General features: G+C 36.1%; 1 protein-coding gene across 2 annotated transcripts; it reads left to right on the top strand.

The window, feature by feature from the left end:
* Window positions 1-17,541: 17,541 nt before the first annotated feature.
* LOC148873357 (U1 snRNP-associated protein usp106-like) lies at window positions 17,542-58,477 on the top strand. 2 transcript variants are annotated; one of them, XM_088963811.1, is made up of 14 exons: window positions 17,542-17,904; window positions 18,469-18,521; window positions 27,886-28,054; window positions 28,146-28,209; window positions 30,273-30,352; window positions 30,488-30,644; window positions 38,429-38,490; window positions 38,706-38,768; window positions 42,065-42,123; window positions 42,454-42,535; window positions 54,849-54,878; window positions 54,973-55,019; window positions 55,144-55,398; window positions 58,143-58,477. In XM_088963811.1, the coding sequence occupies exons 1-14, from the start codon at window positions 17,758-17,760 to the stop codon at window positions 58,159-58,161; spliced, it is 1,287 nt and encodes a 428-aa protein (XP_088819937.1). In that variant the 5' UTR covers window positions 17,542-17,757; the 3' UTR covers window positions 58,162-58,477. The 2 variants fall into 2 exon arrangements, with proteins under 2 accessions (XP_088819937.1, XP_088819938.1); XM_088963812.1 differs by lacking the exon at window positions 54,849-54,878 and having other exon boundaries at window positions 17,630-17,904.
* Window positions 58,478-72,089: the final 13,612 nt, after the last annotated feature.

The following is a 72,089-nucleotide window of genomic DNA, read 5'->3' as shown; positions in this document are numbered from 1 at the left end:
GGTTGGATTGAACTCGGGCTTGAACATGTTTTCTTAATGTAGAGGCAAATCCAGCCCATGAACAGGTCTACGTGTCTATCCACGAGATGCTACAACAACATTTTACATATGACCCCAACATCACAATGTAACAAGTACGAAAAATGTTGTAGATGTACAACTAGCTGTAGTGTCTTATACTAAAATTGACGTCAATATTCACAAGTCCAAGCTCACAACGTTTGTACAATCCCTTGCAGTTTTGCATTGGTAATATCTCCAAATGAAAAAAAGCATATAAATACAGAAATATTCCTAATATAAGGCTGCAACGATTGCACGAACGGTTGTGAACACAGACTTGTAAGCACTGAAGTCGTTCTCTCTTATGATTAGTAGTTGTGAGTAGCAAATATTAATCACTTTTCTCCTGACTTCCAATAAAACTATTCCATCTCTATAGAAACAATTTTTTTGAAATTCTTTGTTGGAAGTTGTTTTCCCTCCTCTTTTTTTGTGTAAATCATGTAAAAGTCATTATTGTGCGTTAGGGAGAATAATCAAAACCCGAAAGCTCATATACATGCATATATAGGTTTTATATACAAGAATTGATAGCACTTATAACCATCAAAAAGTCTAAACTATTGCGTTATGGGCCACTCCTTATATGTAAGTCCCTTGCACTTTTTGCATTTATCCAATATAGGACATTGGTTTTCTCCTATACACTCATATGTGAATCCCAACCATGATTTCTACGTCATTTGTAGATGTTTCTTGTGCTTTCTCTCCCGATGAGAAAGTTTAGGCTGTTTTCTCATGTTATTTTCTCTTTCTTGTTGCTTGTTCTCCATATCCTTTCAATCTAAACATTTTGAATGAAATGTGCCTTTTCGGCATTTCAAAAAGAGAGTAAAATATAAAAACCTCCCCCAATGTTTCATTTTAATAAAACCTCCCCTGTAATTTTGAAAATATGCAACTACTTCCTTACCATCATTATCATATATGGAAAATGTTGGCCTAATGCATTATTTCATTTTGAAAATCCCCACCAAAAGAACTTTTCAACTTTTAACTAAAAAAGTTATTTGTGTCAAATTGAATTCATTAGCTACAGTGGATTCTAGAATGGCAAATCTATATTTCTAATTCTGTAGAAAGATGACCTAATAAGTAGTAAGGCAGTTTGGTAAATTCCAAGTCTCCATTACTGGAACAATAACCAAAGGGATGTTATTGCATGTTTTTTCGAAACTACAAGAGAGGTTTTTATTAAGTGAAACTTTAGGAGATTTTTTATTGTAGGCAAAAACCTTACGAGGAGAGTAGGGGTGACAATTTTTCACCCAACTTATTGAACTCACCCAGTTTCTAACCCACCCAACCCGCCCATTTACTTGATGGATTGTAATGGGATGATCATTCAACCCACCCATTTAAATGGGTTGGATCGGTTTGGGTTGTGAACCATTGGATTAACCACTACAGATATAAGTACTAATTCCTTAGCCTTTTTTTTAATTTTCTTCATTTAAATGAAATAATTTATAATTAATGCATTAATTTTCTATTAATTATTGATTAAATTAAGTTATCTCGAATCAACACACTTCACCCAATTCGACATAAATCCAAATCAACTTGACTCGAGTCCGGACCAGTTCAACTTGATCTAAATAGGAACAAACCTGATCACCTCAATCCGGTCGTCTATGTTGGCCAGTCGATACGACCAGAGCCAACTCTGTCTTGAATCCAAAATGGTTCGGATGGGATGGTTCAACACCCGCTTGTATTGCCCAGTTTGGACCATCTAGTCCGACCACTATTTCGCACAACCCGACCCGAATCCGAACAGGTCCGCTTTTCTTCTCTTGACCCATTTCAAGTTGATTAGTTCAGTCCCAAACCCGTGCACAAACCAGAAATGGGCTGATTCAATTCGATCCACCATTGACTGGACTAGTCCGGTCCGATGGGACTGATCCAAATCTAAACGGTTAACCACCCTTGATGTGATTAGCTAGAAGATAATCCAATTAGATAGTTCAAGTTGGTTTAACCAGTTTGAACCTAAGTGGTTCGATCAAACCTGAAATTCAAACATAGTCAAATGGCTTCGCCGCTTGTGTAAAAATAACATGCATGAAATGTGATTTGAACCTTCACCACTTATGTAAATAACGACTAGTATTACCACCAAGCTATGACCAACTTATTTGTTAAGAAATAGTTTGTTTATTTTTTAAGTATATAAATATAATATTAATGGGTTTGGGCGGATTGGGTTGGGTTAAAGTAGGTTTGGGTTGAAGCCAACTCATTTAATTTTATATAACTGTGTCATTAATGGGTTGGCGGGTTAGATGGGTTGGGTTGAATCTCAACCCAAACAAAACTCGCTTAATTGCCACCACTACTTATGAGTGGTTTTTATATTTTACCTAAAAAATCACATTGGTTCCAACACTCCCTTGTAACTTGGAATTGGGATCTATTGCTCACAAAGTGTACCTCATAGGCACATCCCACCGTGCATTGGGAACATCACCCATGAATAATAACACATAAGTATGAAAGATATTCTTGATACATGGTGGGATGTGCCTGTGAGATCGGTGTGAGGAGCTCTATGTGACAAGCAGATTTAGACTCTTTGACTTGATCGCTTGAGCATGCTAGCAATAAATTCAAAAGTTATCATGTAAATTACTTTCTTAATTTATTCGTAATGCTAATGTCTCCATATTTCACCTGAGGTTGCAAGGGGACATGCCATGGTTGTAGCAAATGTTATTGCAATTAAATTTAAGACAGAGTATTTGATTTTGTATCCTATGACCCCCAACAACAAAACTTGGTCACAAACAAGGATGGAAATGATAGTAATAATGTATCAAAAATTTTTTATAAATTTTATGTATTTTTTTGTTTTCTATTATTAATTGGATGCATATTTCAAAATTCAGATCTGATTACAAAAACACCTTATCCAAGTATGTGATAATTGGGTCGAGTTGTAAAGTTTCAAGTATCATTGGCAGGCCTATTTGCTTCACTAGACTCTTTTTTTGTAATGTTTTATCTTTTTTGGTGTCTCCTTCAATTGTTCATTTATAAAAAAAATGTAAGATTTAAATAGAGAGAATTGAGTGACGTCAAAAGTAGTAGTTCAATTTACAATTTAAACATTACAATTAAATAAGGATTAAATTCAAAAGTGATTATTTCAATCAAAAGAAAGTTCCATAATTTTATTCATACTTTTAAAAGAAAGTTCCACAATGTTATTCATGTTTTTAATATTAGTGTAAATATAGAATTATAGATGTATTCAATTTTTCTATATTTTTTTGTATCTATGTGTGTAAAATAATTTGATATGTCATTTGCTTATTATGATAAACATATGATATTATACATACTTCTAAATATTTTTTGCAAAATTTATGTATTTTTATATTTTAGTAAGTTTTATTATTTATTTATGACATTAAATGTTAACAGATTTTACCCTAAAGTTGAACTATTGATCTTTGTCAAACTATAAAATAATTTCATTTTCTGTCAATTCTAAATTATGTATTTCATTTTCATTATCAATTAAACTCATTATTGTTTATTATACTTATTTTTTAATTTGATTGATAAAAATATCATAAATGTGACTTTTTTCTATATTTTTTGTAATTTTCTATATTTATTTATATTCTTAAAATTTTATTACCCAACTATGACTTCATAGGTTGATCAATTTGATTTGGATGATTGAATTACTTACCCACCACTTGGTTAAAGAGTGGTTTTGTTTTTTACTTAGTTTTAAAATATAGGGTTTATATTATTAAAAATATTGGCATAAACCTAATTAGTAGTATTTATTCATGAAAAATAACTTATAAAAATGGCTTTTATACTCTTTCTCAAACAAAGAAATATAGAGGGTAATTTTAGTCCAAAAAATTTCACTCTATATCTGCACTTTTATATATAGTATAGATATAGATATTTTATTTGTGGTTTGAATGAAATTGCAGCAACAATAGGGCCATTGCAAGTTGGATATCCATTAGAACATTAAGCTGATCACCCAACTATGATATAACCTACACCAAAAACAATTGGATAACATACAACCATTCAATCTAGGGGAAATTGAGATGTTGCTTGGTACATTGATAAAAATATTGGGAAAGTTAGAGTTTAGTCCACCCCAGGGATTTTTTTTAGGTTTTTAGGTTTTATTTATCAACAATTTCACTTGTGATTCACTACCCCTTTGAATTTGGATTCATACCCCCACCTATTACTGTTCCAACTATAATAAAGTTTATGGGTGCATGAATTGAACAACAAAAATCCATAAAATACAATCAGAATGTGGGGTTTAAGTGGTCAGTGCGGTCAGTCCATGCAAGGAAATGTTGAAAGTAAAGATCAAGTCAATATTCAATCCCTTCTTCCTAGGAGGCCAAGTTTTCTTCTTTCATGACACAATCATTCTCTCGAGCACCCAAGAAGCAAAAGTGAACTATAAGAAGCTAAACCCCAAAAAGCCATAGTGGGTGTTGGTTATTGTGTATCGGTCTTTATATTTAGCCCAAGGTTCAAAGTATCGATATGCCTGATACGGGGCGTATCGTATCATATTTAGGTGTTTCGGACCCCCAATTTTTTTAATAATAAAAAGCATGTTAAAAGCTTCCTAAAAAATCAAAATGTGAAAAGAAAAACTATAAAAAAAATAAAGTTTCAGCCGTTTCTAAGTACCGATACGATATGACTAAAACTCGTATCATATCGATACTTTGAACCTTGATTTAGCCTATTGTTTTCAAGACTAGAGAATGGCCACCCCAAATATAGCCAACCGGATATTTTTGGAATAAGGCTTGGATGATGATGCTGAGAATGACCACCCCATATTAAGTATGAGATTAATGTTTTGATAATTTTTGTTTGACATCTTATGTTGTAAATTTAAGTTATTTTTTGATACATAGATTTGTTATTTAATTGAAGAGATTAAATACTTTCAAAAAAAATCTTGAGAGATTAAATCAGATTTTATTTTTAAACGATAATCCATTTTATGGATTCTACATTTGAAATGATGTTTTTTTAAGTGGAGCCGTGGAGGTAACTACCATTTGATCAAGTTCTTTTTTTTTGTTTTTTTTGTGCGAATGAGTAGACACATGTATGAAAAAGAATGCTTCCATTTAAAAGTAAAAATAACTACTTCTTTAATACTCTTTCTTAGAAAAAATATGAATCCAGTTATTCACCCCATCAAAATATTTTTAGTAAAAGCAATTTTCTGATTATAGCTGATTGGCAAATGGATGTGTGCAAAATATGACAGATGTTCAGTGTAATATTGAAAATCAGTTAAGAATAGCATATGGATGTGAGCAAATATAATATTAATATGTTTGTTTGTTATTCTGATTAGTGTGTTTAGTTGTTTTTGAACTTGGGAAATGACATTTGAGTGATGTCTAGATATAACAAACTATGGAATAATGTTCATTTTTATGACATTCGTCATTCTTTCTTGAAATTTACTCGAATTTGTGAAATTTCATTGAAATCTGAGTTCAACTGTGTATGATTATGTAAATTTTCTTCAAGATATGTAAGGAAAAAATGAAAGGCAAATATGTTCTTGTCAAAAAGGGAGATGAAACTATTTACTACTACGACTGAGCAGAATCTAGGTTGTTGGTTTTACAAATGCCTATATGGGGTGGTAATTTCATAGGTTGTATTCGTGCATTTCATTCATCATTCTAATAGGTGTTTGGCATCGTTGCTGGGCATGTGTGAGTTGTGGTGCTTTTTTTCATTTGAAAGCGATGCTGCCACATATGATGTTTTATGGAAAAACAGCATTAGTTTTATTTGGTGCTAGTGCTATAGAACTGTTTTAATCATTGGTCATGTTTTTTAATGTTCAAGTGATGTCTATTTATGCCACATCATTGTACCGCTGGCAGCAGCTAGCTATTTTATGGAAAAATGTTAAATTTGGCATTACTTCATACTACACTTTCCTGATTTTCAATACATAATCTAACATGATGTTTGGAAGCGTGGGCACTTGCGGGACCGATTTTCAAGAAAAAACGCCCATACATTTTTCACAAAAAAACGCTTCTGCCACGTAGGCAGTGAGCAACACTATGCTATTTGATAATCACAGTTTTTCATGTATGTGTTGATAGGTAAATACCACATAGGATACACATGAGCAACCGTTGGGGGAAACAGTTTTCATGCATCGGTGGATCTAGTATGCCCGATTTTTTACTAATCAACTGAACCAAACAATGAGATACATGGACATTTGTTGAAATGCCTATGTGGATCCGACGTGGCACCATTTTTCTGAAAAATGGCCACGATTCCAAACATCTTTTAAAGCAATGATTTTTTTTATGAAAAAAAAAATGTCATTTTCTAAAACACTGTCTTTTCCGATGTGGTGCCATATTCTTAGAAAGTGACATTAATGCAAAACACCCACTTAATCAAGTAATTAATATTATTTGAATATAATATTTATTTTGTAGGTACATGAAAATGAAAATGACTTTATGGGTTGATCAACACATGGGCACACAGCCCCCTAATGAAGAAGTTGTCATTCATCCAAATGAACCACATACTCATCAATCACAAAGAAGGATTCGATTATTGGCAATCATTGCATGCGGTTGTTGTCTCGTAGCGACTTGTTGGGCTATATTCTTACTGGTTGTTTGCATCATTTTGATTATTAAACAATGTCAATGTAATGGAAGTTGTATAGTTTTGGAACCTCATTCTTGAGATGGTTTTATTTTTCTATTTAAGAATTGTTCTCAAAAAACAAGGTCCTACCAAACATGATTTTGATCCTTAGAATCGAGAATCAGTGCTTTGTATCAACTGCATGCACAAATTCTTAGAATCCAAAAAATCCAAAATCTATTATTTTCTGGGTGGATTTTGGAAATGAGAACCGAGAGAATTAATGCCAAATGGGGCTCTAGTTGTCGATTGGGAAATTAAAATATTATTTTTAATAATTAACTAATAATTAATATTTAGTTAATTACTAATAATAGAATATTGAATAAGAAAAATATTATTAATTGTTTAATAATTAACAACAAAATATTAAATAATTGGAGATAAAATAAAATTAATAATTAATTAATTGTTTCTAGGGCTGATTTCCCCATGGTTTCCCCTTTTTTCAATAAAAAATGGAAGGTGAAAAATTTTCTCCTATTTTTCCTTTCTCGTTCCATTCCACCAAAATCTTCTCTCAATCCAAACACAGCCACAAGGTTTGCCTCAAGTGAACTTGAGCTATGTGAGAGAAGTAGAAATCTCTACGGATGCAAAGATCGTGGTAAACTCAAGCTGTTCAAGAAAGGCTTATTGGTACGAGAAGTCATGATGTAATCGTTAGGTTCTATTAAATGAGGTTTGGAAAACCTAGTTGCAGATACAACTCAATCTGTTGATTACTCCATCGGTGATGAATGCGTTTCATGTCTTTCGCATGCATGGTTGATACCCGAAATACAGGAAGTATTCCCACCTTTTACTTCTTTTGATGATTTGTCGAGCATTTACCGTGAATTTATAACACTTTTTCAATTGTCGAGCCTTATGCTTTTAAGCAACAAACTTAGTAAATTTCCATGTTACAATCTTTTCTTCTGATTTCTTGTTAGATTTCAACTAGATTGTCATATTTTGGTTATCTAGTCATTATTTTAGCTCTGGATGGGAGGCTTTGGTTGTCACCTCAACTTCTCTTCTTCTGACGACGTCCTGGTTTAAATCCCTACTTAATGACCTTGTTTTCTCCTCATCTGATCTTCTCTCTTCCTATCTTCCAGACTTAGTTCTCGCTCTAATTTTAGCCCTTCTTCCATCTTCTCTCGGTACCTTTACCATTTCCTTCTTTCATTCCATGGATAACCTTGACGCCATGAATGAAACATTCTAGTAGATGCTTCAAGGTCAAGGTAACAATGGTATTGACGTAGTAAATATCCATCCTCTAATCCCCCTGATATAGTAGAAAACTGGCAACTCTCCCTCATTTGTCAATTGTTCCCTCGTCTTATTGATCAGTTTTACGTACGAGGTAGTCCAAGGCCTTTATGAATTATAGAATCTGGATTCAAGCAATCTTCTTATGGATCCTTTCCATTGAGGTCATTTCAGACTCAACTTCCGCTATGTTGAGGACTTTGATAGGATTAGACTCAACGGTCCTTGGACTTTGAATGGCCAATGGGTTCTAATGCAACCTTGGATCCATGGTTTACCTCAATATGCATGGAACCTTCAGGAGATAGAAGTTTGGGTTCAAATTAATGATCTCCCATTTGAGACCCTTTCAATTGGTGTATATCACTCTCTGTTTGAGCGTTTAGGCCCTACTCGATCCATTTCAGTTGTTCAGAATTATATCAAAGCAAAAGTTACTCTCTCAGTGGGACATCCTTTAAAAATGGGTTATTTTGTTACTATTAATAATTGGATTACTTATCACTATGAAGATTTACCATGGACTTGCTATATCAGTGGTAAAATTGGTCACCATTTCTGTTGATGCTCCCAGTCACTCCCAAAAACTGAAGGTTGTTCTATTGATCAGTTTTTTAACCGCCAACCCATGAACCTGCCATGCCCATGGCTGAGGGCAAAACTGGCTTTGAAGCAGTCTTGGAAATGTCCAAAATTTGTGGACTTTGTTAACCTTCCTCCTAACACCCCCCCTTCTCCTGAAAACCTACCAAACGAAGTAACCCCACCCTTGACTATCCAGAAAGACCAGCCTAGCACCTCCTCTCCCCCATCGTTTTCTTCAAATCTGTTGGTGCACCCTCAACTTTGGCTCCTCCCACTGTTCGAGTATCGACCAAAACATTCCAGTTGGAAGCTACTACTCAAGAGTTGGTGAACCGCCTTTTCGAAGATACTCTAGGTCCTTCTTCCAGTTCTTGAGGTAAAAGACCTCGATTGGACTTAATGTCAAATATGCAAATTGATCAGACATCCCCGGACCTTCCTACTTATGATAGGCATGATTCTCCCAGTAATACTACTCAACCTGAGCGTATTCTTACTATTGATTTGGTGGAAAGCAGTGATCCTAATCAAGATTCAAAGGATCAAAATTCCGTAAGTGTTTATTGGCTTTGGTTTTTTTATTATTACATTCTGTGGGCGGAGGTGGTTGGCCCTTATCAACCCTACCCCCAACAATGATTATCTTCAGTTGGAATTGCCGTGGGGTTGGGCGCCCCAAGGAAGTTCAGGGACTCAGGGATTTTGTCCACCGCATCAATCATGATTTCATATTCCTATGCGATACAAAAATCCCAAATGACAATTAATTTTTTAACCAATATTCTTTGATATTCTAATTGTGTCACTTTTCAATCCTGTAGGAAGAGCAGGCGGCTTAGCTATCCTCTAGAAAAAGGGTTTTGAGGTTACTGTTTTGTTGTTGTCCTCAAGGTACGTGTTTCTTAATATTAAAGATTCTATTTGCACTTAGATCTTAGGTTTTATTTATGGTCCACCAATTAAACATCAAAGAAATAAATTTTGGCTAGATCTTAATTTACATTTGCAGGGAGTTTCTTTACCTTACTTATTAATTGGTGACTTTAATGAAGCAGCCTCAATGGATTCCCTTGAGCCTTCAACCTCTACTAATGCCTCCAATTTATCCTCTAGACAATATAGGAATTTTATTCTAGATTAGAACCTATTAGAAATGAACATTCAGGGAGGTGGAATTACTTGGACTAATAAAACAAGGGTTGGACATATTCGAAGAACTCTTGATAGGGCAGTAGTTTCTCCCAATTGGCTGTCTTGTTTTCCTAATGCAACCCTTTCTCTAGGAACCAAATGGGGGTCGGACCATCATCCCCGAATTTTAAATTTATCCCCCCTCCTTAATCAGCCTCCCAAAACCTTTTCATTTTTTTTGAAATGTGGTTAGCTGATAGTACCTATAAGCAAATAATAAAAGATGGGTGGAATCTATCTGTCATAGGCTATGCGGCTTATAGATTAACAAAAAAACTAGACTCTCTAAAGCGCAACCTCATTAGTTAGAGAAAATCATCTTTTATAGAGCCCAAAGATAAACTCAAGAAATTGGAGGTTCAGATCTTACAGGCTAAACAAAAAGAAGCTCCTAATGATCTAAATAACCTTTATAAAGAATATGAAGAAGCAAATATGCACTTAGAGAGTTTATGGAGACAAACGTCACTCTAGACTTGGCTACAACTGATAGATAGAAACACAAACTTCTTCCATAAGAGTACCTTATTTAGAAGAAAAAGAAACTTTATTGAAGGAGTTAAGGATGACCAAAATAACTGGAAGGCTGAGCATGGAGAAATTTCCCAATTTTTTTTTAAGATTTTTTCTCGAGTCTGAGTTCAACTCAAGATCCTCCAAATTTAGACAATGTATCCCATGCAATCAGTCCAATCATAACAGAGAATGAAAATTCCATGCTTATATCTATTCCCACAAGTGACAAAGTCAAATCAGCCCTATTCAGTATTGGAAGTTTGAAGTCCTCAGGTCCAGATGGCATGCCAACAATAGTATATAAGGATTTTTGGGATCTAATGGGCCCTGGCTTAGTTTTAGTGGTCCAAGAGTTTTTCCAAAACAAAAAACTTCTAAGACGGGTGAACCACACTTTTGTTTGTCTTATATCCAAAAATGTTTATTATACGAAGGTTCAAGACTACTAACCAATAAGCCTTTGTAATGTCATGTATAAAATTACATAAAAAGTGATAGCTAGTCACCTTTGTACTATTTTAGATAAATGTGTTTCACCTAATCAGATGGCTTTTGTCCCGGGAAGACAAATGTTTGAGAACTCAATAATTACAACATTTCTTGAAACAAAAAAACGAGGTACAGGATATATTGGACTGAAACTTGACATGTGTAAAGCATATGATAGGCTAGAGTGGAAATTTCTTCTTCAAATCATTTCCCTTCTTGGATTCTCAAATGACTTCTATCATCTAATCAATGAATGCATTTCCACTATCTCCTTCTCTCTCCTTATCGATGGTACTTCTGAGGGACATTTCTACCCTTCTAGGGGTTTAAGACAAGGAGATCCTCTATCTCCTTACCTTTTCATCCTAGACATGGAGAGCCTTTATAGACTCTTCTATCAGGTTGAGTATGAAGGAAAATTTCAAGGCATACCTATCTCCTCATCCTCTCCCAAAATCTCTTACCTGTTTCTTTGCAAATAATATTATGATATTCATAAGAGAACATAGGGAAGAAGTAGATAATCTCCTCTAGATTTTAAAATCCTTTTAGAATATTTCTTGTCAAATGGTTAACATGGAAAAATTGGGTTTTTTTTTTGTAGTAAAAATATCCATCTAAGGCACCAAAGGTTAATTAGGAGACAATTAAAAATGGGATCCTTGCCGAAGAATTCTAAACATCTCGGTTTGCCCCTCTTTTGGTCTATGAATAAACATGCTCAATTAAATTTTATTTTAGATAATTTGAAAGAAAAACTGAATAACTGGAGAGCTACAACTATTAGTCAAGTGGGGGAAAAGTGTTAATTCAATCTGTTCTCCAAGCAATTCCTATATATGCTATGTCCCTAATCAAGTTTTCCAAAAAAAAATAAACTATTAACCTAATGGAGAAGTTAATTAAAAAATTTTGGTGGGGAGTTTCTAATTCAAGGATCCATCCTTACTGATGGTGTGCTTGGAGCACTATAACCCTACCTAAAGCTTTAGGAGGCTTGGGATTCTGTTAGACAGTTTTGTATGCCCTTAGCTTCAATCAAGATGATGTACTTTATGAGTTTATTGTAAATGAATAAAAGTGTATATTTGATTCATGTTCACTTGGTATGTTTCTGTGTAATACACTTAAACTGGACACTTAATGAGACTCGTGTTAGTTTAGAATGTTCACAGCCAGTGGGTCGGTCTAGGGAGACCTATCCTGACAAGGCTGACACTATGGTGCCACTAAGTCGGTTGGGGTGGCTTGTCTCAGCTGCCAGGGTGAGACCCTAGGCACATACAGTGTAAGATTAATTGAACCTATGAACTAGACTAGATTTCCAGTATTGCCCTGGACCTTGGAGATTGATGGGCAAAACTAGAAGGTTACACCTGACCCCTAGACTCGATTATGATACTGCCCTACACCAGATTTCCTACAGCCGCCACCTCCAGCAGTTTGATCTCCAGTTCTTGGGAGAAATCAAGATTTAATCTTGATACCAATCTTTTGGAGAAAAGATTGGTTGGAGTTGTATTCACAATCCATTCAGTTGATTCTTGCAAAGGGTCAAGTTCTTTTGGAAGAACACTGTTGATTCTGCTCCACCCTACACTGCGCCATTTTTAGTGGGAGCAGATTTTTGGTCCTTCCTTGGGTGTGAACACTTCCATTGGGAGATACTACTTCTCCGTATCAGGTATTATCCCTCCCTACTCCTTTTGGTTCAGATCTGGTTCAGTTTATGGTTCAAGAATGATCCTTGAAAATATGATTTTCTAAATAGGGAATTCAATTCCCAATTGAAATGAGAGAAAAATTTTTGAAATTCCCCCCCTTATTCCACAATCTTTGGGCGTCCATGTGATGGATATCCTATCCCCTCATATTCAAAAATCTAAACCTAGTCAATCAAGGTCTACTTAAGAAAATGGCCTGAAAATTCATTAATGAACAACATAAACTTTGGGCACAAATTTGGAAATTGAAATACATCAAAGCTCATAATCTCTTTCCTTATTCCGTTACCTCTATAGGGTCTATCTTTTGGAAAGCAGTAGGACCTACTCTTACTAATCTAGCTTCTAAATGTGGTGCTTTAGTAAATGAGAATTCCTCATTCACAATAGGACAAAGACCTTGGATTCAAAAGAATAACCAATTCTCTTGGGTATCATTTCCCACAGCTCTCATCTTAGACATGTGAATATTTCCCAATTGATCCAAAATGGCCATTGGAATATTGAATTTATAAATGCTCTATTTTCTTCGAATGAAGCTACTCAAAATTTTGGAAACCCCCATCTTTCCAAATTCCAATTCTACTTCAGGATTTGGCTTCCTTATATTTTTAGTAAGTTTACTACAAAAGGAGGATATATGACCAAATTGAATACCTAAAATTCACATCTCTCTCCATAGAGGTGTAAAGTGCCCGTGGAAGGCCCACCCTAAAGGTAGGTCATGTCATCTTCCTTGGTGGAAATTTTGGGGATCGGCTCGACACGGCCCACGGCCTAGGCCTAGGAGGGCCCATGCCGTGTCATGCCTACATGCGGGCCTAGGCTTGGGCTGAATCAGGCTACACTATTTTTTTTTTTGAAATTTTGATTTCTTTTCCAAGTAAAATTGTAAAACTAAAATATTTGACTTTCCTATGAACTTTGGAAATTGGGAACTATTTAAAAAATTAGGAAATAAGAAATCTAAGTTATTTAACACATAAATGAAAAAAAAAATACTTAACCAAATTGACATAAGAATGATGGAATAACAAATTGGAAGAAAAATAGGAATTTTATTTCATTTAAATTTGAATGGTACAAATTAATGAATTACAAATACAATGATTGGATCATTGCATAGATGAATAAAATATAAAAATGGAAATAAATTAATAAAATATAAAAATACAATATGGTTACAAACTAAAAATATAAAATTACATTGTTAAAATTTTAAAAATATATCAAATAAATTAAATAAAATTTAAAAAATTACAATAACTTGAAAAAAAATGAAAAATTCTATACAAGTAGTCAAAATTCATGAATCATCATTCATGAATTTCATCATCTACTTCGGGTGAAATGTTCGGTGTTGTATCATGCCCTCCCTTGTCTTGTAATCTATCTTCTGTATCTAGCTAATCCTTGAAGCAGATGCACATCTCTATGCTCTCATCGTTCATGCAACTTCTTTTGTCATCAGCACCCTGGTACCTACACTAAAACAAGACTCTGATGGAACTGTAGACACCGGAAGGGTTAGTAGATCATGTGCCATGGCGGCTAGAACCGGATAATTTTTTGAGTGTTCATTCCACCAGGCTAAAATATCAAAATTATTTGATACTTCACCTAAATTAGAAAAAAAATTGCTTCTAAATAAAAATTAAGTTCAGTAAATGTACTTGTTGTAGAACTAATAGATTTTTGCCTTCTACTTATTAAACAAAAAAGTTTTTCTCTTCTACTACTGGGTTCAAGGTCAGAAGTAGAAGAAGAAGATGATGAACAAGTTGTAGGAATTTCCTACAACTTCAGATTCATAGAAACTGAACATTTCAAATAATAGATTATTAATTTCTTCTTTTTTATTTTCTATATCAATATTCATATTTTCATAAAATATCTAAACCATCTTTTCTAGTCCTAGGGTCTAATGTTATAGCTAAACAATAAAGGGGATAAATGTTCTCCCAATATTTTTTAAATTTATTTTCCATAATTTCAATAAAATTATGGATTATTTCTATATTTAGCAAAACAATCACTAATTACCATTAATTGATATGGTAAATTACAACTAGTTGGATAATAAATTCCAAATAATTCATTTGTTGCATCATACACATGTTTTAAAAATCTCTTATACAGACTGACATTTCCCAGTCTTCCTCAAATATCATATCATTAGCCATTTTTGAATTATAAAAATCAGAAAGAATTATTTTATGAGATATACAACTTTCTAACATAGCATAGGTAGAATTCCACCTATGCTTTACATATAATATAAAATGTTTATATTTTAAACCATAATTTTGGCATAAATATTTAAATTCTTGTTGTCTTGCCCCTGAACTTTATATATATATAATACAATTTCTAATTTTTGAAATAATATTCAAAGCATCTTGAATACATAAATTTAAGATGTGACATGCACATCTAATATGAAATAATTTACCATTTAAGCATCTTGAAAACAATTTGTTTTCTATTCCATAAGCATGCAAAGTATTTAAAATACTTGTAGGAATAGTTGGGCCACTATGTGGCCATTCAAGCATAATAAAACTTTAAATTCTTTTATTCAAAAGCCAATTTTCATGAAATGGCCAATAACAAAAATATAACTAATGTTAAATTTGGATGTCCAAACATCGAAAATAATTGCAACTTTAGAATTAAGATTTGCTAACAAAGAAATTAAATTTTGTTTATATGAATAAATTTTTTTAAAGCATCAGTTCTTATAGTATTCCTATAAAAAAAATTTATATTGTGGATTTACGGAACTATGCAACCATTTTTCTAGTTTTGGATATTCGATTAATATAAATGGTTGTTCTGCATGTACAATATACTTAGCAAGTTCTTGTCTCATTTTTTCTTATGAATATCTAAAAGTGCCAAAACTAGCCCCCTCCCAATTTGTGTTTGGGTTGTTTTTCTCCCTTCATCTTCCTCTCACTTATGTGTGAACATATGTCTGCTCAAATGACCCATACCACCCTTGCTACAATAACTAAAGTCTTTCCTACATTTTTGGCAAATGACCCTTTTCCCCTTCCCATCAATATCCTCTACTTTGAAAACTTTCCAAACCAGGCTACCCAACTTAGAAGCCCTCCTTTTTCCCCTAGTGTCACTACTACCGGGGATGAAAGTTCCACTTCTATTGGCATCAATCGCATCAGTGCTAACACTACCATGATGCGATTAAATGTCATCCATGGTGAACATGTTGGGGAATCGGTTTTCAGAAGATCCAGCCATTTTTTTAATTCTAAAAAGATAAAAATTAATCTAATTCGACTTACCCGGATTGCCGGTTCAAAATCTCAACTGGTTTCAACTGTTGAAGCCTTTCAACGTCCAATCCTCCCAAATTGAGATACTTGAGCTAGTTGAGCAAGCCTTCTTCTTGTTGAAAGTCAAAATTTTGATAAAGTTGAGACTTGAGAATTGGAGAATGCAGAATTATACAATCAGCTAATCATATTGCAGATAATTAAGAATGTATGAGTATGAGAGAGAGAGAGAGAGAAGAGATTAAGAGATTTGTTGAATGGTGGAGGGTAGGGCTATTTATAGGAATTGAATATAATTCAATTGCCCAAAATACCCAAAAAATATATATTATTTAGCTGTTATGAGGGGTATTTTGGTCATTGTAAAGTTACTTATAACTTTGCCCAAAATGCCCCCTAAACTAGTTGTTATATAGCTATTGGGGGCATTTATGTCATTTTCTCAACCCCCATAAGCAAAATACACAAATACCCCCTTAATATGGTTATTTATAGTTGTTGGGGGTATTTCAAAAAAAAACCCCCCAAAAGTTGAAACTAGCCATTGGGCCCCTTTGGGGGGGGGGGGGGGGCAACGACTATATTCCTGAGCGGGCCGAACACAGCCTGCTATGGGGCTGGCAGGATGTTCTTCGTGTTGTGTCGCGGGCGGATAGGCTGATTTACACCTCTATCTCTCCAAATCATAGTTTCTATGTCAGAAAGCTTTGGAAATTAAATATTTCCCCTTGATTCCAACTTTTCTTTTGGAGAATTCTAAATGATTTTGTTCCTATAAAAGAGATTATCTGTTTTGAAAGCAATAAAAAAATCTATGTTCTTTGCGAGTTAGAGGTAGAAACTACAATTCATTTATTCTTAAATTGTCCTTATACTCAAGCTTTTTTATTTGATAATCCTTGGAACATAAACTTTCAAAATACATTTCAAGGTTCATGGGGTTCTAATATTCAAAACCTTTTGTTTATGAACATGCTAAGTTGGATTGCTACTGCCTTTTATTATATTTGGCATACCAGGAATGAAAGATGCTTTAGGAATAGGTTGATTCAACCTATTAATCTCCTTCATCAAATTAATCACTCGGTCATACCTCCTAATTCTCCTCTAGATAAATCTGCTTCCTCAACTATAATAGACTTTATGGACAAATTTCCTATCACCAGCAATTATACAACGGACCTCACGTGTTCTCTAATGCAGGAAAAATCTTAGACACTTTATAGAATTATGGTTTCATTATTCAGTCTACTAACCTTTCCTGTTTAAAAATTATGGGTGGTAGAACTAATCAAGTATCTTCAGTTGTTCAAGCTGAGCTTTATGCTATCATGCAGGTTATATTAGAACTTTCAAGTTGGAATTGAAGGCTCTTCATTAGAAAGCAAATCTTCCTTGGTCTTGCCTTTGGCTTTTGTTTTGTCCAGGACCGGGTCTTTATCTTTAAAATTTAGAAATGTGAGTACTTTTTTGTGTATTGAAAGTTTAATAGCCTTGCCCATAAGGTATCCCAATTAGCTAAAACACACTGTTTATCCTCTTTTAATTGTAATGATTATCAAGATGGGATACCAAGGGTAGAAGACTATGTTAATGTTTGTTCTTCTTAATACAATTTGCCCCTTTCAAAAAAAAAAAAAAGTGAACTTGAGCTTTTGACAAGTCATTTTATGTGTTAAGAGGCTTAAGATATTTGCGCCAAACAGACCATTATAAAGGGCAAAGTCGTAAATTTACCAACAAACATGGCTCTTTTGCTGCAGTAGTTTAAAGCTTTCTCCGTTCTTGCCTAACACCTCGTCGAACGAACCCTACTTGCAGAGGTGGTGTTCGAAGGGAATCCTTTCGAACGTCTTCCATTGACGTGCTCAGGATTGCAGAGAGAGGTGTAAGACGAAGCTATAGACCTAGAAATGGATGCTATAAGGAAGCAACTCGACGTGCTTATGGGAGCGAACAGAAATGGTGACGTGAGGGAGGTGAATCGCAAATACTACGACCGAGACGTCTGTCGTCTGTTCCTGGTTGGGCTTTGTCCGCACGAACTCTTCCAGTTAACGGTACCTGTTTTTTTACTTTTCTGTTTATTTTAATTTATCTCAGAATTGTTCGATGGTTCTTGATGATTTCTACCTGTTCATGGCTATTAGCTACTTCTTTTTTATTTTCTTTGTATACTTCTGTTAGGCAATCGTTTTTCAGCATTCTTAGTAGGAAATCCTGCTACTTTATACTTAGTTTTTTGGTTTCGTTAATTCTTGTGAGAATCCCATTAGGGCTTCTCTTGTTTGGTTATACTGCGTTTTAAGTTTTCCCTTCCTATTAACAAATTAACTCACTCTAAATTTGTATCATCATGCATCATTGGCTGAGATCCTACCAAATCATTCAACTTGACACTAGCATTTGCCAAATTAACTTAACTGGTATTTCATTAGAGCAGAGGACTAATGATCATTGATCTCTATCGTTCAATATTCAAACCATTGATTACTGGCAGCCTCTATCTTCAGATTTCGAGAAATTGTTATTATTTGGTCTGGTAATGTAATTTCCTTGGATGTTCCATGTTCGTAGATTTTGAATTCATCTTATGTTTGTGACTTCGTGTTGATTTGTACCAGAAAATGGATATGGGGCCATGTCCGAAGGTGCACTCATTGCAATTGAGAAAAGAGTATCCTTTTTGCTCATACCGCAGTCTAGTCTAGTTATTTGCAATTTCTATTTGTAAGTATTTAGTATATCTTTACATGTAGGTCACACAGTATCCAAGGATTCGTGAACTGCCAAAAACCTAGGTTGTCATTATGACTTTGCAGTAGTTAAGGATATTCGTGGTTTCAGCATGTGTTTCTGAGTTGACAATTACCGCACTGGGTGAACCATTTATCTGGACATGGTAAAAAGGAAAAAAAAGATATTAGGCCTTTGGTGTGTGCACACACAGGGAACGAAAACATAAACATGATGGTGCTTTTCATGAGATAGTTAAATTGAAATACAAGGAGTGGCAGGGTGTTTAAAATAAGTGTTTTCTTTCTTTTTTTTTTTTTTTTTTTCTGGGAGTCCCCCACTATCGATGCTAAGACTGAGAATGCCATTGGACTGTACAGTGATTTAAGAGGCGTGCCTAGGCACACACATGATGTGCATTTTAGGGTATGCACCTCTCCTAGGTCCTTGGCACAATACTTTCAAAAGGCACATGCCTGGTGCGCCTTGTGCTTCAGCCTAGGCACACGTCTTGTGCTTTCAAAACCCCATATTTGTTAATGTTGCTCATTCATTCATCCTAATAAAAAAATATTTTTAAAAGTCACTTAAAGTTATAAAACCTGTTTTTATAGGAATTAAGAATTTAAGACCTTGATATGGACTTGTTTGGGCTTGCCTTGAGGGGCTTGGTACAAGGGTGGCTCGTAGAATCAGGAATGCATAATATTTAACATCACATTAGCTATTTGAAGTAATGCAGTTGGGAAAAAAATAAAGAGATTAACAGTTTACATGCTTGAATATGTTTTATATGTAATGCTTGATTTTATTTTTAAATTTTCATTTTGAATATGCTTTACATGTTATGTTTATGTATTTTAATTTGAGATAATAGTTTTTTAAAACATTTATTTTAAAACTTATGTTTAGATTTTTAATTAGTATTGTATTTAGTATTTTAATATTTTGCATTTGTTTTGGATTTTTGTTTTTTTTTTTATTTTTTACCATTTTTTTTTTGCATTTTTGTGCCTTGCTTCAAAAGCTGTGCGCTTCGTGCATTGGGTGCAAAATGGCCCTTGCATTTTTTTTTGTGCCTTGCGCTTTTAAAACACTGGGGCTGTAATATGTGAATATTATATTTATGGTGACTATCATGCTAGCCAAACCTTATTTGAGATGTCTATATCTTAGTTTCTCAAAATGGGATTAGAAGGGGGAGTGGCAAAATTGTAGGTTTATGCATTTGACTTGTGATGTTTGAGTTGGCTGGAGTTAAGTTCTGAATCAGAATGGGAGCCCATAATCGAAAATAATCTTACAAGTAAATGCCATACTCATACGTGTAGATTCTGTTGAAGTGCGAATTTCTATTATTTTTTTGATCAGCAACATAGAAAAGAGCAATTCATAAAAAATTAAACAGAGGGAAATACAACAAGAAGTTGTGAAAAAACAGAAAGCCCAAATGACAACAAACCACCTAAAAGTTTAACAGTGTGCCCAATACATAATCTGTCTCCGAACCCCTTGCTTGGTCAGGCCATCTGCCAAACTAGTTGCAGATCTTCATCCCAATTAAATTGAATATTCATATCTTTTGGGAGCCATTGGAAGTGTCTGAAATCATTCCTTAGGTGTTAAATCACCCCTTTCCCTTTTTCAGCCATCCCACAACTACTATTGAGTCCCCTTCAATGATCAACCTTTGAACACTCAATTCTTTGGCTTTTCAACCTTAAATACTGCTGCTAAGAACTCTGCTCTAACCTCATCACCTTGTTCAACTGGACCTGAATACAAAGTATGTATATTACCTTCCTCATCCCTAATGCCCCCTTCAATTCCTGAGTGACCCAGATTACCCACATTGCTTCCATCGAAGTTCAACTTCATCCAGCCACTACTTGGAGGTGATCAAACCACATAAATTCTTTGTCTTTAAAAGGATGAGCCAGGTGTTGCTCCCCAAGATCCGAAGAAGTCTTCTACCTTAAATTCTGAGAAGAGTTTCAAGGTCTTAACCCAATGTTCCACTCTTAAGGTAATGATTTATATAAAGGTCTCATTGCTCCTTTCCTCGTCCCCCAAAACTCTTGAGTTTCTTTCTTTCCGCACTGTCGAAACCACTGTGGCCCTAGTACATCTCCACAAAATCCTGCCCTTTCTTTTAGTGCAACTAAAAACAGAAGGGCAAAACAACCTCTCCAAGCTAGCAAAAGGGTTCCATCTGCAACTAAAATGCAGAAAAACCAATCCCAAATATAGCCAGCAAAGGGCAGCAGAGTTGGAGATGAAAACCATTCTCACCGTTCAATTTACATAAGAAGCACCAATTGGGGGACAAATATCAACTCGGTCTTTTCCTTTGAAGCATATCACAAGTATTAATGTAACCGTGAAATGCTTCCCAACAGAAGGCACTGATCTTTGGAGGAATGGGGAACATCAGGTTTCTTTTACAGGGAAAGAAGGAGAGGAGGAAGTGGCTACAAGGGAGTTAAAAATGGATTTACAGGATAATAGCCCGGCAGGATTAAGTTTTATCCACCTCTCCCCAAAAAACCACAGAATCCAGCAAGCTCAACAAAGGAGACGCAAGGGTGATTCCAGAATAAAAAAGAATCTTAACTAGTAAATGTTGTGCATGTAGATTCTGTTGAAGTGTTAATTTCTATTATTAAATAAAATAAATTCTCTTATTTCTTTTTCTTCTCAAAAATTAATTAAAAGAGAAAGGGAAGAAGACAGATACAAACAGATGGATCCTTCTCTGGAGGGTTTCCCCTACCAATGCCACAAACAGAATGGGGAAGAAGACACAATTACATACAAGCTTCCCTGAGAAAGAAGATCCGAGCTGCTATTCCAGCTATATTGTCTGCCATTGACCAATCTAAAATCTATCTGTACTTGCTGCTCACTCTGGAGGCTAAAGTTCTACCCTATCTTATATGATTGCTAAGAGATCAAATTCCAGCAGTGTGATCCCTTATTTACTCTATAACCACTTGAGTCTCAACCCCTAGAGGTTTGACAAGAAACACAATTTAAAACTATAAATGGGAGCAAGACTTTCAGTTGAGATAGAATTTGTATTGTTGATTCCAACAAGCTAACATGACATTACTATCCTAATCTTATAAGGCTCTTTTGACTCCTAAGGGACTGTTGATTACCAAGAGAGCATCCAGCTAAATTCAGCTTAATTATCCAGTATTGACAGGGTAGAGTGAGACCACTCTTGAATGAGTCCCTTGCAGAGCTGGCTTCTGATTGTTACCTTAGAATGGAGAAGTCCCTGAATCCTTGTAAGAAATTCAATCAGCAACTATAAAGTAATTAAATCTAACATTTTTTCATCATCCTGCAACTTGATGGTGAAAATCCTTGTGTTCTCCCCCCAGATGTTCCAATGGGTTACATATTCAGTATATCTCCATTTATCTCCAAGCAATATTTCTTATTCTATTATTATTGTTATTATTATTTTTGCATATATGTAACATCTTTAAGGAAACAAAAGATTTTCTCTTACAGTTTTAGATCTAATATTACTTTTGTTTCATCTTAATTTTTTTTTTTGATAAGTAAAGTTAAAATTTCATTGATATCAGAAAGAATATATAACTGTTACAAGCATTCAAAAGGGAGGCGCAAGGTGCAGCCTCACTCTTAAAGAAACACAGCAAGACATTTAAAAACTGTGCAAAACAACTCATTACCCCTTGCTTGGCTAAAGAATCAGCCAAAATATTAGCTTCCCTCCCCACCCATTGTATAACCAGATTCATATGTTGTGTTAGCCATTTGAATTTCTTCATTTCATCTCTATAGCACCATATCATTGAATCCAGATTCTTTATCCAGCCCACTGCTCCCCACCACCTAGGAGCCCCCTTCTATCACCAGGTTATCAAAATTCATCTCTTTTGCTATTTGAGCACCTTGTAATACTGCGTACAATTCAGATTTCAATGAGTATCCATTCCCCACTGGCCCTGAATAGAGTGCTATTAAATTCTCTTCCTTATCGCTTATGGCCCCTCCAATTCCAGAAGGTCATCTAAATTTTCTGAAATTCATAGAACAGAAATGGAATCTTTATCAGGTGGAAGGTTCAACAGGTTTCAATCTAATGAAGAAATTATAACTCTTAAGGAGGATTTAAAGAATTGGAGTTCTCAAGTTTTCGGGAATGTTGAGAAAAGAAAAAGGAGATCTTAGACAGGATGGTGTGGCTGGATAGAATGGAAGAGGATGATAACTTATTTCAGGCAAGGAGGATGGAGAGGGAGAGGCTGAAAGCAGAATTGGAAAAATTAATTCTTTTTGAGGAAATTTCGTGGAAACAGAAGGCAAGAGTTCAGTGGCTTAGAGAAGGGGATAATAATACTTCTTTTTTCCAAGCTATGGTAAGAGGGAGAAGAAAGAGGAATACAACTCTGAGATTGGAGGGGGAAAATAGAATGATTGATGATCAACAGGAGATTGCTGAAGAGATAGGGGGCTTCTATGACAAGTTGTACAAGGCCTTGCCAAATAGACAGTGCCACCTAGGGGATGAAGGAGTGGTTGGAGAGAGAGTTTGAGGAGGGAGAGGTTTGGGAGGCAATTAAGAAAATGAAGGGAGAGAAATCTCTGGGATCGGATGGCTTCAACATTGGCTTCTGTAAAATGTGCTGGGCTATCATTAAGGAGGACCTATTGCTGATGTTTAAGGAATTTTGGGGGGAGAGGAGAGAAAACTAGAGAAATCAGCAAATGCAACATTTATCTTACTCATACCAAAAGTTGTTGGGGCTTTCAAGTCAAAGATTTCAGACCTATCAGCTTGATTTGCAGCCCCTGTAAAATTCTGGCAAAGGTGCTGGCTAGGATGTTAAAGATGGTGTTACATACAGTGGTGGGGCCCATCCAAATGGCAGTCATTTGTGCAGGGAAGACAGATCCTGGATGGGGTTTTGATTGCTAGTGAATGTGTGGACTCAAAAGTAAAAAATGGGGAGGTAGGGGTAATATGTAAGATTGACCTTGAGAGGGCGTATGATAATGTGGAGTGGGGTTTGTTGGAGGAATTGCTGAGGAGGATGGGATTCAGGGAAACATGGAGAAGTTGGATTTTTGCTTGCATTTTGTCAGTGTCCTTTTTTGTGGTTGTAAATGGAGTGTCAACAGATTTTTTCAGTTCTTCAAGGGGACCCCCTTTCCCCATTACTTTTTGTTCTGGTGGTAGAAGTGTTAAGCAAACTGATCGTTAAAGGGTGTGAAGAAGGTTTGATTTCTGGGTTTTAGATCGGAAGGGAGGGTTTAATCATCTCGCATTTGCAATATGCTGATGATACTTAATCTTTTTGGGAGCAGATTTGGAGTAGGCGTTTTTTCTGAAAAGCATCTTGAATTGCTTTCAAATGCTGTCTGGCCTCAAGGTTAACCTAGGAAAGAGTACCATGATTGGAGTGGTAGACATCCAAAATTATGTTCTTGAGGAGTGTGCAGGAGCCTTGGGCTGTCTGGTTGGTAACTTCCCTTTCTCTTATTTGGGGCTAAGGCTTCTGCTGCTTCTACTTGGCAACCCGTGCTAGACAGAATTGATGAATGGTTGGCTGGTTGGAAAGGAAAATTCCTCTCTTTTGCTGGGAAAATCACATTTTTTTTGATAAACAGTGTCCTTTCTAACTTGTCGACTTATTACCTATCTTTACTAAAGGCTCCAAAGACTGTGTTGGGGGAGATAGAAAGAATCCAAAGGGAGTTTTTGTGGAGTGTGAAGGCTGAAAGAAAGAAAGTACATTTGGCCTCAAATGGTTCTGTGGTCTGGTTTCCAAATTTCAGAAGACCTTTACTCGACTGGGAGTTGAAGGAATGCGTGGAGCTGCTGTCCAAGTTGCAGTCAATGGAGATCAATCTGTCGGTTGATGATAGCAGGTAGTGGAAGGAGTGCAAGGATGGGAAATTTACAGTTAAGTCAATGTACTCAATTCTGATCAGAAATATGGTGGAAGCTGATCCAGTCCAGGGAGTTTGGGGGAAACCTGTGCCCCCAAGGGTGGAAGCCGTTGCTTGGCTGCTAGCTAAGGGGTGTATTCTGACTCAGGACAACATTAGGAGCTGAGATTTTCAATTCCCGAGCAGATGTATCCTCTGTTTATCTGAAGAAGAAAACATATTGCATTTATTCTACAGTTGCAGCTTCATTTCATCAATATGGTCCTATTTTTTCAAGCTTCTTAATAGGGACCACTGGTCAATTTCAGATCAGGCTGAAATCTTTGGATGTTGGCCAAGAGTTCAGGGTGATTCTAAAGTCAAGATTCTGTGGAGCTGTATTCCTTTCACAGTGTGCTGGGAAGTTTGAAAGGAAAGAAATAAAAGAATTTTTGAGTACAAGGAAAAAAGTTGGGAAGAGGTGGTGGCTTGAATCAGTTCTTCAGCAATAGGTTGGGTTTTAATCCTGCCAGATTTTCAAGGACTATAGAAAGAAGATTTTGGGGCAGACTTTTGGAGCTCTTTGAATGCTTAGTTCTTTTTTTTTTTTTTTCTGATGTATTTTGATAAAGTCTGTTCTGTTTTGTTTGATTTGTTTCTTGGGGGTGACCTCTTGTCACTTATGAGATGTAAACTCTTTTCAGTAATAAAATTTTTTCTTTGTTTGCCTTAAAAAAGTTCCAGATGGACCTGGGTTGCCTTGACTACTTCCATCAAAATTTAGTTTCAGAAAATCTTCAAATAGAGTACTTTATTTATAAAAAAGAAAATCTTCAAATGGAGGTACCCAAGCCAACCTTGTTTTAACCTTCCGCACTGAGCTTGAAGCCATCGAGTACCAGTTCCTCCAAATGTCATCAAAGGAGTACTGCCTAAACAAATCTAAATTTAGTTGCCAATGTATAACTCTAGTCATTACACAATCTGTAACTTGTTTGCTTCTCTCCTCGTAGAAGATCCTAGCATTTTTTTTCTTCCCACAAGGTCCAAATTACTACTGCTCTAGTGCATCTCCACATTAACCTTCCCCTTCTCTTCAGCCAAGCAAAAGTTGATGAATCAAATAACATCTTAATTTCCATTGGCACATTCCACCTACACCCAAACAAAGAGAAAAATCAATCCCAAATATCTGCAGTGAAGGAACGAGAAACTAGTAAGTGGTAACAAGATTCACCATTAGGTTTACAAAGAGTGCTCCAATTTGGAGAAATACACAGATAAAGTCTCTTCTTTTGCAAGTAATCTCGAGTGTTAACTTTCCCATATACTACTTCCCAGCAGAAAGCCTTAATTTTAGGGGGAATCGACCGGCACCAAACTTCTTTACAAGGAAAGGGTTGGGGGGAGGGAGACTGGCAAAGCACATTGAAGAAAGAGGCACAAGAAAACACTTTGACAGGAAGTGGCTTCCTCATCCTGAGATCTTTTCCTCCATTCTAATGCTTAAGAAGCAAGCGGGTCCCCTTCTTGGGCGTAGGCAGGCATACTACCTGTCTCCTCGCCCGGGTTTCAAGCTTTTACATGATCTTCCCAACAAGGTCCCGGCATGGAAACGGGACTACTTCGGGGTGCGAAGTGCAATGGGGTGAAATTGAATACAGAGTAGGGAACAAGTCTTTAAGGGGTTGATCACCTCCCTTTTTGTTTCATCTTAATTGGTGAGTTATTTCTTTTACCATGTTCTCATTGTTGTTTATTTAATGTTGAGAAACAAGTGTATAAGTCCAATCATCCAACTCCCTGAAGAACAATGAAAGAGATAAACAGAATCCATTAGTGCTACCAAAAAGAGCAAAAGAATGATACACATATGGAAGCAAAACCTGTCTGTCCTATCGGTGCATGATGTTAGTGCTTTTGAGAATAATAGTTCTATCATCAATAATCTTCTTATAAACATCTCATTGTGAAGATTTCTCAACCATATATCATGGTTGGTATTCTCAATTGCAGTACTTCTCATGATGGGACTTTAGCATTATTACCCATTTGAAGATTGGAAATTTGTCTTCTCTCTCTCTCTCTCTCTCTCTCTCTCCCTTTCTCTATCTGAACCATCCATTTCTGTGACATCACTCTCCCTCTTGCTCCTTTTCCAAGAAAGGCATATGTTTTTAATATAATCTCAGTGCCTTAGCTGGAGTAATCTTTCTAATCTTCAAATTTGTTAGTTTGAAGAGTTTCATTTAACCATTTAAATTTTTTCTTGAAACAAAAAATGGTAGTTCAATTGTTTTTCTTTTCACCCACACCTTTCCTGTCCACTGTGGCCTGCCAAGGTTTAAAATGTTAGGTGTCGGTGGAAGTGCTGGTCCTCCAAATATAAGAAACATGGCGGAAATATCATATGGAAGTATTGTAAAAATTATAGATATGGTGGAAATATTGTAAAATATGCAAAATATAAAATTATATTTTATGAAATGATAAAAGAAGCATAGGCAGACCTTTTTAAATATTATCTTGTTCCAAATCACTAAACAAAGCTAAGAAACTAAGGTTATATACAAAAGAATACGCTCAGAGGTTGCCCTGTAAACCTTAAGATTCAGAGCTTCATGATAGAATGAGTTGGAGCAAAATTTAAACTCAGAGAAAATGTAAATGGTTGTAATTGATCAACCAAATAATCTATTACATGAAGAAAAACTAATATTTTAACTTCATGCTTGAAATGAATATTGAGCTAGCTCAAAGTGGTCATTATGTAATTTAGGCAGGAAATAACATTGTTACTCCACATATCTACAATATTATCACCAACTTATGTTATAATGTTATCTCTTGTACTCCACATAGTGTTGGTAGTGTTCACTGGGGAATATGTATATCGTGGAAACAGTCTCATGTACTCTGCATAGTGTTGGTAGTGTTTACTGGTGAATATGTGGAAACTACCACTTGTACTCCACATAGTGCTGGTAGTGTTTATTGGGGAATATGTTTATTCCAGTTAAATTTTGTGTTGCTACCCATGGAAATGGAAATATGTTGTGGAAAGATTAGGGAAATTAGGGACATTTTAGGCCTGCATGACTTGCTCTTTACTGGAGTCAAATGAACTTATGTTCTATCTGCCAGCCTAGGTGGACTTGTGAATGGCTAGTGCTACTTTGGTCTCTTCTCCCTTGGATATGTTTGTGCTTTTTCTTCCTATTTGGTTGATACATTAACTTGTTGACTTGCATGTATTTTACATTTTTATTGTTTCTTACATTTTTAACATATTTTGGTCAAATTTCTGCAAAGTATATTGAAATGACATATTGCATTACTTCTTGTCACATGTGAATTTTTAGGCTGTCAGTTTGTTATCCTTAAAATCTTTGTAGATATGAGGAAGCAAAAGCAAAAGGTATTGATAACTATGACAGGGACCTGGAAGATGTTATAGATAGGCTTATTGTTGAGTGTGATCGGAAAATTGCAAGAGCTCTTAAACGTCTAGAGGATGAGGATGCTAAAGCTGCAATTGCTATATCTGTCTCTGAGGTTACACAGGTAAGTGTTCTTCAGTCTATATTATTTAGCCATGATTTGTTTCTTGACTAATTTTTGGGTTGAAAGTTCAAAGAACTTTTTGAAATTGCAGTCACCTGAAGTACTTGAGTTGACGAAGCAAATTAAGGAGAAGTTGAAAGAAGTTGATCAGCTTGGTAATTTCCCTCATAACTGTCATAGTTTCCAATTGTCTTTGGTTATATAAGTGCTTTTCTGTTGAATATTTTATATTTTTCTTGCTTGAAAGAACAAGATGGTTTGGTTTGTCTCTTGCTCACTTTGTATATGATTGTTTATGTGTATCTATTCCATATCTGTCTCTTTCACACAAACATAGTACATATAGACATGTGCACAACTCACTTGCTCACTCTTTTCTTATTTCATTCACACATCCATTGGGTTGCATCCCAATGGATGGGACTCGGGACCAGATAATACCTAATGCCTTTTATTCTTGTCATCACTAAAATTTCTGTTAATTATCCAAAAAACATATAAGATATTCTTGTCATTAATAAAATTTGTAAGCAACTTCTTTCTATTTTTTCTCTGTTTTTCTTGTGTTTGGGATTATGTGGTTGAAGCAGTTGTACATATGCTCGTTGTCTTGAGCCCTTTTTTTGTATTTTTTCTCTTTAATGAAAATTCTTGTCGATTATGAACAAAATATGTTTTCATTTTAATAAATTTTCAAAATATTCTTTACAACTTTTTTTGATTTCCTCATCTTTTATTAAGACTATTTGATATTTCTCTTTGCTTTAATCCAACATGATTTAAATTTTTGTCTTTCCTTTCTCTCATCTTTGCTTGTTTATGAACTCCATCTATCTCCTTCCTTGGTGTGTAAATTATGATAGAGATAATTATATGCCTTAAAGCTTCACTCACTTTCTTTTTAACTTATTATATATTTATCTGAGTTTTCTACATATTCAGTCTTTTGTCAATCTTTATAGAATGTTTGTTTTACTTTGATTATATTTTGAACCTCTTCACTCTATTACCAAGTTTCTTTAGTAATCTGTTTCAAGTTGCATGTCATTAGTCTCTTCATTTGCTTACACCATGTTTTTGCTTTGATTTGCATTTAGAGGACCCATAGTTGGCCTTGCGGCATTTTTCTTTAGTCATTATAAATAAGTGGAACTTAATATTGTGGCTCATTTTCCTACTTGCTGTCTATTACAGTCCTAAATGTTAAAGTGCTTGACTTGATGCGTTCCATCAGTCTTAAGGGTTTTTGCTGTATTGGTCAAGCATCACTCTTCTGAATTCTCTTTCCATTTTTTTTTTTTTCATATGGACAAGTAATATGACAATTATGACAGCAACTCAACATGCATCCTATCTGGACATATGACTAAAGAAAGATAATATGGTCAAACACCTTCTGCTTGTGAATGTTGATGAAAGTTGTGGAATTTAATTTTGTATGCCCTTTATGATTTTGTTACATTTGATCCTTGTGTTCTTTATAATTGCATAATGTTGATTGATGTTGAGTCATTTGTATTTTTTAATATTGGGTGTGGTTATTTTAATTCAAGGGTCTCCTTGTTTTCCTTGATAAGGAATTGTATTGGATAATGGTTACACCTATTGGGACTTGTTAAAAAAAATGGATACATCTATTGGGTCTTGTGATTTTCTTTTTGTTGGTCTACTGGGTCTTGTGATAGATGCTTTTTCTTTTGACTGGTTGTGGATGATTTTTTAATGATCATTGAAATATGTGAGAGATAAGGTGTGCAATGGAGTGGGTTGATTTGGTATGGGATCCAACTCTGTACCATATCCATACTTAGAAGGTTTGGGTTGGAAATGTCCCTAATCCCAAAATGGATATGATATGGTTTACTTTAATGGATTCTATCTGAATCTGGGCTTATATGGGCTTTTGGGTGTGAGACCTGTTTGGATCCTAATGCCTTAATATATATTATTATCTCTAATATAATCTCTTATGAATATATTTTACATTCATTAGGAACAAGCAAATCTAGAAAATGGGCTGGTCTTATATCTGGATCTTCACATGGATGGATGCATTTGCAGGTTAAGGGGTGAGGTTGGGTTTGAGTTATGTTAAATTGGATTGGATGTGGGTCCTGCTGGATCCACTCCATATCTGACCTATTAGATGCCCGAGTGAGAAGTCTGAATTGGGCCAATATAAGTTTCATAATTAGACATTTCAATGATATATTTGCAGATCTTGAAGGCAAGACTGATAGTAAGATTCGGGCTTTGGAAGTGGTGGAAGAACTTAGAACTAAAAGAGCAGACAAACAGGTGAATTGTTTATTTCTGTTCAATGCTGTTTTCAAGGTGATGATTCATGATTTCTGTTGAAGTTCCTAGCTGTGTAATAATATGTTGTTGATTCCAAACTGATCAAAATGGCTTGTCATTGATTCCAATTGGCAGTCTATGCTTCTGTTGGATGCCTTTAACAAAGATAGAGCCTCTCTACCACAACCACTTCAGAATCCTCCAGCATTAGCCCCATTGCCTGTACTAGCTCCTCCAGATCCTCACACTCAGGAAATGATAAATGAAAAGTTGAAGAAAGCAGAAGATCTTGGTGAGTCCACTATTTGGTATTCTCCTTCAATGGTAATGTTTATTTATTGATGAATAACATAAAATTTTATTGAAGAAAATCAAAGTAGTAACAAAATAAAATTCTATACAACTCATTCCATTACCCTATTACAATCCTTTAGTATTTCCCCCACCCAATATTTACAACCTGGCCCAAAACAAATGGTCTTCTATTTACTCCTTACTTTGCGAGTTGGTCAGCCAAACTATTTGCTAATCTTCGGACTCATTGAACCTTCAATTGCATATCCCTTCATGAATTGCATAAATGTCTTGATTTCATTCTTATATTTCCGCAATGCATTTTCTATTTTCAGCAACCAGCTAATTACAATTTTTGAATCCCTTTAATTACAAGTTTCTCCACCTCCATTTCCATAGCCTTTTGCACCCCACAAACTACAGCCAATAATGATTCCCTTGTAGAATCCCCTTCCCCTATTGGTCTTGACAACAATGCACAAATTTCTCCTTTTTCATTCCTCATCACCCCCATATTCGGCTATTCCAGATGAGCCTGGAATTGGATTACCAAATCTGCTGCCATCAAAGTTCAATTTAAGGAACCCACCTTCCAGAGTTGGCTACTTCTTTTCTACCCTTTGTTTCCTTGCCAATGATCTTGCCACTGTTCCCCAATTGTTCAGCACATCATCAACTATTAAGTTTGTAAACGACTCCAAAGTTTTTACCCAATGTGCCATCCTAACCATTATTGTTTCTGTGATAGCCTCTTTACTCCTTTTGTCCTAAAAAATACAAGAATTTCTCTCCTCACAAATAGTCCAAATCAATGATGCCCTTATGCATCTCCACATGATTCTCCCTCTTCTTTTCGGCCACCTACATGTATTTGGATCAAACAACTTGTCAGGATAAGCCCACCTGCAACCAAAAAGCGAAAATAACCATTCTCAAAGACAAGAGGTAAATGGACAAGAGATTAGTAAGTGAAATGCAGTCTCCCCATTCAACCCACACATGGTACACCAATTTGGGGCAATCACTAATTGGGTCCTTTCCTTTGTAGCAAATCATAATGGTAGTGTTTATTTTAAAGGAACTGGATTTTTGTTGCTATTATTGATTCTTCCTTGTTTTTCGTTGTTAATATGTCCGTTTCTGTAATTGTTACTTTTATGAAATTCATTTTAAGGTAAATGGTTTATTTCCTTTAATTTAATCTGGTCCTATCAATCTGCATCTTCTCCACTATTATAGGTTCATGCATGCTATATTACCCATATATGGCAAGGATACAACTTGGCATTTGTTGGATATGGAATTTATAAAGAAAGACTTGAAGTATCTGACAAGATATGGTACCCTTATTGTGTTGGATACATAATTTACACTAAAAATTTAAATATTATGATTCATAACCCTTTGGAGGGTCATCACATGTGTATTGTAGATGAGATATCTGGGCAACACCAAGGTAATGTAAAATAATTAATATTTGGGAGAACTTATTTTCTTTATATGGTCCTAGTTGGTCATCACCAACAGATATTGACAGCTAATTTAGGTCCACCTCCCCCCACCAAGAAAAAAAAAAGAGCTGCTGTTTTGTGGCCTGTATGGGCAGAACAATGTGCAACTAACTTCGATGGATGCAGTCTTATAATATCAGACATATGAGGAGCCTTTCAGAGCCATGAAGGCCAAGGTTTGGTAATATATACAGGTGCTATGTGTATTAGATACTCTTGAGCTACTATCCCTTTTACAAGATTGGTGATCTCACTGGGTTATGGCTAGAAATCCAGTATGGTTCTCAATTTGTAGTTGGGTGGATAAAGGGGATTGGATCAGGCCTTTGTCTATCTACACTTTATTAGGAAAGCTAGCTCTTTGGCATTTGGCATGAACGCCTCGTTTGGATGGGATCTGAGGTCTACTCTCTAGGTAAGGAGTAAATATTGGGACACTTATATTGATGGGGGAATAGGCAAATGTGGGTTGGTTATTCTTTATTGGGATATACTGTTATTTGGGTTCAACTAACTTTTTGAAGGTATGAGAGATCCATCATATGAATGGCCGAACCTTGCAGGTAGGTTGGGCGAAATTTCAAAAAATTTCCTCTCCCTTCATCTAGGAATCACATTCCCTGTTTAGAAAAACTACATTTTTCAAGGATCAATCTTGAACCAAGAACCGAATCAGATATGAACCAAAAGGTAGGAGAGGGATATACCTGATACGAAGAAATAGTATCTCCCAACGAAGGTGTTCACGCCTAAGGAAGGATCCAAAAACTGCTCTCACTGAAGATGGCGCAGTGTAGGATGGAGCAGAGTCAGCAGTGTTCTTCCCAAGAATCGAACCCTTCACAAGAATTCGATGGAGGCAGTGAGCATAACTTCAAATAAGACTTTCTCCAAAGGCTGATATCAAGACACCTCTTGATCGCTCCTACAAGGAGATTGAACTGGCAGTATGGCGGCGGCAGGAGGAGAACGCAGAGAGAAGGCGCAGTCACACTGTATTCGACTTCTCTCTGTGCTCTGAGATCTTGTATCTCTGAGATTTCTGGGGTTCGATGAAAGGTTCGCCCCCTCCTTTTATATGCTTAAAGAGAGCTCCTAATCTTATTAGGAGTTTCCTAATCCAAATCTGTATTTGGATTAGGAGTTCTCTTTAAGAGATAAGGATAAGTCCTTATCTTATCTGCAGATTAGATCAACCCTCTCCTAATCTCATTAGGAGGTTTCCAGATTCAGATATGAACTCTTTGAGTATCATATCAGCCTAGTTCGAAATGGGCTTTAGGCCCAATAAGTATAGGTGCTCATTAGCCTTCCAAATTGTTGCCCAGTTGGGCTTCCTTGTATGGCGTGGGACCCAAGCATTGATTTACACATTAGCCACAAGGGTTCGGCCCAGCCTTTGTTACAAGGTCTAACCGAATTCACTGGAAAGCCCAGTGAACCCCCTGAGCCCATCACATGGACTCTATGGGCTCAACACTTACACTAAGTGGTCCCTGGCCCAAGCCACCTTGTAACACCCAGGGATTGTGGGCAAATGCAAGATTAGCCCATCAGGTATTACCCTCAATGGTCTTACACTTAACCTCTCAGCCCATAATGATCAAACACTGCCCGACAAGAGATGACCTCTCCCTCGGCTGCAAGGAACAGTGCTGTACTCTCTACTCACATGGGTCCCGGGAATTAAAACCTTTTGCAAACAATTTGAAACCATAATATGTATATTTATATCCGCATATAAAATATATTTTGCAAAACAAATTTCAACGATTGAAATTGGCTGCCGACAGTCTTGGTTTCCATTAGAGAGAGTGCATCCCCGATCATTACCTTTGTCCAACAAAGGGGCTGATCCTGTCACTATGATCACCCACTCAGGTGAATTCTTAGACTGTCCCAACATACCTAGGTTTTGACCCCCTCTACGGATCTCACTGATTGGTATATCAAAGACAGCCCAATCCGACACCTAGTGCAGTATCATAATCGAGTCTAGGGGTCAGGTGTAACTTTCTAGTTTTTGCCCATCAATCTCCAAGGTCCAGGGCAATACTGGAAATCTGGTCTGGTTTAGGGTTTCAAGTGAACCTACACTTCATGTGCCTCGGGTCTCACCCTGGCGGCTGAGACAGGCCACCCCAACATTTGGCCGCACACTAGTGTCAGCCTTGGCAGGATAAATCTCCCCAGACTTATCCAACGATTGTGAACATTTTAATAACACGAGTTTCGTAAGTGTCCAGTTTAAGGGTATTACACAGAAACACACCACAAGAACATTAATCAAATATGTACTTTATTCATTTATAATTCTTTTCTATCATTAATAAAATCTCTTTGACTTGTTATTGATAAAGAAGTGTACAATATTTAAGCTCTCTAGGAAAGGTGTTTATGCATAGGTGAATTTTTAATTAGAGACAAAATAAAAGATGGGAAAATTTAATTTTTTTTCCTGTTAACTGTTCGATCAGATGAAGGCATCCAAGATTTTATCTTGTAATTGAATCAAAATTGTTTGATTTGGAGGAGGGGTTGGATGCTTCTTTTTTTCCCCATTCAGTAAGGTGTTGGATACTTGGATTCTCAATTCACTTACAATTTACTGAAAGGGCTTGGAATTTCTTTTTTGTTTAATTTATGTGCATAATTATGGTGTTTATTGGGATTTAGTTGTGGATTCTTGGTTAAGCCGCCTTCAATTGGGAGCTGGATCACATTGTGTGGTGGTGAAGTTAATTTGATTCAGAAGCTATGAGTTTGTTGGTTAGTCAATTTGGAGCTTGGAGGGGTGCTATTAGTTTGTGATGATGATGATAAAATTCTATTATAATGTATGTCAAAGAGTTACAATATCATATATCAGAAACTTTGGAAAGCTTTCAGAGGTTTTGGGGTTTCTGATTCCTCCTGATCCCTTTGAAGAAGGGCAGTCATTTATTTTTTGGATGGATAGTTAGTTGCATCTGAAAGGAATTTGTGGTTGTCATACTTGTCAACAAGGAAATATTTTATGTTTCCGTGGAAATTTTGATTGACCAGCTCTTTGTCTCCAAGTCCTTTTATGGTATTTTGAATAGGGGCCTGCTGACCGTATTAATTTTCTATTGAGATCTGCATGATATTCTTGCATTAGTTAAGAAGCATATGATATCTTCTTGAGAAAATTCAAGCAGGTAGGCTAAAACCAAGAGGAAGTCCAAGTTGTTTTTCGGAGTCTTTGTCATGAATATGAATGCTGTTTGTGTGAAGCAATTGATGATTGAGTAGCAAAACAGTACTTGTTTGGCTCTCCAGGTAGTCTTCCGGTTTTTCAAGAAGAATGAAAATGATCTGTTTTTTGTTCTGGTTCCTTCAGTTTTTATCAAAGATCTTCTGCTTGTGGCATATGGATTTACAATTAATAGAACCTACAGACTCAATTATAGGAGAGTCAATTGATGCACTGTACATGGATTTTTGGTCAGGATCATTTCAGATTGCTAAGGCCAAAATTGGTTCAGATTCTCATTTTGCCTTTTCTTGTCAGAAAAAGATATCTATTTCTGGTTGGAAACAAAATGGTTAGAAGTGGTGGAGAGGAAATAGAGAATAGTATTTGATTTACTTTTCTGGATAATGAAAGTTCTATGTAATGAAACAAAAAAAAAGAGATATATTTGTTTCAGAAAAAATATATATGATCATCATTATTGTCATCCATGACTTATCTCAACTATATGGGGTCAGCTACATGAATCCTGTTTCACCAATCCGTTCTATTTAAAACTATATCCATTGTTAATTGTTAGTGCTTAAATCATTTCTTACTACTACCCATGTCCCTTTTGGCCAATCCCTAGCTCATCTAGCCCCTTCCACTTGAAACAAATCACTTCTTTAAACTGGAGCTGTTGGTGGTCTTCTATGCACATGACTAAACCATGCTAGCCTATTCTCTTTCATTTTATCACTTCTTGGAGCTGCTTCCAGGTTTCTGCAGAGCATTTGCATTTCTGCCACACTCATTTTTTGAACATGTTACTTGACTGCCCAACACTCTTCTTCATACAACATAGCTGGCCTTACAACTGTTTTATAGAATTTTCCTTTTAATCTAAGTGGTATTCTCCTATCACACACACACACTTGTGTAGATACACCTCGTTTGCTGATGGGTTAGCCAAGCAAGGGGTGATTAGGGAATCTATATTCTGGGCTCAGTTGTAATTCTGGTTTTTATCACTTTGGGGGCTCTAGCCTCTGCTGGGGGAGTTAAGAAAGTTTATCTCCACCTTTTTTTGTAATTAATTTTTCTGTTTGATTAATGAAGATTTTGTTATTGATAAAAGAAATTGTATAGATACACCTCTCCATTTTGCCCATCCTACTCTAGTTCTTTGGGTGACCGGTGACATCCTCTTCAATCACACTTTTGTTATGAATTATTGAACCAAGATACTGGAAATGGTCACATTGAGTTCTCTCTTGGTTTCCAATCCTAAGTGTATCCTGATTTACACTCCAATTATTACTAGATTTACACATCATATGCTTTGTTTTAGTCCTTATTTTAAAGCCCCTTGTTTCTAGGGCGTTTGTCCATAAGCTTAATTTTGCAATCAATCCTTCATTAGTTTCATCAATTAAAAAATGTTATCCGCAAGCAGCACACACCATGGAACTTCCTGAATATCTTAAGTCAATTCATCTATGATCAATGCAAATAGATAAGGGCTATGTGCTGAACCTTGGTGAAGATCCATCGTAACTGGAAATTATATGTGATACACTAAACAAAAAAACATTTTATATGGTACAATACTATATGATATTATATTTATATATTTTTTTGAAAAATGATAATATATTAATAATGATGTAAATAGAAAGGTGTGAGCCCCGTACTGTATATCAATAAATGCTATCTGCTTAACACAAAAATAACAAGGAGCCTGTCACTTATCAGCTCAAAAGGTATTCCTTAGTAAACATTGTTAAAAGAGACACCCTTAGTTCATTTATCCTTGGTTGGGTTAGCTGAAGACAGCCACAAGTACATCTGCCTTGCAGCCTTCCTTATTATTACTTCATCTATGCCCACGTGCACATCTTTGATCAGCCTGGTGTTTCTTTCCACCCCTGTTCACACAAGTACAACTTACCCTTCTTGCTCTGGCCCAACATCCACTGTCCTCAAAGGCCTCCTTAGGAGTTGTGGAAAATACCCAATTGATTTCCAGGGCCTTCAAGAAGAAGCCCCACACTTCTCTACTTAAGGGGTAGTGAACAAACAGGTTTGTTTGGGTTGAAGGTGATTGACAACAGAGTGCTTGGATGAGCCGTGGTGGCAAGGTGGCCAAATTGCTTGATGTGTTTCTGGTTATTGTGAGGAGTCAGCAAGGTTTGGTTGCAGCCATCCAGAGGTAATTTGGCTTATTCCAAATATGATTGGTTGTTTATGTTTAGTAAGAAAGGAGTTTAGACAATAAAATGTAGGTATGCTGAGACACAGCCATTCTTATTTTCTCATAATTACAAATATAAATTTATGATATTGGATAGTTTATAAATTCCAACTACTGATCATGCACCTTGGAGATCCAATGGATTGAGGTACCCAATGGGCAGAAGATAGATCCTTGAGCAGCAGCTGGGGGATGGATGATGAGATCGTGAGAAATTATTAAGGTTCTGTCAGAGTTATCCATTTCGTGCAGGGATTTATTATTGGCTATCAGCTTTACAAGGCTTATATGAGACTTGCTAGGGGTATTTTTGGAATTAAAAACCATGGGACAATGCCTTTTCACATTTTCCACTCATTTTATGTGTCATGTGAGCATTCCTAGACAGATACATGAATGGTTCCTGATGGAAGGTAGATGAAGTAAAGCGGTTTTGAAATAGAGGGGGTGTCATAGTAAGTCACCCTCTAATGTGCTATTACTAAGCCAAGAGTTTTATAATATTGTAAATATATTGTATTAATCACTGTGTCCCCCCACTAACGCATTAATACCTGAGTTGGTCTGGGTGATTGGCCTCTATAACATTCCTGCACTTACCTAATCAAGGCCTTGGCAATTGGACTATCCTGATTTTACCTGGACTTTTCCATGTTCAATTAATGTACCTATGGCTTTTAATGTTGTTTTCAAGTATTTGCTCCTAACAAATGCTTAACTTTTATTTTCCATAGCTTTTCCTATTGTCATATATAGGTTTTGTTATGATTTTTATACAACAGGAATTGTCTTGTATTCATACATACCTGTATGTTCTGCAGGTGAGCAAGGAATGGTAGATGAAGCACAAAAGGCATTAGAAGAGGCTGAAGCACTTAAGAAGGTTGTCCCCCCATTATGTTCTTGTTTCTATTATTTAATTATTATTTTTTTCTTTTCGGAGATGTATTCATTTCTCTTGTGGTATGATGATCAGGCTCTTTAGGGCTAAGCAGCTATCAATTACCATCGCTATTTCGCCACATAAATTTCTTTATATTTCTAATAACATTCAGTTTGCTATACATCTTCCTTGATTTTGGACTTCTTTTGCTTCAGTTGGGAGCCAGGCAAGAACCAGTTTTGGAATCATCGAAGTATACTGCTGTTGATGTTCGCATAGTGAGTCTGTTAATTATCTTTTTGTTTACATTTCCATATGATGATCAAGGCAACTTTTTTACTCTGAGAATATTTTTTTTGATAGGAAACATAACTTCATTGATTAATTAAGGAGTACAACTGTCACCACCCAAAGAAAGGATGGTGAGCCCTTAAACAAAAAAAGAATTACAAACAATCCCAAAACAAAAACTCCCTATTGACTCCTTGCTTTGCTAATGTGTCAGCCATTCCATTTGCTGACCTTCTAGTCCATCTAACTTGCACCCCAAGCTCCCTTGTTGGACACATAATGTCTCTTATATGTTGTTTGAAGAGCCAAGTTCCCAAACTTCTTGTTTTCAGCCAACCTAGTAGCAGCTTGGAATCTCCTTCCACGTCTAGCTGTTGCAGTCCCCACTGTTTAGCCAATCTTAGACCTTGGAGTAGAGCCAACACTTTTGCCCTTGATGAATTTCCTTCCCCACTTGGGCCAGAGTAAAGGGCTAGCAATCTTCTTCATTCCTAAAGGCATCCCCAACTCTAGAAGGGCCTAGGTTACCCATAGAGCTTCCATTAATATTCAACTGCACCGCTACTGCACTCCATCCCCTGAAAATGTTATCTGATGAAAAATCCTTGAAAAGATCGAAAGATTTCATTCAGTGTAAGATTTCGATCGTTATGCCTTCTGTGAGTTCTTTGGTTTTTTCTTGCCCTTGGAAGTCTTGTTATTTCTTTCTTCCCAAATCAACCATTGGATAGCTGCTCTTGTTGTTTGGCACATCACCCTAACCCTCTACTTTGGTTGTTGGAAGAAGCTAGAATCACAAAGGTTCACTACACTTGAGAGTGGATTCCACTTACAACCAAAGAGATAGGAGAATCAATCCCAAATATTAGAAACAAATGGGCAAGAGATTAATAGATGAGTCATTGTCTCCGCATTTCTCAAGCAAAGGCTACAAACATGTGGGGAGAGGCACCAATTTGGCCTTTTCTTTGATTCACGTCCATAGTATTGGCCTTAACCTTTGGTGGTACAGGTTCACAGGAGTACATCACACTTCTTTAAAAGGAAATGAATGGGCACATTAGAAGACTAAGGAATAGCATTGAAAACCGAAGAACAAGAGAAAAAAACTGAGGACTCTGACCAAACCTTGCTATTTGGGCAAGATGGATTTAAAAACAATGAATTCAAAAGAGAAAACAAATTATTTGCAAGACCCACCTCTGAATCCCTCAAGAACCTTTAGACACACGAAGGGAAGAAATGACCGTGAATTTATTTAAAGAAAGGGAATACATACTCGGAAATTTATCCCAAACCCCAACTTTGAGTGTATTAAAAAAATCTATCCTTAAGAGTAGTTTCTCCAATTTGGGTGTCCTAAAAAGAAGAACTTTATTACCCAAGCATCATACCTGGACGAAAAGGAGGTAGGACTCCAACAATGGCTTTCCAAGGGGAGAAAAGAGGAAAATCCCTAGTGTCAAGACCAACATCCCATCCATTAGCTGCCATTCCATGATTGCTCACTATCACCTTGTGCCACAAACTCTCTTGCTCTAGGGGAAACCTCCATAACCATTTTCCTCATAATAAGTTCCTTAGCCTGATATTATCAATGCCTAAGCCCCCTTGTTCCCTTTTTCGAGACACTATTTCCCACTTTACTAGATGGTCCATTTTTGAACCTTTAAAGAAAATCCCTCATAATCTTTTCAATCAGGTTTGCAACCTTAGCACGTAGTTTCAAGGTGGATAGGAAATACATCGGTAGGTTGGGCAAAGTAGACTTAATTAAGGTAATTCTATCCCCTAGTGATATGTAATTCCTCTTCCACCATGCTAACTTCTTTGCGAATTTTTCCAAAACTGGGTACAAGAAGCTTTCTGACCTAGGATTTCTTCCCAAAGGTAAGTCTAAATTAACCAAAGGCCAATCAGTTACCTTGAAGGTTTTAGCCAAGGACAACACATCTTCTTCTTGCCTATTTATTCCCGCTACACAGCTCTGACTCCAATTTACTTTCATATTGGAGACCCTCTTAAAATGTGTCACCAATTTACTTTCATATAGGATGGCTGCAGACAAAAAGTCTGGGTGTATGGGCTTTTAGACAACAGATGAGGGAAATACTTTGCTTAGCAAGGGATGATGGAGTAATCTTCAAACGGATAAGGAGGTCAGCCAATTCTGTGGCTGATACTTTGGCAATGCAGGGACCTTTAGGGAAAACTGTTTCTGGGCTGTGTTGTAACTATTGTAATTGATTGAGGTCAATACTAATATTCTGAGTGGTTGACAGTGTATAATGATTAATTGCTATTTTTAATGAAAGTTACTGTTTCTAATAAAAAGAATTGGACATTCAGAGGAGCCAAGGTTAGATTTTGAAAGAAAGGATTATCTGGTTTTCTTTGGGATGAAGGAGGTGGATTTGTAAGGGTTTCAATGGGTGGGGAAGGGTCAATTTTGGTTGGTTTTGTAGTATTGTTATCTTGGTGATTTCTCATCACTGGTAATTGTACTCTTTTCTTTTATATATGTTCAAGAATTTTTGTTTGAGCTAATAAGATACTTAAAACATTTTATTAACAATTTCATTTTCTTATGTTTTAATGTTTTTTTTTTGAATTTTCAAAAAATTGAATCTTTCCATTTCTGGGTGTGTGCATTGCTAATTCGGATTACTGAGCACGATGGCTGTTCAGTGGGCCATGGAACCAATGATAATGTTCATGCAAGTAACAAATTCATGGGCCCCACTGTAATAGTGTGGGTCCCATGTTTTTTTATTACTGCTGTAGAACATTATAATTGGTTCCACAGCCCACATGACAGCCATCGTTCAGCTGATCCTTGCTCATGCATTGCCTAGTATTTTTTTTGTGCCTCCCTCTTTTAAAGCACTGTCATACAGAATCATTTTCTGATACTCCCACGTCGACCTAAGTAGCTATTATTGAGTCAACATGCATAGTGTTTTCTGTGTTTTTGGCTAGTCCAACCCTGGTTTCAAGTATGTCTTGATTTGGGTTGCATTTCCAAATCTGACTTGGATTTCTGTTCCAACCTGGATACCCCATCTCTTTGAAAGCACTGTTGTACTTTTTTTTTGAATTCAACTGAGGTAGGATCTCTGCAATTTCTGTTCCAACCTGGATACCCCATTTCTATCCTGGTATTAACCTGTTGTTTGATCCCACCTGTCTCTCTGTCAGATTTATTTGCCAGGTTTGTGTTTTATAACTATGAAATTATAAATATCCAACAATTATTTCATTGTTATATTGGTACTATTTACAGACTGATCAGAAGTTACGTGTCTGTGACATTTGCGGAGCATTCTTGAGCGTATATGACAGGTAAATCTCCTGTCCTATGTCATGTTGTATTTGCTATTTTATGTTCCCTAGCTTCTCCGAGGGCAATGAAAGACTAGTATTTGGGGTTTCAAGTACTTCAGCTTTTGACCAGGCGTATTATACCTCCTTGTCACCAGCAGGCTCTTGGGCCCAGTTTTACGAGGATAACTTTTGCTGCTAAAGAATGTGCGTGTTTTTCTGTTTCATGCTTATATATAATTTTAGAAACTTAAGGGGCCACCATACATATGTTACATATGTAGGATTTGTCAAAATAATTCTATGAAAATTGCAGTAAATTAGCTGTTTTTTTTCTCTTGTGATTTTCAGTGATCGTCGTTTAGCTGATCATTTTGGGGGAAAGCTTCACTTGGGTTATATACAAATCCGTGACAAGTTAGCAGAACTTCAGGTCAGATAATCCCATTTGTTTATCTTGTGAAGTGGTTACTGGTTCCTATAATAATCTCTATGATTAACAAGATTATAGAGAAGAATCTACTATTGGAATCTCAAAATAAGATATAAGATGGCAAGAAACTTCTGATCTTATTGGTTATTGAAGTTCTTTTGTTATCTTAATGAGTGATGCGTTCATCTCTTGTTGCAACTTATATGTCAGATTTGCATCTTAAAATTATTTCATATTCTTATAGGGTGAGATCTACCTGTTGTATTCCCTTTGTTATCGACCACATTTTGAGTCAGAAATCTGTAATATGTTGATTCAGGTGCTGGTATAATGTTTCATATTCATGCATAGAGTGTTTCAGTTAGTATTGCCATCTGTGAGTTTTTCTTACCTCAAAAGAAGTGCGTGTCAATGGTTATATTTGTTTTACGGCATCTACCTTTTCCTTTTTATCTTTCACCTTGTGAGCTAGACTAAACAAATAAAAGTTTCCCTGGAAATGAAAATATTAGTAAGACAACTGTGTCATGATAATTCTCTTGTTTCCTTGATTTTAGCACTTTAGTGTGATATCTTAAACAACAAAAAAGAATCATGCAATGGGGTTTAACTTGTCTATTGTTTTAGACTGGGTATACTGAATGATGCTTGGATATCCCGAAAACAAACTCAAGATGAAAAAAAGTGTATAATAGCATAGCCATGTGTTTGCATATTGTGGTCTTGAAAACTCTATGAATCTTGAAGAGATCTATGAAAAGGTCATTAATGGTCCTTTTTGGGTACTAGCTTCAATCGTTAGAAGGAATATGAATGATTAAAAGGCTGATTTATTAGTCAGCTTTCTGGCTTGTATTCAAGGAGTACCTATCGGACTGCAGTACAATGATAGGAGAGTCTTGGACTGGGACCTAGATGCCATTGGCATCTCAGTGAGATCCTGTGTATCTCCCCCTCGCAATGGGCCTGATACTCCTTTTCCTTGGTGCTGGTTGTGGATATCTAACATATCTCTAAGGTTCTTTTTCATGTGGACTTTGTAAGTTTGTATATGATCCTTGTGTAATCTTCAACCCGAGTTGGTGGATCAACCTCCTAATTCATTGTTCCTTTTCCTATGAGATTTAGGGTAGTGGGTACATTTCATCGGATTGTTTGGTTAGTATGGGTTAAAATGGGTCCTGTCTTCCTTTTCAAATAGAAGGGGCATTCTTGTCTCTCATTGAAGCCCGGCCTGTGAAAGGTTTTAACTGAAAAAGGGATGCACTAATCTGATTGTGAAAGGAGACTGCAAAGTAGCCATAACCTGGCTGGAAAATGAAACAGAAGGTTCTTGGCTGTTGAGGTAGAAACTAAGAGAAGCTAAAAGGTTGGCATCTGATCTGAAATGCTTGATCAAATGGATACCTAGATTCCTAGATTAACAAATATAATAGCAGGTGGTCTTGCAAGAATGGAGGTTAACAAGGACAGTCTCTTGTGGGGTTCACTAGATCTGGGTGTTGATATATCATTGTAATGCTTCTGACCTGAAATCTGTATAAAGGCAGCTGATGCTACTTCTTTTGTAATGATTTCTCTTTGTCAGTATTTGAAATATACGTGAAATTTCACTTAAATGTTTAATAGAACTGTATGGTTATTGATATAAGAAGGGTTTTAACAAAAAGGTACTTTACTGTGAAACCTGGTACCTCAACATAGGTTGATCGGTTGATACATTCAGAAATTATCGTACGAGGATTTTAGAGCAGGAAAGTGCAGAACTGGTGACTAGTTATTACAGTTATGAGGAAGACAATTTTCTATATTTCTGGTCTTCTATTCTGGAGGATTTCAGAATAGAAAACAGAAATTTTTACCTTACAGTTGAAAAAAAATCTGGAGGATTTCAGAAGGGCTTAACTTCTTATGTGTGGGGTTATCTCACCTCTTATATTTCTTTGTAGTTATAATAATATTCTAGTCATCCAAAAACATCCCTTATCTCTTCAGCCTTAGAAGTCCTCATTGCTAATGTTGCTTTTTTTTTTTTTTATGAATAATAATAAGTTTATTGTTTCAGAAGCAAATTAGAGTGAGTTCATACATCATCCCAGTGAGAGGCGCGAGCTGCAGCCCCTCCTTGAAACTTACAAGTAAACTAGGAAAGAAAAACAAGAATCACAACTGAGCCCAAAATAATTCTTCCCTATTTACCCCTTGCTTAGCTAACACATCTGACAAGGTATTTGCTGATCTCCCCACCCACTGTACAGTGACCAACATATTCCTTGTCAACCAACTAAATTTCTTCATTTCATTCTTGTATCGCCACATAGCATCTTCAGAATTTTTCAACCAACCCACCAGCACTTTGGAATCCCCCTCGATTATTAGTTGTTGTACCCCTAGCTGGTTTGCAAATTGCTAATGTCGCCACATAGCCTCTTCATTTCATTGCTAATGTCACTTTTTAAGAAAAGGTAAGGTAAAATTTTATTAAATAATGATGTGTAAAATGGGAAGGGAAGAATTCCTGTACAGTTTAGAAGCTCTACATGCATGCATCATTCACAGAAAAGTAAAAAGTACACAAATTACAAAAAGCTATGCAGTATGAGAGTTAGCGGATTTAGTCAATGGAGTCATCTTGGCAAAAATGTTTCGGAAGACTTCATCTAGCTGCGAGGATTTGCCATTAAAGACCCTGCTGTTTTTTTTTTTGGGGGGGGTTTCTAGCATATAAGGGCAATTTTTGGGGTTTAATATCAATAAAAGTAATATATTTAAAAAAAATTCAAAAATAGGTTAACTTTTTAAAAATAATATCAATAAAGGGCAAAAACATTGTTCATCTTCTTCTTGCCATTTGTTCACCAGAGTCGCCGCTGCCTCTGCCCACCTTCGCCTATGCCTCCAGCAACGTTGCCGGAGGTGGCGGCGGCGGTGCTGGTGGTCATTCCTCTACCCGCCACCACCACATCTATCTCCACCCATCTCCGGCAACGTTGCCGGAGGCAGAGGCGGCGGCGCACCTCCGGCAACATTGCCGGAGGCAGAGGCGGCGGTGCACCTCCGGCAACATTGCCGGAGGCAGAGGTGGCGGTGCACCTCCAACAACATTGCCGGAGGCGGAGGCGGCGGCGGGCGGCAGTGGACAGCGGTGGCAGACGGCAGCTCTGGTGAACAAATGGCAAGAAGAAGAAGATGAACAGTGTTTTTGCCCTTTATCGATATTATTTTTAAAAAGTTAACCTATTTTTGAATTTTTTTAAATATATTACTTTTATTGATATTAAACCCCAAAAGTTGCCCTTATATGCTATTACCCCCTTTTTTTCCATCCAGATGTGCCAAAGGGTAGTTGCATGGATGAGGTACCGAGAAACCATGGGCTGGGGAGGAAGATCATGGACGTACCAGCTTTGTAAGGCTTCAAAATCAAATTTTGGGAAGAGCCAGTGTAGGTTCAGGCTTTTAAAGATGTCCAATTCTGGATGCTGATATGATAGTGGTGGGAAAGATACTGCAATCTCCAGCTCAAGATTGCAGAGCACACAAGTTGCAAAAGGGCACAGTCTTAAGGGCAACAGTCCAAGCATGAAAGGAGGATACCTTGGGTGGAGTCTCAAATGGCTTCGTAGGGAAACTCTGAGGCTCTGAAGAAGTGATGACAAAGCGTAGGTTTTACAGAGAAATTACCAGATTTGCACAATTTCTACTTTCTACTATCGTCACAGCTTTGGACCAACTGAATATTTTGGAGCAGAGAGAGGAGCTCTTCTAATGTTGTTTTTTCATCTTGTACTATTTCTACAACTGCTGTTGTTGTGTTTTTCTTTGTTCTGTATCATCAATCAAAGCATTCAAACACATGTCATGCATTTAATACTTCTCTGTCAACCCTACAGCATGAAGAATACAATTATATTGAGTGGTGTGGGAGAAGTAGACTTAACAGCGAGAAAAAAAATTGGCTTAGAAGTAATGTATCATCAAGAATGAAAAAGAATGGTATGTATAATTGAGTACTAGTTTTTGGAAGGATTTGATTCTGGCCTAGGTTCAAGCATTACATTCTGGAAATATCACTTGCCTTGAGTTTGCAATTTTCATCCATCTATTCACTGTCATACATTTTGTCTTCCTGATTTTCTATGTCAGTATTTCTCTTAGGACTGGCAGAAATACCATCATGGCAAAGTTCTCTCTGAATGGAAATTTGAAATGAATGCTCCATCTGTGATCTGTTTATTAACCATTTATTTCTGTTAAATTTTCTTGTTTCTGTTGACATTGCTTGTTTGTAGTATCACTCATAACAGTGTCATGGTTTTAGGACTTCCTGATTCTATGATTATATTCTGGGTGAGAATGGGTCATCCCTTGAACTGTAGTTTTTTTTTTTTGTCTTTTGCATAATCTCATGTTAGTCTTCTTGACCATAAATCCTTGTCTTCCTGGTTCCATGTCCTGTTGCATACTTTACTTTCCATTTCACCTTCCAATTGTGCTGTCAGCCTGTCACCTCCCTCAACAGGTTCTCAGACTTGTCCAAATTAACGAGTCATGTAAGTTTTTACCAGTCAAACTTGGCTACTTGATCTGTCTCGACAAAATTGTTAGGGATCGCATTGTCCTCGTCACCCCCTCAAATCAGTAATACAATCATTAGTGCCTTCACCAACCTCTAGCCTGGGCTTCGAGAATAGACACTAATTAGGGCTTGGATCTGCTGCCCACAAATTGTTCCCACATCCCTATTCATGGGACATTACAGCTCAGTATTGGGAATATCTCCCTTGCCATTCATGGGGAGATGTTTCCAATACACAGTGGTGGTATTCTGTTGGTAGAGATGTGAGAACAATTTGTGAGTAGCAGATTTGGAGTGCACTAATTAGGGGTGATCATTCTTAGACTGCCCTGGAAGACCGGCTCAGCCCTGCTCACAAGTTTTCGGGCTTGGGTCTAGGTTTTTTCTGCTTAGGCTTGGTCTGGTCCAAAATTGTATAATATATACATACATTAATATATTAATATTTAACTTTTTGAATATTAATATATTTAAAATTATACATACATTAATCTTTTCAGAGTTATTGATAAAAAAAATAACGTTTTGAAAGTACAATCTTCCTAGTTAAGAAACTATATATCCTAATCCTATAGTGTACTTTTAATCATCAATATACTATAACTAATACCCTTAGACTTAACAACAAATCCAAAAAACCCCAAACATCATTGTCACCTTTAATCTTGCAATTCCCTACTAGTCTACCACTACCAAGAGCCATGCACCTGCCCAACCCTACACCACATTCTCTGCTACTGTTTCTGTTCATCACCATTCGATGCCACCTACCACTGGAGGTAAATAGTAGCAGTAATAGGCTGTTAACTACTGCTGACCATCGTTTCTCAGACATTACTACTCTACCCTTACCACTGTTGCTGTTCTCCCTCTTTCTCTCATTTTGCTGTGTTTTTCTGGTACTTCTAATTTCTCTCCATGTTCATCATACTAGTTAGGGTTCCACTGGTTTCCATCCGCATATCAATTTTTGCTCTGAGCTTAAATGCTTGGATGTTTGTGCAATATGATTAATGATCTCAACTTCGTTACATATTAATTCAAAGCAGGAAAAAGAGGTTACCTTGATCAAAAATAGATTTGAGTTTCGAAGATTGTGAAGACTCTAATGTTTGATTCAATACTTGTGGTTGGGTAGATTATGGCTGGGTGTAGGCTAGGGGTGTGTGTGTGTGTGTGTTCTATTAATTGTTAAATAGACTTTTTTTATCAGTAATCAACGTAAATTTCATTACTTAGAGAAAAATGAGAATACAGAAACATGGGCAGCCTCGGCTACCAAAAATAGAATACATAGACAAATTGATGATCAGTCTCACAATTGAGCCCAAAAGCACTCTGCTTTATTTACCCCTTGCTTTGCTAGATGGTCAGCTAATCCATTTTCCGACCTAGGAGCCCATTGAAATATCAGCTGCGTATCCCTTGAGAACCTCTTGAAATGTTTGAATTTGTTTATGAAAAACCAAGGAATCTTCTCATTCTGCTTTAACCAACTTATTACTATTTTGGAGTCGCCTTCAACTATTAGCTTCCGAAACCCCATTTCCAAAGATTTCTGCATCCCATAAAGTACTGCCTTCAATTCTGCTGTTACAGAGTCACACACTCCAATGGGACCTGAGTACATTCCCAAAATCACTCTGCTTTCATTCCTTAGAACCCCTGCAATTCCAGAGGGCCCCGGGTTCCCAAAACTACTTCCATCGAAATTTAATCAGGAAACCTGCCTCTGGGGGTTCCCAGTCCTTTAGTGTCTTCCGCTTAGTTGAAGTTGAGGCCGCAATTGTTCTCCAGTTCCTTAATATATCATCAATAGAGAAATCTGAGAACAACTCCAATGTCTTTATCCAGAAGGCCACTTTTGCCATAACCCCTTCAATTAGTGCTTCTTTGCTTCTTTTCTTTTCCTCAAATATACACTTGTTTATTTCCTCCCATAGGGTCCATATTATTGCTGCTCTTGTGCACCTCCACATCAGTTTTCCCCTCCTTTTTGTCCAGCTGAAAGTGGATCTATCAAACAACCTGTCCAAGCTGTCCGGAGCATTCCACATGCACCCAAAAAGAGAAAAGAACCAATCCCAAATACCACAAGCAAATGGACTGGAAATGAACAAGTGAAGAGCAGATTCACCATTGGATTCATACAAGCAGCACCAATTTGGGGAGAGGCACCATCCAGGTCTCTTCCTCTGTAAAATATCACAAGTGTTGATTGCACCATGGAAGACCTCCCAACAAAAAGCACTCACTTTGGGGGGAATCGAATGACACCAGATCTCTTTGATTGGAATGGGAGTAATTGGTTGAGAAGGCACAAACAACGACTTGAAAAAAGAAGCACAGCTGAAAATCCCAGAAGGATGTAGAGTCCAAATTCTATCATCTTGTTTACTTAGGTATGGGAAAACTCCTTCAAGAATGTGTAGAAGGTTCGAAACAAGGCCTAATTTAATGTCCCTCACATTTCTACGAAAACCTAGGTCCCACCCAAGCCCGTTAGCCGAGGGAGAGGGGAGTGGAAACTTAGAAATTGGCTTACCCTTGAGAGCAAAAAGGGTGAACAAAGAAGGGAAAGAATCCTTTAAAGAGGCTTCACCCACCCAAAGGTCCTCCCAGAACTTGATTTTGTTACCTGAATTAAAATCGAATCTGATGTGATTGAGAAAAGATGGAAGGCATTTCTGAATCTCTCTAGGGTGAAAAGCAGGAGGCCCTGCTAGAAGTTACAGCATCCCACCCGTTCACTAAGAGCCCATGAATACTAGCGATAACTTTATTCCATAACCTGTCTGATTCTCTTGGAAATCTCCACAACCACTTCCCCAAAAGAGCCTGGTTCTTTTCTTTCAGCCTTCCTAACCCCAGCCCTCCATCCTCCTTTCGTCTACAAACTATTTCCCATCTGATTAGGTGATCCTTCTTTGTCTCTCCTGGTTCCCACAAGAAAACCCACATAATTTTCTCCAACTTCTTAACAATCACCTGAGGTACACTAAACGCCGATAGGTAATAGACCGGAGTGTTAGCTAACGTGGATTTGATTAAGGTTATCCTACCTCCCAAAGAAATATAATTCCTCTTCCAAGCTGCTAACTTCTTCTCAAATCTCTCCACTATCGGGCTCCAGAAGGTCAAAGACCTAGGGTTTGCACCTAAAGGGAGTCCTAAGTACTTCATAGGCCAATCATTGGACACACACCTGAGTTCCCTTGCCCACAGCTCCAACTCCTCCCGCCCCATATTTACCCCAGCTACTACACTTTTATTGAGATTAACCTTCAGATTTGTCAACATCTCAAACAAACTCAATAACCTCCTCAGATTCCTAGCCTCCTCACCTTTCCCCTCACAAAAAATAATGTTGTCGTTTGCAAATTGAAGATGGGTTACCAACACCCTGTCTCTCCCCCCTCTCCACCCACTTAAAACACCCATTTCATCCGCTTTTATGATCAATCTGCTGAATACCTCTGCAACAATAGTAAATAGAAACGGTGAAAGTGGATCCCCTTGTCTCAGACCTCTCATTAGCACCAAAAAAATCTATAACCAACCCATTCACCAAGACTGAAAAATGACAAGATTTTAGGCAACCTCTAATCCACTTGCACCATCTTGCACCAAAACCACAATTGCTCAAAGCTTCAATCAAGAGATCCTAGTCCACAAAATCGTGGGCTTTCTCTAGATCCAACTTCCACACAATACCTTTCCTCCCATTCTTCCTAAAATCCTCTACACACTCATTTGCAATGAGTAGTTGATATGAAATATGTCTTTCTTTGATAAAGGCTCCTTGATACTGTGATATGATTGATGGAAGTACCCTTTTTTAGGTGGTTGGAGAGAACCTTGGCTATGATTTTGTATTGACTTGTCACTAGGCTGATGGGTCTAAAGTCCTTGGTAGAATTCCTGATTTCTTAGGAATCAACACAATAAAAGTAGCATTAACCCCTTTACTTATCATCCCTCTATGGTAGAATTCCTCAAAAACTTTCATTAAATCCTCCTTAAGCCACTCCCAACAATCTTGGTAAAAAGCCATGGTAAATCCATCTGGACCTGGAGCCTTGGACCTATCCATTGAGAAAATAGCTGCCTTCACTTCCTCCAACTCAAAACTACTTTCTAATTCTCTACTCAAGGTGCTATCTAAAGCAAGCCATGTCAAACCCTCTAAGATCCATCTATTCTCTACTGGCCTTCTATAAATTTGTTTGAAGTGATCCACAAAAGCCTTAGCAATGTCATCCTATTGGGTGATGATAATTCCATTTTCTAATTCTAGCGTAGAGATGCAATTTTTCCTTCTCCTACCATTTGCGAGTGCACAAAAGTATCTAGTGTTCCCATCACCTTCCTTTATCCACCTTTCTCTTGACTTTTGTTTCCATGATATCTCCTCTCTCAATAGTGTAGCTTCCAACTCTTTTTTCAAATTTGTCTTCTCCTCTACCAAGCCCATTTGTCCTTCCTTTCTATCAATCTCTTCAATCCGACTAATCAAGGTAGATTTTCTTTCTTCGGTCCTCCCAAACTGATTGGAATTCCACTCCTTTAACTTTCCTTTCAAATTCTTAAGCTTTCTATGGAATCTAATCCCTTCCCATCTAGCCACCGAGGTGTCCTCCTCCCACCAGCTTCTCACCTTTTGCACAAAGCCTGGGACTATGAGCCACATATTTTCAAACCGCAAAGGCTTTGGTCCGCCCCCATTCCCTTCTTGAGTAAGACAAATTGGCTAGTGATCCAACATGAGCCTAGGTAATATTCTACCTGTCAATTCCTCCAATGATCCTCCCACTCTTGTGTCACTAGAAATCTATCTAACTTGGATAAAGTAGGGCTTTCCTGACAATTGGTCCAAGTAAATCTGTTCTGTCCTGTCATGACCTTCAGTTCTAAATCTTCTATAAATCTGTTAAATCTCCTCATGCTAGTGGTCATCTTTTGTCTTGGGTTATTTGATTCATCTGTGTGTCTAATCACATTGAAATCACCTCCCACACACAAGGCCCTTGGCACAATCCTCTAACAGCTGCCGGTTCGTCTCACAATTCATTTCTATCCCTATAAGAATTTGGCCCGTAAACATTTGACATCACCCAAGTGAAATTATCACTTATATTCCTCAGTTTTACCGACACTGAAAATCTGCTTATCAACTCCTCTAAGCACTCCACTGACTCCTCATTCCACGGTGTGATTATTCGTCCGGAAGCACCCCAAGATGGTGCATGAGCCCATCCTATACCCCTGCCCCCTCCATATACTTCTCCCCTCTACCTTATCCTTCCTATTTTCTACCTCTCCTGCTAAAGCTTTTCTCTCCATCTCCTTGTCCTTCCTCCTGTCAATTTTTATCTTTTCCACCTGCCTCCTCTTTCTTCTTCCTTTGAGCTCATTAACCTCTTCTTTCTTCTTTTGCTTTTTTTCTACAAGTATGTTAGAGACTCTCAAACCTAACCTCTCTGCCCATTCCCTTAGAGAAAGATCCTCATTTGACTTAGAGACCTCTGAATTCACCTGCTTTTCTAGCTTCCCTTCTCTTTTTCCTACTTCTTTTCTCCTTCCCATCACTTTATTTGTTATTATCTCTCCTTTCTTTCCTTCCTTTTCCTTCTGCCCCTCTAATTATCCCTCCCCTTTGCTCCTAGCTCTCTCTCATTTGCAATCACTGTATTCAAAGGCTCATTCAGAAGTTGTTGGGATTCTGAAACTCTTGCACAGGCACTAGAGAAACCATTAGTCGCCAAAATAGAATTCACAACAGTACCTTGAAGATTTGGGTTGATGAAAGAAAGGTTCGAAGGCAGATCCTTATCAATCATCCTCAAACCCTCCGTAGAAGGTGTTCCAAGTTGGGTTTCTACAGGTGCAACGCTGACAGTTTGAGCTGTTGATGGTGCCTCAGCCTTTGTTTGTGTCTCTGTGTTCAACCTCTGGCTATTCTCCCTGTTCGTAATGTCCAACCCTTGTGTTTGCCGTTGGTTTTGGTCGGCTCCCCCCCTTTTTGAGTTCGTATCGTCCTCTTGGCCAGAACAGACCTACGTGGCTAAGATTTTGCTATTTGGCTTGCTCTGAGATCGTCGCTCGTCTATCTTCGGTTCGGACCATCGACTCTTTCCTCTCGTCCGCGTGTTCTTGGGAACAGACCTGTCGCTTTTCCTCAAGTGGGCCCCGCACACCCCACAACTTTCCTCCCGACTTTAGGACTTCCTTATAGGAGTAAAACCCCGCCTTGCTACAGGGGTTATTTGAACAAAACTCCCTTTCTGAGAAAAAGCCCGCCCTCTTAAAGTATGACTCACTCTTCTCTGCCACACCCTCCACTTGTTTGCTTATGTGTCCTTGTTCTCTTCCCCTAACGCCCCCACATGTCGCCTACCCAGCCACCTCAAGTTCTTCTTCAACCTTTGGACTTCTACTCCAGAGCGACGCTTCCACTTCCGATGCTACCCACACTTTGCTCCAACAACCTTCAGCAAAAATTTCCTTCGAACGCGGAACTCTTTCCGGCTTGACGCCTGCTACTCTTAAGTGAGCAGCTCTGAGATCCAAATTTTTGAAGGAGACAAGCACCCCTCCCATGGCGATCGCCACCTTTTCCAGGATGGATTTCTGCCACAGATTGAATGGCAGTCCAAGCAATTTCACTTCAAAACAACCGTCTACGAGATCCACCGAGTTGCAGGAGGGCCACCAGCTTTCGACCAATATCAGCCTTTCTTTCGTTTCTACAGTCGTAGACTCCAACTGTGCATTTCCCGCATCTAGCACTGCCTTCTTATCAGAAAAAGGGATTAGAATAGCTGTCCTTTCCAGGCCTATTTTTTCCGACACCTCCTCCAAGATCAGTTTCCAATCTTTCACTTCATTCTTCGTTGATAATATTAGCTTTTGCTCCCAGTCACCTTTTTCCCCTTCCACCAAAATCTTTGGTATAGGTGCAGAGAGAGTAACCGACGTAGCTCCATTATTTTCCTCCTTTTCTTCAGTCCTTGCTTTCTCCAATAATTTCCTCCAAACTTTCAAGTCCTCATTTCTTCTCAGGGTATTTTCCTTCATTACATGCTTCTTAGATTGTTCCTTCTTAAATCTGTAAAACAGATTGTATTTTATTTTATTTGTGTTTTCTTCATCGCTTTCAAAAAATGAAGGAGAAGCAGTTTATCTGGTGGTTTCAAGAATCATGGCTGTATCTTAGGGTGAAGGTTCTGCATTTGTTGTGATAATTTATTGTGGAAATAGTGGATTGTTTGTAAATGCAATTCCGAAAGGTAAGCTAGTGGATATTAATCTTCATTTACTTATTATTTTCTTATTTCTTGCCTTTATTGGGATACTAAACAATCTGTGAATCGGACTGGTCATAAAAGTGGCTAAAACACCATTATAAAGGCTGATGGGGGCATTAATATGTTTCACTGTAAGATCACAACAACAAATCCAGAAGATTCAGCCTCATGAATTTTGACTTTAAGATTGGTTTTCTGTTAGGAATTTTTTAAATTCTTTTGTTGTCACAAGTGTCAGAAAAGTTATCAGTGGCTTATTGTTTTGCTTGAATATTTCCTCCATATGGTCCATTTAGTTGAACCCGTGTTATTTGTTACTGGAAGTTATTGTTATTACTTTTTTGTAAGTTATGCGAAGAGGAATGGTTGTTGTAATATGTAAAGTTCTGGGCACTTTTTTTAATATCCTGTCCTCATATTGGCTCAGGAACTCTTTACGTCCTGTCACATGCTTAAGGTTTGTAGTCATCTTTAATCCCATTTGGAATATCATTTTTTCAGTTCAAGGTGTTACATTGAACAGAATGTTCTTGGTAAATGAATTTTGACAGGAAGAGAGAAACAAAAATCGAAAATTAGATCGAGATAATGATAGAAGGTATTCTTTTCTAGAAATTTTTGATCTTTTTACTGGACAATGCTGAATGCCTTAAATATTTATCGTCTTTTATTTGATTAACATTTGATGCTTCTCCAACATAAAATTGAATCTTTTTACTCAGATCAAAAGAGCGAAGCCGAGAACATGACAGGGCAGGTAGCAGGGACCGAGGCCGTGATAAGGAAGAACGAAGTGGTAGTCGAGAGCGAGGAAGGGATTATGATCACAGGAGTAGAGACCGTGATAGGTGTTATGACCGTGATCGTGGGTATGATCGGGAACGAGATAGAGATTCTGACCGCTCACGCAATTATGATTCAAGAGGTCGCCGAAGGTCACGCTCATGGGAACGGTCAAGGGACTATGATCGCCACAGGTAGTGGTCCTTTATTCTTAGATGTTTTGGCATAATATGCTTTCTCTCTTGAAATGTTTTTATTTTCAAATTACAGCTTCAGTTTTGAGACATTTATGGTCAGATGGGAGGTCAATCCTGTTAATTACCTCATTGTAGTTGGCAAATGGATTGGTAATTGCATTTTTATCCTCATGGTAAGGTGATTTTATTTATGCCTTTGGCAAACTGCAGCATCCATAACCAGCTGACTAATTGGGTACTCAGTAATGATGTCTTCCTAGGCTCTTGCTTTGGCTGAGGTCCTTGCCAGGGGAAGGGCTAATTCAAGCAAAGTTACATTCTTCCTGGCGGTTTCTTTTGAAATAGTTCAGTGCTTTAGTATGCTCACCTGGTTGAAATCAGAAATTTTAGGACTTAACCAGTAACCATATGACAACTTATTTCTGCCACATGAATGAATCCTGTGGCTGATTTGAACCATCCGTCAGATAGGGGATCCTCCGGAACTGCTATGTGTTCACTCCTTAAGTTCACATCCAATTGAGCTCTTAGTCTGTAATCTGTACCCAACCTTAAATTGGAATTTGGTCCAATTTATAATAGCTATCTGAGCTTTCACTTTTTTAAATTTAGAAGATGTGGATAAAAAGGTACTTCTAAAGCACATGGCAAGGCGTTTTTTGGTCCAAAATTTATTCAAGTATAGAGTGATGAGTGGAATCTGGGTACTCTTTTTGAGCCCCAAAATGAGTTTGCCACATGGAAATTTTCTTTGGTAGTTTAAACTTCATACAAAATGCTAGAATATTCATCGTGTCGTTGCTTTATTAAACGAAAAAATTGCAAATCTGCTCCCAGATATATACATACATTGTACTAGTTGCATATAATTTTTGTTGTCATGCACTCATGCCAAGAATAATATTTATGCTGCTATGTGTTTTTTTTCTTTATACTTGATTATTGTGCTCAGTGATCTGAAATATGAAAATTGAGGCTATGCACTAGGTTTTTCATGTTTGATCTTCTATTTCTTCTGGTGACTTGGTAATAAGACGATAAAGCTGTATCATTACGTCCCTAAGTACCATTGGTAGTGTATCACTCCACAACCTTTTCTTTTGGGTGCTAGTAGATCCACAGAATTGGACCTATTCATGTGTTTGTGATACTGAACTACAGATCTATGGGTGTCAATATGAAGATTACAAGGTCTCTCGACCATTTTAACCATCCATAACCATTATAATTGGAATTGTTACTGCTTAGACTATTTTATCCTGGGTTGCTTTGATTATTCCAGCATCTTGGCAATGCATGTATTCATGCTTCTTCCCGTGTGTAGTAGTCATGATGAATATGTATATAATGAGTGTGGACGGTCTAATGGACAATGGAATTTAATGAAAAAGAAATAATTCTTGATCAACCTGTTTTTAGGTTTTTCTCCACTTGTTCTGATATATTTACAAATCAAGTCTGAAACCTTCTTTAATGTGTACCCCTTGGTAAAAATTTGGCCAATCATATAACAATGAGAGCTATTTTAATCAGTGCCTTCTCACTCATATGATAGTGAGGAATAGCCAACCGAGACCATGCATCTAATGGAGATGATTCTCTGGATTCTGTTCATTTCACCTGCACCTGCTGCCTTGTATTTGATTCTTACTTAGTAACTGTGGAACCTGTTACGAAAATGTCTGGAAGCTTTCTTTATCCAGGTGTGGATTTTGAGGTGAGGGATGGCTTGAATGTTGTTTGGTCTTTAAGTTGTTGAATAGGATGCTATATTTTGCAGAAATGATGTTGGAATGGATGAGTGGAAAAACTAGAAACGAAATCATTTGAAGGAACCTTGGAGTAGCACCAGTTAGTGGTAAAATGAGAGAAAGTAGACTAGATGCCTAGATGGTTTTTTCACGTGCATAGAAGACCTTTAATAGCATCCTTCGATGGTTTTCTCACGTCATAGTAGTGACAAATGATTTAAGTGCTAACAATTTTAATAATGGATATGACATTGAACAGCATGGAATGGCGAAACAGTATTCATGTAGCCTACCCCATAGATATATAGTTGGGATAAAGGCTCGGATGATGATGTTGATGATAACATGGATCTGAATTTGATTCATTAATTTGAATCTTATCCATTGGATTGAGATTGGACTTGTACCTCGCTTGGAGCCTTGCATATCATATATCATGTTAAACTAAACTGAAGAATGCTAAAGTATTATCTGCATTATTAACGAAATGAAATTTGAATTACTTATGAAAATGATAAATAAAATGAAGTTTGAATTACTCAACAAATCCATAAATAAAGTGAAGTTTGAATTAAATGAGATTACTTTTAGGAGGCTCTTGCCTATTTGATCAAATTCAAACCAACTTTGCTAATAAACATGTCTGTTCTCCCTGGTTGTTTTTTGGATATAACAATTTCATTCATAAATATGCCTGTGTAATTAATAAAACATCCAGTGCACCAAGGTTCAAAATATCAAAATGTATGACAGCATAAAATACGCATCATTTTTCAGGCTCACTAATGTACTATATTAAGATCCAAGGTTTTTATACTGTTTTAAATGATAGAACATGACAGCCCAGTTCTACTGACAACTGATTGAACAAAAAAGAAAGGAGTTTCGTTTGAATGAAATTCTTGAAATGCAAATTTTGCGTATTGAGGGTATTGATACGTTTTTTTTGGATCTTCTAATCCTTGTTCCTTTGGTAATCTTTCAATGCAGGCGTTATGATCGGTACTGAACTGTAATGAAGCTGAAAGAAGTGGGATTGGAATGTTGTGGTTAGGTTTATGTCCAAGTTAACTTTTAATGGGCAAGATGTTCTGATTTGGTTTCATATTTTCCCAGTAGTATTCAGTCGGTACAATTTGGTCTTTTTTTATTTTTTATTTTTATTTTTGTTTTTTTTTGCTCTATTTATTTTTCTGCTTGGAAAGTAACGTTTATGATAATCTATTTAAGCAGATGCTTTGTACGTTTGGATATCTACAGAATGTTAGCTATTGTAATGTGTTCTATGCAGTAATCAGTACCACTTTCTGTTTCTTGTCTTCAAATATAGAATAATTCTTGTATTGGAGACCGTATATGTAGAGGTGTAAATCGGGCCAGGCAGCCCGTGGCCTGGCATGGCCTCACATGATTTTGAGCCAGCCTGGTCCGATGGTTCACAGGTGTGCTATGGCCCGGCATGATTGTATGGGCCGTTGGGCTCTGCTGGGCTTGGGGTTTCAGGTTGGCGGGCTGGGTTGGCATGTCTCACACTGTCGTGCAGTGTTGCATGTGGCCCACGGGCTGACACGGCTTGGCTTGCAGGTCCATAGCGGGTTGTGCTTGGCCCGTCCGAAGAACTAGTCATTCGAGACACCCCACCCCCAATGGCTAGTTTTAACTTTTTTGGGTTTTTTTTATAGAAATGCCCCCTAATAACTGAAGGGGGTATTTATGTATTTTGACTGTAGGGGAGATAAAATGACAATAATGCCCCTTAATAACTATATAATAGCTAGTTTAGGAGGGTGTTTAGGTCAAGTGGTAAATGACTTTATAATGACAAAAATACCCCTCATAATTAAAAATCGCTAGTTTTTAGGGTATTTTGGAAAATTAAATTTTTTAATTCTCATAAATAGTTTTATCTTCCACCATTTTTATCACACCAGTTCTCATACTTAGTCTCTTATACTTTCTCAAATCTCAATCTTGTCTCATACATCATACTTTTAATTCTCAACTTGATTCAATTTTCAATAAGAGGAAAGTTTGCTCGGGTATTTCAAGTTAGTAATTTGGGAGACATGGAGGCTTCAACCGTTGAAATCAATTTGAAATTTCGAATCGGCAATCTGGGTAAGTGCAATTAAATTAATTTTTATTTTTATAGTTAAAAAAATAGTTGGCTCCTCCCGTTCTTGATACTAATTCCCTACCGTAGTCAATGTTGACGATGTCGATGTTCAGTTACAATATGATAGTGTTAGTGTCGATATGGATGCTACTAATATTGTTGACGTTCCCATCCCTAGTACTATTACTATGGGTAGGGGAAAGAAAAAGGAGAACACTAGGTTGATTAATCTGCTTGGACAATATTTAAAATATAGGACATAGAGGGGTAGGGAAAGAGAGCCATTTGTCAAAAATATAGTAGTGACTTTAGCTATAGTAGTAGTAGTGGTATTGGCCACTTGGGTCGACGTTTGAAATGCCATTTGATGAAAGAAGAGAGAAAATACATGTAATTTCACATTTTTATGGTGAAATTACACTTCATACAAAGTCGAACTATTAAAATACATGTCTCTTATGTATAGGGTTATCAACAAAGGAAACTCATTAATTAATTAAAATATAAGTTTAATATAACTACCAGAAAATTCCACCAATGTTAGTTACATCATATTACATTTTTACCCAAAATAAAGTAGGTCTTTCAATTCTTTGTTTTTCTAATATATAATAAATACATTTTTTAATAAATATTTTGATTTCCATGGTGTATCCATGTGTTTTTTCATTTTTCTAACTTAACCATGTATATCCTAAGTATATCCAGAATCCGAATACATTTCTTTGAATTGCCACTTCAATATTTTTTGCATTTTTGGTATTTTGAACCTTACACTCACTTTTACATCACATAAGTAAAATGCGATTCATCTCTTAAGTAAAAATGGTGTGGATGGTGAGTGCTAAAGATGCCTATAATCAGATACAAGGGCAAGGGTTTGCATCCTCTCCCAACCCTTTACTATAATTATAGCTTATAAAAATATATAAAATATATAGATGGATTTATAAGCAGGCATTGGGAGCAGATGCCCGCACCAAATATAATTGGGCTTGGGTAAATTTTTTTTTTTTTTTTTTTTTTCAAATAGGGCGGATGGTGATTAGCAATGGACTGTTCAAATCTGAGGGTAAAAGTTAATGTTTTATCATATTTGGGCATTTGGATTTGGATGGATTTTCTAACCTCTGATCGAACATATTGAGTTAGGGTGGTCATTTTTAGCCCCAACCAAGAAATTTTTAAGTTTGGGCTTAGGTTTCATGTTCAGGCCTGACCCAAGCTTGGGCTTATTACTTTAGGCCAGGTCTATATATAATAGATCCATGTATATGATAGATCATCCCCAGCTTCACACTATAATTTTTCTCTATCATTAGATTCAAGCAAAAAAATATAAAATTTTCTCTTTTCTTGCAATCCTTTTCCCCAATTCTTTAGAAAACAAATCCATAGATCTACGTACAAAGTAAAGAATTAAAGAATTTTAACCAAATATTAGTAGAGATCTATATCTATATCTGTACTACTATAAAAAGTACAAATATGCTATCAAGATTTCTGGAATTTTGACAGAAATTGTCCATATGTTTAAAGATGTTCATACTTGAAATAGAAGGTCAATAATGTAAAATTAAATCAATTACGACATTTATAGCATTTATTTATTTAGGAAATAATACCACTTTTTAAGTTACTCCTATAACAGTCATTAATTACAAAGCAATTGGGATCCATGTAATTGGATTTCAATAGGGATTTTCCATGTCCACTCAGTTTGTGACATGTACGTCAAACCTTTACCCTAATGCATCCCTAATGAAAAGTGAAAACCAAGAGAAAAGTGCTTTGATTTATTTATTTTATTTTTTAAATATCAAAACCAAAGTTGATGGCTCATCGTTTGCTATTTCTTGGACTCCCTTCAACCCAAGCAAACTTGGAGAAAAGTTGTAAGCCAAATCAAATTTCAAATTAATGGTAAGGGGCAAAATGTAGGAAAATCTTTCATACCCTTGTCAAACAATGATATAAAAGATACACTTCAACCTAATCAAGGATTAAAATATCGATACATATCGGTATTGGACTGCATCGATACGGGATACGCTATAACTGTAGTGTATTCCTGTTAGTTGTACGTATCGATATGACACTACCATATCGGCATGTATCGCATAGTATTGGCTGATACGCGTTGATACCGAAGCGTATTGATCATCGTTTCGATGCAACGTCTCACAATAAAAAATGAAAGCAGCGAGACTCAAACCCACACTAGTCAATGCACGCTTAATGTTCAGGCGCGCATTAACCACAAAGCCACTTGTTAGTTTGTGTTAGAAAGTGTAATAAAATATATTTTATTAAACTTAATGTTTACATGCAAACAAAAAACAACATATATTTATTTTCAAAAATTTCAACCATAAATAAAAAAGAACAATATTCAAAATTAGCATTTTATAAATAAAGGGAATAAATAATTTATAAAATCCACACACACACACACACGTACGTATATATATCAAAAATGAATTTTAATTTTAAAAAATTATACAAATAAAGTATTCAAAATAGAATAATTATTTTAATACTTAAATTTAAATTTTATAAATTTGCATATGGTATATATCTTAAATTTTGATAAATTATTAATTAATATTTTAATTTGCATTAAATAACAATGTATTTATTATTTACAAAAATAAAAGTATTGTTTGCAAAGTATTTGAAAATATAATATAAATTGAATCTATCAAATCCATTAATCTACACTTTATACTAAAAATAATTTTTAACTTCAAAATTTTATAAAAAAAATATTAATAATAGAGTATTTATTTTAGTAATAAAAATTTATTAATTTTCATATGATATGAATTTTCAAAAATTTAATAGATTTGATATATTTTTATAAATTATTAATTAATATTTTATAATAACATATTTATTTTTTACAAAAAATATAAATATTATTTATCAAACATTTAAGAAATAATTTTTAGTTGAATTTTTTGTTAGTTAAAAAATAAAAATAGAAAAATAGAAAAAATAATATAATAATTAAAATATAATAGTTGCATATGCTTTGTGCCTTATACTTTAATAGATAATAAAATAATATCGGATTTTTACATATATTAATTTATAAAAATCTACATAATATTTACCTCAGAATCTTGATTGATGTGTTATTTATAAAAATTTATAATATCTACATGTGCTGCTATATTAATTATAATTTATTTCTTCATATATATATATATATATATATATCATTTAAATATACAATTCTTATGTATTTATATATTAGTTATAGTTGTTTTGACATTAAACTTAATGCTATTAATATATTTATGGAATTTGTGTGCATTTTTTAGCATATCCAAGCGTTTTCATATCTTTTCATTCGTATCCATGTGTTTTCCGAGCATATCTGTATCCGTATCCAAGTTGTCCGATACGATAGCCGATACCGATACTTTTATCCTTGATCCTAACAATGTAGTGGCCATTCAAAGAAATTTCTTAACATTTGCAATTAGTGGGTTAAACGATGAATGGCTATATGGTAGAATGTTGTTGTAGTTGATTCACTTGCATGAGTTATTTTCAACGATAAGAAAAATGGCATTAGAAGTTGCAAACATAGGTGTGCTTCCCATTGGCCCTGTATTGGAGATTCATTAAAAAAAATGTTGTAAAACTTTAGTAAAATCTCACGTTTTATCATGGATGATAATTTAAAATATAAATATTTTTTTATAAAAAAAAAACAATATATTTTAGATGAATTTATTTCTAAAGGAATTTAATTCCGAATCTTCTTAAACTCATAAAATAGTAAAGGCTGTTATTTGTCAAGACAATCACTGTTGGCTATCAGAATTTCTGGAAAGATCTGTAGTGCCAAAAAGGTATAATATTGCAAGAGCTTTGACCACTCAAAAACCCTGGTTAATGTTCATAAATGCCACCTGATTGGTTGCAACCTTTATGAAACCAGTTGTTTGGTTAAAAAAAAATTGGTATTATAGTTGAACCCCAAAGTTTTACCACAAAAAGCTTGACAACTTGTAGTTGTAGAAGGACCTTGTAGTGATCAACTATATGCAAACAAAACTTTTGTTCACAATCAATTGTTGATTTGAGTGCAAATCGCAATACTAACCTTTAGTTGTAGGAGATCCTTCTATTGTGGTGTTTTCATAAAAGTCTTCTTGTAGCAATAGATTGATTGCTTGAATTTGAGTTGAAAGTTGCAGCAATTTAATTGTAAGTGTCTTGATTGCACCGATTTCAAGATGGAAGCTACAACAACTTAGAATAAGAATAGCTCATTCGATGAAGCCTTCTTCTCCTTCTTCTTGCAAGAAATGTTTCTAATAAGGAGATGAAAGGGGAAGAGCCAAAAGAGGGACCTCCAAGGGAGAGAGCTGAAGGAGATGATGATTTTAGTTGAGCATGCCTCTCAACATGCAGGTGGCTAACAACATCTAATTTGAAACTTCAACAACTGCACACGAGCTAGATTTCTTTCAAATTCTTTAGTCTTCTCCCTTCTCTTAATTTTTATCTTTTCTTTTCTGTGAAAGAGAAGCTCCTTCTTTCCTCTTTTTCCTGGCCACCTCTCAAAGGGCTAGAGAATCTCCCTGCTCTCCTCTCCATTTTATAGTGGATGGGTGCATTTGAAAAGCCCGCCCTAAAGATTTAAATTCAAATGAGAGGAACCATATTCGGTCAGCTATGGTTTACTTCTTCATTTGACAATGATTTTGATGTTATTATAGGTAATGATTACCATTTAAATGGAGGCCCCACAAGATTGATTTGAACGACATCCTATGTGATCAGCACATGATGGAATTCTCTCAATTAAGATTTGTATTATTTTGGCAGGTTTGCTGGCTCGAGATCTCCAATTAAGGGGACCATGGTGATCTTTGTATAAGATTGATTGGAAGGGTTTTTAAAGGTTCCACTTGACAAGATACTAGATCCCACATATAAAAGGAAATCTATTAATTGGGTTAAGCTAATCCTCCATGAGTCAGCCAACCATATCTTCCTTTCAACCAAATTGTTAATTAGGTATTATTACCAATCAATTAGGCCCCACTAAAATTGATCAGAGAAAATCTCTCTAATTGATTTGAGAGTTTAAGAAAATCTTTCTAATTGCCCTGAATGGTGGGCTTTGACTCAATATTCAATCCTCTATGTGGTAGGTGTGGGTCCTAGCTAACACACTCTTGGATTTAGATCTAATGGTACGTTCTCTCTCTCTCTCTCTCTCTCTCTCTCTCTCTTGAAACTTAACCCCACTCAATATTTTTTTTTTGCCGAATACATTAGGGGACCCATTTTCTAATTAGACTTCATTTTGGGCCCCATCCAACATCTTTCTTGGGCCCAATTTTTGTTATTCTTTTCTTAGTGGGCCCAGTAGTTCCCTCATTCAATCTCATATTGGGCTCTATTTACTTCACTTTCTGGGCCCACAATTTACATACCAACACCATGTTGCAAACACAAATCTAGAGTATAGAGAATCCAAAACCAATTATAATTTCAATCTATTATTTTGTTATAAATATTAATTAACTTAATTATATATACACTAATATCTAATATTTTAATTACTGAAACATTTATTAAAAATTATGAAATTTTATGAATATCATGATGAGGTTGTCTTGTGTTTGTCCCAGCAAAATCCTCATTACAAGACATTAAGTTGGTGCACATTTGCTGAGACGCATACAAATCATTGAACTAGAAAATAAAATATAAGTGCTGATAAATTCAAATACTAAGATTTGTAATAAACCTTACAAAACTAGAAAAAAATCACTAATAGCAAAAAAACATTGAAATCCACAATAAATCGATTTAGATGTAATAAACAAATAAAACACAATAAAAAGCTTACAAAATAATTGAATATGTATTTCTTTTTATAGGCTTCATTGGAATGTTTCTCTATTGGTTCTCTCATATTGTCATACATATCAAAGTATGCCCTTGATATTGATACATCCATTTTTATCCTTCTTAAGATGGCTTTATAAATTAGCACAATCATGATCCAATCTCATATGATGAGTTTTAAATTAATTAGAGATCTAGCGTCTGTTTGGCATCATTGCCGTTGCTCCAAAGAATGGCACCACATCAGTGCCACGTCGGAAAAAACGGTGCTCCAGAAAACGGGCATTTGTTTGGAACCATTTTTCATAAAAAATTGTGCTCCAAGCCACGCCTTGGAAAATGGGAAGGCATGGCTTGGAGAAATGCCATTGGCATTTCCTGGAGCTGCAGCTCGTTGCTGCCAACAGGAATGTGAGGTGACAGTGATGTGGTACTGGATAATGGGTACCAGTGCTGAAAACATTTCATGGAGCGTTGGTACCAAAAGAAAAGGTTGCTGTTGCTCCAGGAAACGTCTTACCTGGCAGCAATGATCCCAAACAAAAAAAGACATCATTTTCTCAGAAAATGGTGCTTCCAACCCACACATCAGCAGTACCGTTTTCAGAAAACGGTGCTGTATTTGCAGCATTGATGCCAAACATATACATAATATCCATGTGTAAAGTTTAAAAGAGCTTTGAGAACCTTTTTGTTCTTTCTTTTATCTTTTGTTTTAGAAAAATAACATTCATTTATTAAATTTTAATGGAGTGATACACTGATAAATATATGTAGATGTATGCCATTTCTCACAATTAGATACATGCTCTCTCCCTCTCTCTCTCTCTCTCTCTCTCTCTCTCTGCCATTAGAAATACTATGAATTGAAGCTTTCAAAAAAGTTGTGGATTTAAAGACATCTTGAATTTTCAATGCTTTGAATCAATATGATTTTGTTTTTAAAATGATAAATTAAGAAATATCATCACGTGAGAGAAACGTGCACATTTACTAGTATATTTCAAAGTGATCAAACATGCAAATCATTTGAAACAAAAATTTGCAAGAAAATATGCTTTTTTCTCAAGTTGCATTTAAACCCACTTTGAGCTTTAAAAAACTAAAATTTTAACCATTTTCCTTGCTTAAAGTCTAAGTCTTCTAGTTGTATGGAGTTCTCCCATAAAGTTCCAAAGCAAAAGAAGGCTTTAGGTGGTATTAGAAGCCTTCTTGTGCTGCTAATATCACACTGTATCCACCAATACTATCACAATATTCATCAATATTTTGCAACACACTACAATATTGATGAAAATAAAAAGAAAAATTTCCAACCATGTGGCAATAAGTGTAAAACTGATATATGTCGTATGATATTTTATTGACACTTAAAACCTTGGGATTTAAAGCTGTGTTTGGTTTGAAAGACAAGGTAGGGAAAGAAAGGGAAAAGTAGAGATTGTATAAATTTCCTTTTCCTACCTTTTCTTTCAAACCAAACATAGCCTTAAGTATTGGTGCCGAATCATATCGGTGAATACAAATTGGATTACAAGGTTATGAGCACATGATATGGGTGGAATTACATGGTTTCACTGCCATATTCCACCTATATCCCCGAGTATTGGATGAAGGCTGGTATACCCGTGTACACAAACCTGAACTGATCAAATGCCAACGATATTCTACTTCTCATTCTAAACTACTCGTTAACTCTACTCTCCTTCATCATCTCTTAATTTGAATTTTAAATTCAAACAATTTATGACTTAGGTGGTGTTTGATAAATCTGATATCTGAAAAGTTAAAAGGATATTAATGGCGTTTGAAATCTGAAAAGAGACATAGATGCTTTTCGACTTTTTAGAGGCTCTGAGGGGAGAAGATTGTTTGTGTTGGATCAAACCTTCAGCATCTGAAATTCCTTAGTTTTACTATTTTACCCCTAGAACATACTATATGGTAATTTTAAGTTCAATTTGTACTATTTTTGTAAATATAATTTATTAAATTCAAAATAATATTATTGAAAAATATGAACAAACTATGATAAATTATAAAAATAATAAAAAATATTAAAATAAGAATAAAATTGAAAAAATATAAAAAATTAAAAATTAAAAATAAATTATTAAAAGTTAAAATAATAATAAAAATAGTAATAAAGTCCAAGAATCAATGAAAAAATATTTAATAATGATCAAATTATTAAATTAAACCTATTAAACTATTTAATAATTAAAAAATTCAAATAATTATTAATTATTACAAATAAAAATTATAAAAAAAAATAATGTATTAAAATAATAATAAAATTGGAAATATGTATCAATTTATAAATTAAAAAAATAAGAATTAAAATAATAATAAATTATTCAGAACAAAATTCGAATGTCGTTGTTGAGAGTTGTAGTGACAGTGGTGGGAAGATAAGGGGAGAGAGAGAAAGGGAGAAGGAACCTGAATGCCGTTGTTGAGAGTTGCAACGACAGTGATGGAAAGAGAAGGGGGGAGAGAGAGAGAGAGAGGGGAAAGGAGAGGGAGAGGGAGAGGGAAAGGGAAACACTGTTGTTGAGAGTTATAGTGGTAGTGGTGGGAAGACAAGGGGGGAGAGAGAGAGGGAGAGGGTGTGGGAAATCGAACACCGCTACAAAGAGTTGCAGTGATGATGGTGAGAATATAGGGAGAGAGAGAGAGGGAGAGGGAAACACCGCTTCTGAGAGTTGCAACGGAGGTGCCTGGAAGACAAGGGGAGAGAGAGGAAGAGGATGAGAAAAATCGAGGATGGACATTTTTGTCATTTAACGTAGTCTAAAAAACGTTTGAGCGCATTAAGCCATTGGCCTGTCTCTTACAAATTCAAATCTAAAAATGCATTTCAGATATGAATTTTCAGACTCAACCCAAACATAGGTGGCATCTAAAAAGCAACATTTTCAGACTTCGGAGGTCTGAAAAGTGTTATCAAACACCACCTTAGTCCGTTCTCATTAAATGACCCAATCAATTCTCTTGATAATATAATTGTCACACAATTAACTCGTACATTCAAGTCTCCTAATTAAATTCAAATAACTTAACTCATATTAAAAAACTGATTATTATTTAAAACACATCTTTACTTTTCTAGCATTCTCTTAAATAATCTTGCAAATGCAATAGGTTTTGATAGATATCAAACAAGAGGTCCCGATATCTATTAAATTCTTAAGAGATTAGATCTGTTTTATTTTCTATTGGCCCTTCAAAAGCATGAGGCCTAGATGGTATACATGCCTTTGTTTATTAGAAATGTTGGCATATTATTGGTGGTGAACTTATTTCGTTTATTCAAGAATGCTTTCGGAGTCCAAGTAAAACCAAAGAAATCAACCAAACTACTCTTTGCTTGATTCCAAAGCTTCAAACAGTAGAAGAGGCTAAGGATTTTAGACCCATTGGGTTAAATAATGTCCTCTATAAGGTTGTTGCTAAGTTGTTGACCAAGAGGCTGAAACATAATATTTCGTCTCTCGTCTCCCCCTATCAATCAACTTTTACTTCGGGTAGACAATAGATAATTCTATCATTTGCCAAGAAGTCATTCATACATTGAAGAAACAAGGGTAAAACTTGCTATTTTATGCTAAAATTAGATCTTAGTAAGGTGTATGATAGAACGAAATGACCGTTTTTATGACTATACTATAGTCTGGGTTTTGCTGATCACTTTTGCTCCTTGACTTTTCATTGTATTTCTACTCCCAATCTTGCTATGATGATTAATGGGAAACTTGGTTATTTTTTGCTCCTTCTCGAGGACTAAGACAAGGTTGTCCACTATCACCTTAATTGTTCATTCTAGGAGTTGAGGTTCTCTCTCATCTACTTCAAAGAAAATTAGATTCTAGAGAGTTACATGGCATTCGTTTTGGTAGAACCGGTATGCATCTAAACCACCTTCTCTTTGTTGATGATTTATTAATCTTTGGTAAATGTTCCCTTCCTGAAGTTAATTGCATTAAAAATCTAATGGACACTTTCTGTAAGTGGTCAGGGCAAGAAGTTAACTTTCAAAAGTTAGCCATCTACTTCAGCCCAAACACACACAAATGCATGAGATTGAGAATTGCTTCAAACCTTGGGGTTAGAGTTATGGGCTCAGCCAAGAAATATCTTGGTGGCCCAATTTTTGTTGATAGATCCAAAAGTATTGGGTGGAAATTTCTTGTTGATAAAGTCAAAAGTAAACTTCAAAATTGGGAAGCAAATACTCTTTCACAAGGTAGGCATACAGTATTAATAAAATCAACTTTGGAGACATACCTACGTATCATATGCAAACTCAACTCATGCCAAAAACTATGTGTGTAGTGATAAATGCATTGTGTAGAGATTTTTGGTGGAAAGGACATATTGGGCCGAGACCAATCTATCTCATGTCCTGGAGCTCTATTTAACATCCAAAAGATATGGGTGGTTTGGGTCTAACATATGTTGAGTGGAAGAACAAAGCTCTTTTGGGTAAACTTTGTTGGAGTTTTTACATTGAAGAAGAGTCTCTCTAGGTCAGACTTATAAAAGCAATGTATCTTACAAATCATTCCTTTTGGAATGTAAAAGAGAAGGGCCAAATTTCTCGCACCTGGGCTAGTATTCTCAATTCACGGAAGTTACTTTTCAAATGTTGTAAGTGAATTGTGGGGGGATGGATGGATAATTAGTGTACTTCATGATCCATGGCTTTCTACCGAGGTACAAGTCTCTTCTAAAGCTCATTGGGGACAGTTTACTACTTCCTCTTGTTTAAAATTATTTTCTCTCAATGTATCGAGCTCATCAACGACCGATTATATAATTGGGGACTGGTCATGGATTGACTTTTGGAAGTATAATAGTCTCCCCCTACGAATCATGCTTTTTTTGGCATTGCATTCATAGAATCTTACCTACCGAGGTATGTCTCTGTCGTCATATTAGTGACATTGATCCAACCTGTCAACTTTGTAGAGAGTGTTGAAACCATTGAACACATCCTTTTCTATTGTCCAGTAGTCCAACCAATTGGGTTTGGTTCTATTTTGAACTTGAGAATAGAGCCCTATCCTAATCAAAGCCTGGTTGAGTGGTTGATGTCTTGGTGGAAGATAGAGAAAAAGTTAGATACCCTAGTCATATTGTTATCAGAGATCATAGGGGTTTTCATATTTATTCCCGTGCAGTTCCTCTCCCAAATGGTTCCCCTCTTCAAACTAAAGTTGTTGCATTCCTATGGGTATCAAATTTGCTATTGAGTTGTAGCTTGACAATGTGGCTTTTAAAGGTGATGCTAAACAAGTGACTGACCTCTTGTTGGTGGATTACTCAACCCCACACCATGGTGTATTAACACTATTGTTGAAGATTATAGAGGTCTTTTATCATGCCTCTATTCATTCTCAATTACTCATACTAGAAGGATGGCAAATATGGCAGACCACAAAGTTGCTCAAATTGCTATCAATGTTTCTTCTATTACTACTTGGTCGGCTTGTCCTGATTTTTTGATAGTCATTGTTTCCTCTAATATGCTTAATTGAGATAATTAAAAACCCTCTGCTAAAAAAAGGAGTCCCAATAGGATTGAATCTACTTGGGCAATGGAGTGGAGCTACTTAACGGTCAAGGTGGCCTTTGTTACAATGTAAAAGTTTAAGAGGGGTCTTTATCTCAAAAGAAAGTACATGGGTCTTTGTTACTAACCACATAGTATGAGGGATCTTTGTAATTTACATTTTCTTAATGAAACTTAATTTGTCTAAAGCATATGATAGAATGGAGTGGAGCTATCTTCCAATTTTTTTCTTTTATTTTTGATCAATAATAGGAATGTTTTATTAAAGATCAATAAAGATGCAGATGCAAAAACAAAAGGGGAGAGAAATATTTTATTAAAGCTCTAAATATCAATTGAAGTACCACTAAGATGAACCTAGATGAACTTCTCTTATCAATACTATATCATTTGAAAAAGTTAAAAATAATGAAAAAATATGTGAATGGTAATTGAAATGAATGACTTTGAAGTACCACTAAGATTTATATTGTTTCCCTTATATATACTTGCATGTTTTAATTCCTACCATTTTCTAATGTTTTCTAAGTGTATCCTAGTGATTTACATTCCATATAAACTATTATAATCCATTTTTCTTATGAGCTTATATTTTATTGTTAGTTATTTAAGTCGTTGTGTAGATAGACTTTGTATTTTATACTTTTTAAAGTGTCAAAGTACAAATTATATGTATACTTTTACTTTAAAAATTATTTGGATAAAAATTTTTCAAAAGCACGGCAGTGGCATGTATAATAGTGACATTGTCATATAACAATGAAACATGCATGGTCTGGAATACATGTCATGTTATAGTCATATGTATAATAGTAATATGTGACAATCACATAATAATCAAGCGTGACCCTCTCTTCACACGGAACCAAAAGTATATTTGGGCCCTTTTGGTCTTTTTCATACTTTTATAAAAGTAGAAATATACGACCCTTGGACCAAAGTGGCATGTTAAGCTTTTTGTACTTTTAATAAGTATATCCAAACAATGCCCAAGTCTTTGACTCAGTGTTATCAATAAGGTTCAAGGTATTGATCATCAGTACTCTATGTGAAGATTAACATAGATGGTGCGTCGGTTTTTCTCATGCAACAATTGCATTGCTGTCCATGATGATCATGGTAACCGCTGTAGATCATGCTATGGTGTAGCGGTACTTATGAGCTACATCGGGCCAAGTTTTGCACCTATGATAAGGGCTAGAGGTTGAGCCCAGGCTTAATTTCAGGCCCATGCCTTTTATGTATAAAATATTATATATGCATAAAATATTTTAATATTTTATAAAATACTACATGGTATTGAAAGAGTTTTGACCAATCAAATCACCTCATGAATTTTGATGAATACCGTCTCATTAGTCACATATTT

Source organism: Nelumbo lutea, chromosome 1 (genome assembly GCF_056320005.1).
Source record: "Nelumbo lutea isolate HS-2025 chromosome 1, American lotus-T2T, whole genome shotgun sequence".
Classification (NCBI taxonomy): Eukaryota; Viridiplantae; Streptophyta; class Magnoliopsida; order Proteales; family Nelumbonaceae; genus Nelumbo; species Nelumbo lutea.
This window is presented reverse-complemented; position numbering and strand designations above follow the sequence as displayed.

Excerpts from the sequence above, each read along its gene's own strand:
- LOC148873357 (XM_088963811.1), top strand. The coding sequence starts at position 17,758 with ATGGATGCTATAAGGAAGCAACTCGACGTGCTTATGGGAGCGAACAGA. Across the intron at positions 42,124-42,453 it reads TTCTTGAGCGTATATGACAG|TGATCGTCGTTTAGCTGATC; the intron begins GTAAATCTCCTG and ends TGTGATTTTCAG. Across the intron at positions 55,020-55,143 it reads GATCGAGATAATGATAGAAG|ATCAAAAGAGCGAAGCCGAG; the intron begins GTATTCTTTTCT and ends CTTTTTACTCAG.